Here is a 63,493-nt window from a genome sequence, read left to right as displayed (position 1 = left end):
CTTTCATTACAATCTCCTTGTGTCCTAAGTCCTACAAATCTCTTCAGTCTACTTTAATAAATCCACAAATTCCAGATGGTTTATATTTCTTTGACATTGTTACAAGCAGTTTAGTTTTGATACTTTTGATATAAAGTATTTAAAAATATTCACACAGTCGTCTGACATTGTGGTTTCTTCTATTTCATCTCGAGAACCAGCATGTCGAATCGTTTCCGTCTCCATTAACACCATGACATATTGCTGCATATGCTTCTACTGCTCTCATGGCAATGGCAATCAAATCCACTTCTTCAAATAGGAAATTGATGTTTTTTTTTTAGCATCAAGAAGTCTTATGAATCTTTTCTTACTCCGAATGATGAATGAGTTTGGAGTAATGATCTACATTCTATTAGATTTCTTTGTTCTTTTCTTGTTGTTCTTTGTACGATTACATCCGATTTTTATTACTTGAAATTGATGTAGGCTGTTGTATTGTCCTTTTTATCTGCATTCGCTGAGATTGCAAATTTAGAGCCCGGCTTTACTAACTTGCACCTGAATTAAATGTATTGTAGAACAAAAAGCGTTCAGAACAACAGATGGGAAAAAAAATATGAAAAAAAGTCATACTAGAAGAATACAAGAGTATCAAGAAGGACAATATCTTAGGGAAGACAGAAGAGTTTTTCAATTAGACAAATCAACAATGCGTGGCTAATGATGTGACACCTGTCAGTGTTGGACTTTCCCGAACTGTATTTTTATTTAAATTTCCCTAGCACGGGCTAGCGTTGTCTTTTATTTGGATAATATCTTAGGGAAGACAGAAGAGTTTTTCAATTAGACAAATCAACAATGCATGGCTAATGATGTGACACCTGTCAGTGTTGGATTTTCCCGAACTGTATTTTTATTTAAATTTCCCTAGCACGGGCTAGCGTTGTCTTATATTCTAAAAGAAAGAAAAAATGGTATTTACATGACATTCTTATGCATTTACATGTTGTTCTTACATAATAGTCCTCATTAGTCTTTTGTAATGCGTCGGATTGTTGAACCAAACCCAGGACTAAGAATTTGAGGATATTCCTTCTCAATGAGAGAGGATCCATTGTATTATTGAGTCAGAGATGGAGACCACATTATTATCCATCAATGTCCGGGTCGACCCTATTTTGAGTCTCGTCCTCATCGAGAATTAGAATGACAATAAACATATCTTCAGTATGTCGTGATAACATGTGTAAAAGACTGAGGGGGAGCCCTCATTCAATTAAGAGCTCAGCTGAGTGACTGGGCACATCCTCTGAAGAATAATCTTGTCTCTGCCTTCAGATGGAACTAGGCGCTCCCTCGCCAGAGTTGCGGAGATTGTCAAGATCTTTATCGGCAGATCTGTTTGACATGCACAAGCCCCTTATTATTGAGAATGTAGAATGCTTCCAGTAAATTTAGATCAGAATGTACGTTCTTTCTTTATTTCTAGATGTTCAGCTTTGGGTTTACAAGAAAGTGTCTCCTCGAAAGAAATTCTTTGAATCAATCTCAATTTGCATTAGAATAGCAGGTAATAAATGTCACATGCATACTATCATGTCAATAAATTCCACAATCTACTAAACTTGAGCCTCGAATTGGCAACAACTTTTGGATCCATACCGTTTCTGACCACAAGCCAAAACTTGTGTCAAATGGGAATTAACTGTTCATTGTCCTCACCAGGTAATAAATGTCACATGCATACTATCATGTCAATAAATTCCACGATCTACTAAACTTGAGCCTCGAATTGGCAACAACTTTTGGAACCATACCGTTTCTGACCACAAGCCAAAACTTATTGTGTCAAATGGGAATTAACTGTTCATTGTCCTCATATTTCAATATCCCATTGTCTGGTAAATAATCTGACCGAAATCCTCTTGGCAACATGGTAGCCACTTCAGTAGACGACTTAGTGCAGCATACTACCTAGTCACTTCAGTAGACGACTTAGTGCAGCATACTACCTAGTCACTTCAGTAGACAAATGAGAGCCAGGCCAATATGTATATTTGGATGACATCATGGAATGATTACTAGGTACACCAACGCCAACAGTTGAAGAATATTTCTAAATGATAACTGCTTAAACATAAATAGGTAGCTATATACCTAATAAACAAAAGTGAACATCATAGTATCTGAAGTCAGTCCCAGATAAATAAATGAGAGTATAAGACAGACAGTTGTGTCATCCTCATCCACAATATCACATTATTTTATCTCAACAGACCAACTATTCCTGTTTATCCACCAGTGTAGCAAGTTTTACCTATAGAATGTCTAGGAAGGTTCTTACCTTTCTAGAAGGTAACTCGATAGACCTTGCGATGCTCCAGATTGATTGTCATCAGGAATATGATAATGCAGCTACGTCGATTGAAACCATCACGTCACTAGAAGCCCCTTATTGAGGCACCAGCATCTAGCAATCTACCAGAAATGTTTGAATGAGAAGATTAAGAATTTATGACATGTATGATTAGCCAGAACTACGAGATCTTTTAGGAAGACAATGTTGAATCACTGACTCCAGAGACGGTTAATCCTTCAAGTTTTGAAGACAATGCCTTGGTTACAGTCAATTTAAAGGGAGGATATTTCTGGTAATACAAATTATTAGGAGGAGATATTCCTGAAAACATGCCACGTTTTCAGGAAAAACAAAATTTCTGAACGCCATGTATTTCGCTGGGACAATTCCTGCTCGAATACCTATACCTCGACAAGAACCGTGATGTCACACAACTCTACAGATACGACCGTCAGGTCACACAACTTTGAAAATGTATGTTTAGTCAGGACAATTTTCTTTTCCTTTTTATATTATTTCGTGCCTTAGCACGCGATCACGTTTTTGGCAGGAAACAATATTTGCCATGTACCTAAATATGTGTGTTTAAATTACTTACCTTTAGTTCGACAAATTTCATATTTCAGAAAATACAATCTAACTCTAAAGCTTTTATTAAATTCCCGAATGCCTTGGTCCTTTGGAGATCATAAATCTGGATTAGATGTCTACCTTGGACCTTGAATTTGTTGTAGAGTAGGCATTTCAAGACAAGGCCTATAACCACCTACTAAATCTAACTGAACTAACACTTGTCTTCTCTTCCTTAATGTCGCAAGAGTAGATTATGCCACAACCCACAAGGAGATACCGTGAGAAACTTTATGAAACTTTTGCTCTAAAGGGTTTGTTGTAAGAGGTGAAAAAACTCCCTTTCAAATTCCTGATCTAAAGCATGATCTCAGTATCACACGAACAAGTCATCAAGCTAATGTAGTAGTAAGGTTATAACATACAAGCATGTATTTCAGTAGAACCTATCAATTACGGTGTTTACTTGTGTACAAGCAAACACAGTCATCCTCATTTCCTAGCAAGAACCTAATAATGTTTCAAATTTAACAATCAGCAATTTCAATTTAGAAAAATATGAAAGTAACCTTATTTTCAAGCAGTATTAGGAACCGTAGAGACGCGTTGCTTCTAGTTTTTGTCTGGTTCATCGTAACCTCGGGTTATATCTGAACGTAAATGATAGAGTACCTCACTATCAACCTTAATGTAGGCTAGGTTAGTAGCATGAATAGCAGCTTTTTTACGAAGAAGAAACTAGAAAACAATTAAGGAAGTAAGATACCTTCATTTTCGTACGGATTTAAAAGTACCAAAATAAATCGTCACACCATCAAAGTGAGAGGTTTTTTTACAAAATCAACCAGGGGACTCGCTTAGAGACGATCGACCGACCTGACTAATGTTTATTTCTGACGATTCGCCTTTGAACTATTCAAGGAAAACGGTACATTCTTCAGGTAACCATCTTCAAGAAGTTAATAACAATATCAAAACCTGATAATGTTACTATTCATAGTATCATAGTACGGTCATTTATACTCTTGGTTATTTCAGTGGAAGTCTTCGCTACTTAGTTTGTCGGGCTGCCAAGTATTTGACAACCGGTCAAAGATCCCAGCATGGCCAAAACACAAATCCAAACAGCCTCAGGTCAACTATGGAACCTAATCACTACTGACAGCATGGGAAAACACATGTATATCCTATCAACACCTCAAATCACCGGAGCTCCTCATTTCCGGAGACCTGATAGTGAGTAGCGGCATGTAAGGCGCTCAACAAATGAGCCATGGTGCTCACTCTTCTGATCCTAATGATTGGAGAGCTTTGTAAAGGTAACTTCAGGACCCGCTGAAGATCAAGGTAAGCTGAAGCATCTTGGAATATACAAACACGTAATGTCCTCATTTCCGGAGACCTGATAGTGAGTAGCGGCATGTAAGGCGCTCAACAAATGAGCCATGGTGCTCACTCTTCTGATCCTGATGAATAAGGAGCATTTTAAAGGTGAATTCAGGATCTGCTGAGGATTGATGGAAGCTGAATCGTGTTTATGACAACTATTACTATAGCTGAAGAATCTTTATGAAAACTATGGCTGAGGCAGCATTATAACAGAAAGCACCAGACTACAACACCTGTGGCTGGGGCAACATTATAACAGATAACACCAGACTATAATACTAACTTGTGGACCTATGGCAGGATTCTTGATGATAGCATTTCCGCAAAAATCCAACAATGCCAGAGGGGGAGAAGGAAAATACGCGATTTTTGCACCTCACATTGAACGAAAAGTAAGAAAAGTAGGATGAACAAGGCACAAAAAACAAACTATTAAAGGGGCAATAATTACTCAAGCATCATGAGCACGTTGCCCTCTGGAATGATGTTGGACGAAGTGTTTTCTTTTTATGACTATCAAAGTGTTGCAAGCATTGTGATGTGTAATAGGATCACAGGTGAAACATGAGGAATATGAAATGAAACAGGCGCGTGCGTGTGATCAGATTTTATAATGAGGGAACCCATCGAAGCTTGGAGTGGTTCCATACTGAAAATGGTGTACTTGCAGTTTCAAGACATGTAGACCGTATCCGAAACTTCGTCGGACAAAGAACTTGAAGAATCACCCGGCCATGATGTTGTTGATGAACATTTTCAAAATCCAATGGTTTAGAAAGGAAAAAGAAATGGGCTAAGGGGAAAGTTATGTGCTGGTCGGTAACGCATTAGCGTGTGGAGTTGCACTTGTTGATCCTCGTATCATTGGCATTGTTAACAATGAAATTTCATGTCCGCAGAACTTGAAAATCATGTACCTGTCGCTGAAAATGGTGTACTTGCAGTTTCAATAGACATGTACGAATACTTCAGAAATTCAATTCAAGTATATTTTCTTTCTATAATCTTCAATTTGATTGGGGGCAAGACCTTACACTTAACCCATTTCCTTTCTAGACTTCTATTCCAACCATTTGAATAAATCTTGCGGAGAGCCAATTTATCAACATGAAAAACTACTATATCCGCTAAACAACAACCTGTTCCTCACCATAACTCCAAGTGTGATATATGGCAGCAAAATCTTCGACACAGCTTCTCCGGGCTACAATACTCTGTTTGCAGATCTTAATTATTGCGAATTCAGCATACACACATGTTAATGTGATATATTATGTACATGAACATGTTTACGCTTATGAGACATCATGTTCATGTTGTAAAATCTCAACATACAAATCCAAAATAGACAATTAGACAACCAAAACGAAAAATATGGGGGAAAAAATTCAAATTTTATACGTTTCCAGAAGAAAAAAAAGTTGGGCGCATGGCGTATCTCCTCTCAAGAATTTAATAACTTTATGAAAAAGATTTCCATTATTTCTAATGATTTCATTGTTTAGTCTACGTATTGTTACGACACGTTCATTCGTTTTGGGAGGCCCACTCCAGCCCATTCCTATGTAGGCTAGGTTAGTAGCATGAATAGCAGCTTTTTTACGAAGAAGAAACTAGAAAACAATTAAGGAAGTAAGATACCTTCATTTTCGTACGGATTTAAAAGTACCAAAATAAATCGTCACACCATCAAAGTGAGAGGTTTTTTTACAAAATCAACCAGGGGACTCGCTTAGAGACGATCGACCGACCTGACTAATGTTTAACTCTGACGATTCGCCTTTGAACTATTCAAGGAAAACGGTACATTCTTCAGGTAACCATCTTCAAGAAGTTAATAACAATATCAAAATCTGATAATGTTACTATTCATAGAATCATAGTACGGTCATTCATACTCTTGATTATTTCAGTGGAAGTGTGTTTCAAATTTAACAATCAGCAATTTCAATTTAGAAAAATATGAAAGTAACCTTATTTTCAAGCAGTATTAGGAACCGTAGAGACGCGTTGCTTCTAGTTTTTGTCTGGTTCATCGTAACCTCGGGTTATATCTGAACGTAAATGATAGAGTACCTCACTATCAACCTTAATGTAGGCTAGGTTAAAAAAAAAACTCGTTTCACTAATAAAAACTTTACCATGAATCACACAGTATGATCATAATACAAACTGATCATGATCATTTTACTGCAGTAGGTATAATGGTGTTTAATCTAGTTTTCTCCACACTTTAATTAATTCTGAATTAATTAAATAGTTTTTTCTACATTTTTCTAAATTTCTCTTGATATGACGTCAGATTTGAATAAAAACGATGTGTGTATGAACTGTAGAAATGGTAATCTCTCGTTGGGTCTCGACTCATCACTGGATTTACTGGTCATCACATTATATCAGCTAATAAATTAGAAGTCTTCTTCATGTCATCTTTGCGGGTTGTATGGATCTTTGGAAAGTGTGAATCTCCGCGTATGAAATGTCTCATCTCGACATCTCATGATTTGTGGAAAGTGTTTGTTGGATTAGTAGTCATTTCATAGACCTCTATAAATAATAATTAGTAATTAGTATGATATTATTGTATTGATTCATGATTGCTAAGTAGTGGTTTCATCAAAAGATCTGTACTCCGTGAAGAGGTATTTTAAAATTTCTTAAAGGTGCTCGGCTACTCGGCAACATCTTTTCGTCTGCCTTTGCTCTCCGCATCAATTTCTGTATCATATTCTTACTTGGAGTGAATTTGCGAAAGATCGTCTGCCTTTGCATCAATGTCTGTATCAGTTTCCTACTTGACAATTAAGGAAGTAAGATACCTTCATTTTCGTACGGATTTAAAAGTACCAAAATAAATCGTCACACCATCAAAGTGAGAGGTTTTTTTTTTACAAAATCAACCAGGGGACTCGCTTAGAGACGACCGACCGACCTGACTAATGTTTTTTTCAGACGATTCGCCTTTGAACTATTTAAGGAAAACGGCACATTCTTCAGGTAACCATCTTCAAGAAGTTAATAACAATATCAAAACCTGATAATGTTACTATTCATAGTATCATAGTACGGTCATTTATACTCTTGGTTATTTCAGTGGAAGTCTTCGCTACTTAGTTTGTCGGGCTGCCAAGTATTTGACAACCGGTCAAAGATCCCAGCATGGCCAAAACACAAATCCAAACAGCCTCAGGTCAACTATGGAACCTAATCACTACTGACAGCATGGGAAAACACATGTATATCCTATCAACACCTCAAATCACCGGAGCTCCTCATTTCCGGAGACCTGATAGTGAGTAGCGGCATGTAAGGCGCTCAACAAATGAGCCATGGTGCTCACTCTTCTGATCCTAATGATTGGAGAGCTTTGTAAAGGTAACTTCAGGACCCGCTGAAGATCAAGGTAAGCTGAAGCATCTTGGAATATACAAACTCCTCATTTCCGGAGACCTGATAGTGAGTAGCGGCATGTAAGGCGCTCAACAAATGAGCCATGGTGCTCACTCTTCTGATCCTGATGATTAAGGAGCATTGTAAAGGTGAATTCAGGATCTGCTGAGGATTGATGGAAGCTGAATCATCTTTATGACAACTATTACTATAGCTGAAGAATCTTTATGAAAACTATGGCTGAGGCAGCATTTTAACAGAAAGCACCAGACTATAACACCTGTGAACCTGTGGCTGAGGCAACATTATAACAGATAACACCAGACTATAATACTTGTGGACCTATGGCAGGATTCTTGATGATAGCATTTCCGCAAAAATCCAACATTGCCAGAGCGGGAGAAGGAAAAAACCCGATTTTTGCACCTCACATTGAGAAAACTAAGAAAAGTAGGATGAACAAGGCACAAAAAACATCAATTTCTGTATCATATTCTTACTTGGAGTGAATTTGCGAAAGATCGTCTGCCTTTGCATCAATGTCTGTATCAGTTTCCTACTTGGGATGATGTAGCGGAAGATCATGCAATTGCTGACACAATCAAAAGTTTTCCTTCAAACCTACATGCCTATTCGATTTCAGATCAGGTATCCGAACTGTCCTCACACTGGTCTACAAGCCCCCAAATTTTTTTTTTTTTTTTTTTTTTTTCCTTTTTTGATAAGTGTTTTAACTGTTTCACCACCCTTTTTATTTCGTAAAAATGAAACAGCTGCTACATTAGACGCTTGTGTTCTGTGTCGTAGCATGCCCATCCCGTAGTATGTCCTCATCAGGTGGGCGATAAGAGACACAATACTTCCCATTTAGGTGCTGCGTCAACACGAGAACACTAGAAAGTAACCCGTTGAAATTTTTGCAATCGAAAAACGAGTGCAGATTTTTGTCGATTGTGGTATTCGAACCCGGGACCTCTGGGTTCGAAGCACTTACCACTGGGCTAACCGTGCCGTGTCGATTACTACCGAAAGTCCTTCTCTCCGCCTGTTCCAGCCCACAGTGGGTCAGAGTGTGACCGTATTCGGGCGGCCCGGGGGCGGCGCGCCGCAGCTCACCAAGTCCGGCAAAATCCGCACCAAACGGGAAGAAGACCCGTGGCTCCGGTTTCAATTCTACGGACCTACCCGCCATATTGTCGACGAGGACCTGCGGTACAGGAACGACTCCGCATCGAAGAGAGAGTACAAACAGGACTTAGGTGAGTAGAGTCCTTTATCTATAATTATTTCAGTTGAAGTGAATCCAAATGAAGGAGCCAGCTCTTTGACTTAGGTGCGTCCAGTCCTGTCTGTCCTGTGATGATTTTAGTCAAATTCAATCCAATCCAGAGCAAGGGACAGTAGCACATTGGATGCACCCGCCAGGGAAGGGTTGATTATTGAAGTTAAGAATAGTTGCGCGTGGTTGGTATCCAAATGGGTTACCACTTGGGCAATCGTGTGTTGCTGGAGTGCTGGTAAGATACCATGTACCTATCCGTAACTCTAGAAATCAGAAAGATTTCCTTCTTCAAAGAAGCCCAGTCTAGGTTTCAAAAGATTCTCCGTACGGCTGGATTTCTCCAATCCTGTCTTCCTACTCTCTTCGCTTTGGGACGATAAGACCTCAGCAGTTACACTTCCCTCTATCTATTATTCTATTATATTATCATGAATGTTCAGTTCGTTAGGTATACTTACTCTTGTTAGTTCATTGTCTCGTATAACGACCTAGACAACACCACTTAACAAATAATGCCAACGCCCCTCACTGTCGATGTTGTAATAAGAGAGGAAGCCGAAATTTCAGGTCAATAAAAATATTGTCAATGAGGTTCTTAGAGAAGAGATACTAGAGAGTGTCCCACTGAAAATCCTCAAATTGAAATTAAAAATCAATTAACGGAAATGACAATATTGTTATTGACATGAAATCCTACAAGTTCGTACTCTATCTGAGTGCCTTTCACTACGCAGTACGCATACCTTCGATCTAATTGGACAGTCATCAATCATGGAATCAGACGTATCCTGGGTATTGTTTAAGACTAAATAGTCTGAAATCTTAATAATAATTGGACCATGATGTAAGAGTAAGAAGTTGTCTGACTGGGGGGACATTAAACAGGGAGTAGACCAGCTTAGTCTGGCTGGGGGACTTTAAACAGGGAGTATATACCAGCCCGAATTCCCCTTGCTAAAGAAACAGCAAAGGTTGAGTGCGAAGGGCATCCACTTGTGAAATTTGTAGCCATAACCGAATATCACCTCAAAGCAATCACCCTAGTTAAGGACTGGCACCTATACTCCCTGTTTAAAGTCTCCCAGCCAGACTAAGCTGCTCCTATTCCCTGTTTAATGTCCCCCAGCCAGACATCCTGTATGCACCTAAATACCTGATATAAATATTATGTAGGTGTTGAAAGGGTTTTCACCGTTAAGTAAATTAATGAACTGGTAGGCTCGGAATTGGCATAAGTTGGCATACACCTAATCAGTCATTAGGCACGAGTGACTCAGTGACTTGTAACGTTTCCACTCTAGCACGACTTGTCACACGCCACTGGGCGTAGCTCCTTAGGAATGAGTTCTGTCAGGGGGGACGAAAGAGAATATCAGCTGTCTCAATATTCCGTAGGAGGACACGGAGAAGGAATCAGAATTCTGAAGTTTCTTAAGCCTAAGTACCCACCACCAACATTATCATTAGAAACTGTTGCTCAATAGTTTAGAAATGTTTTTGCAACAATCTAGCATTTTTTTTTATATAAATATATATTTTTTTTGCTCTCCGTACTTGATTTTGGCAACTTAAGGGGGTAACTTAAGGGGGCCCCGGACTAACTCCAACAAGGGAGGTTCCTCATCGAAACATTTTACTAGTAAGAGTACTAAGGCAGTTTTACTTAAATTAGGGGAGACATAAATATGTAGTTACCTATCTAATTCTGGACCCCTTAATTAAGAAGCTGGATCCCAAGGCAAACGGCACCGGATGCGACGCAATACGGATGGCCGTAAGAAGTACGTCACGTGATTTACCGTGAATGAAAAAATTCATCTGAGAGATTTATCAGCAATCATTGAGCCGAGCTGAGTTTCACTTTCTGGATTTTGTTCACTCCTCGATTTCCTTCTTGGCCTAGGAGTTTTCTCTCCAATCTGTCTGAGCTGTCTCAGTGTGTAGGATACCATTGCCTGAGTACTTTCTATATCCTAGAATACGGATTCTCCATTCCTTGAATCCAGTGTGAGGGAATCCTACCATATGTTAATTGGATAGATCCTTTCTGAATAAGGGACCCGGTAAGAACTTTTCTATAACATAAAGTACGAAATCTTCATTGCCTCCGTCTGATTACAACGGGGATTTCTACCTTTTTGATGTAAGTAAAGTGTTTTATTGCCAGCCTAGTTAGCTTAGTTGGTAGTGCGTCTGCCTTGTAAGCGCTAGGCCGCGGGTTCGATTCCCGCCCGGGGCGGATTTTATCCTGATAGGATAATGTTCGTTCTCGGACCGGCTGGTTTTCTCCTATCCTGTCTTCCTTCTCTCTTCGATTTTCGGGACGATAAGACCATAGCAGTTACAGTTCCCTCTGTCAAAACATCTAAAAAAAAAAAAAAAAATGTTCTATTTACTTTGTGTTAAAGTAGTTTCTTTATTAAGGAGCGCTCCGCTCCGCCAAAGTTTGACCGTGTTCTAAAATACGGAACAGTATAATGCCCGCTTTTACCACAGAGAGTTTTCAGCCAATCCAGAGTTCAAGAAATACTGGCCTGTGTAAATCAAATAAGTGACGTGATTGATGTCAAAACCCTTGCCTTGACACTGTGCACTGTGTGAACTCTCGGTGATAAAACCGGCCATTATGGTCGAATTTCAAGAGGCCAGTATAGGCAATCCAGCTACTGGCCTCTTTGAAACACCACTGGAATCCAGTAACATTTCAGACGAGCATTTTGTGCAGTATCAATAAATAAATTGTACCTATTTGTGATTGAGCAGAAGTACATTTTGTCCAACTGGATGGGAATGTTACCAGACTCCAGTACCTATTGTTTACACGAGGCCAGTAGCTGGACTGCCTACAGGCCTTGTGTAATCCAGCAATTACTGCTCCATTTGGTTGTCCGCTATCCATTTTACCTGATGTATCTGGATTTCTACAAACTCCGTTGTTTCCGGATGTCCGTTATCCACGATGACTGAGTCTCACTCTTAACACTCTAATATGCTAATTTCTATTGTATCCTCTTTTCCGCAATTCCGCAGACGATCTGATTCAGGAGAAGAAGTTGATGGCCGCAGAAAGAATGAGGCTGAACGAGATTCATGATCGGAAAATGGTAAGTGACATCATCTCCACGTTTTGTTCTTTTTTTCTGGTTTTGTAGACCAAAAAATTGGACAGCATTGAGCAGAAAAGGACCATCCATAAGGCAATTTCCCTTACTTACTTACTTTCCGTGTCCGGTTATGACTAAATTGATCCTTTCCAATGTTGCGACACGACACGTTGGTTGCTTCTTCGTTGACCGATGCTAAGTCATCCACTGTACAGATGATCTCTAGATCTGGGCAGTAGGTGTGATGCCTCATCCTAGGTTGCTTTGCAGATAGGTACGTTTGTCATCGTCGCTGTATCCCCATCTGACCTTATGAATGGTCTTTTCTGCTTATTGCTGTCCAAATTATACAGCTATATTGCTTCACTTATTTTAATTTCTCACGTATTTTTAGTACGATCGGCTTTGTTTTTTGTTCCTTAGGGAATTAACGACATTTTATAACAGTGTTACACCTGATAGTCGATCGACGCCGATCCACATCGATTCACAATAAATTCACATCGATCGACGGCCGACGACTATGTGTGGACACACCTTTAGATGGGCTGCCCCTTTCTATTAGCTGGCCAAAAAAGCTGGCCTGTTTCTTTCTTTCTTTCTTTTAAGTTCGCCTGACCGCTTTTCGTTGGCTTTTGATACCGGAAACTTCTTCTTTTTTAGCTGGGCTGCCAATTTCTTTTTATTTTAGCTTCCCTTGGTGGTGGCCTCAGATGGGGCGCTTTTTTCAGCTGGTTTGACCGGTATCTCCCTAATACCTGAATCCCAATGCCGCTTTTTCAGATGGCTTTTAAGCGCTTTGCTGTCTCAGTCGCTTTGTTTTGCTAACCGCTTTTTTTTTAAGTCGTGGTTCTTCTTTTTATGATTTTAAAAGCTAGCTTTTATTGATTATTTCCAGCCCTTACTTTATTTCTGCCTTTTTTTTAAGAGGTTTGACAGAGAGAACTGTAACTGCTATGGTCTTATCGTCCCGAAATCAAGGCCAAAGCCAGCCCTGTGAAGCCACAGACAATAACACTGGCTCTTTTGAGGGTACCTGAATGGGACTATGGTCAAGTCCGTCTCAGGAAGTTGGGTACAACGACATAATTATGTACCTGAATATCCCTCATCTGACCCCTACAATTTAGGGGCCCTTAGCTAGCTCTCTGGCCTTGATGACACCTCTTGGTATCCTCTTAATGGGATAGTCTATGGACTCACAGCTTTTCTCTGGAATAAACCTGAGTATGCGGACTCTTTAGAGGTGCTGCAGGTTAATTTTAGAGAAACTGGGGAGGTTGAAATATACCAGTGAGGGTACTTCTAGGTTCCATCAAGGCCAGGGTATAGCAGCTTGGGCAGGGGAAAAAATACTGGTCACAATAGATCTACAGAGGTCGCAGTGTTAATTGCATACTCTCTTGGGAGAGGAGCAACCAGTCCCATAATAAATAAATACACCTGAAGTCCTTAGTGATGGGGATGTTACCCTCCATTCGTCGACAAACTACCCGCCTACTCGGGACGATAAGACCTTAGCAGTTACAGTTCCCTCTATCAATCTTCTTATTAAAAGTCTATAGTCCGATAGCTCTCAGATATTCAGACATTACCTAGGTGTTTATTTTGAAAGATAAATGAAAAATTGCACCCCTCAACCACAGAGCACATAGATAGTAGATACCTACCTATAGGTATGTCGATTGTAGATTGCTAAATGCAAATGTTATTTCAGTAAATTTCGTGATTTTAAACCAATATGTTTTCATCACATCACACGTAAATTGCGAGCGAACACTTCAGATTAAGTTATTTGTGGTTTTATAGATTTTAGTAGAAGCGTTTCACAATTTTCATATAGCAGACAAATATTGCACCAATACTCGAAGGCTCTTTCTTACGTCTACTCGTGTGTCTATGAAAGAAGTGTCTGAGACCAGCCACTCACTATTACTTAGACCTGACGACAGGTACACCTGATCGGTCTACCAGATATTGTGTGCTCATCAGGTATCAGGGAGACCTGACAGACGGACTTGTCAGGTCTACCTGATAGTGTGTGCTCATCTGGTGTCAGGTATACCTGCCAGGTGTATCTAATAAGGGGCGGCTGGTCTGAGAGCTAACCTAGGTAGTGTAGTCAGCGGGGATAGTACTTTGAATGCACCAGTTCCCAATAGTTGAACGTACATAGTAAGGCGTAGTTGGTATCCGGATGGCTGATCATCTGGACAATCGCGTGCTGTCCCGACCCCACTCAGACTGGGTGAGGTTAATATAAAGAGCCGGGTAGACTGGTAGAGCTGTATTTTCGTTTTGCAATTTCCCCATTTTCCGAAGCTCGTTTCTCCTCTTTTGGCGTAATAGCACCTGTACTAAACCATAGGAGGGAGAAACGAGCTTCAGAAGAGGGGATATTCTGAAAGGAAAAGGCAACTTAGCTTGTCTCCGAATGGAGGGATAAACTCCCCTTCTCTAAAAATCTTAGCAGTTATATACCGAGATAATCTTACCATCGATTGATGTCGACTGACACGTCCACACTGCCTCGACAACATAGATTTACGACGACACCGAAGCGAATACAATAGTCCGTCCCTTATACCTTTTTATTACTATTGTAATAATAAAGGAAGGACGGACTAAAAAGCATGATCCATAGTTCTGTAGGAAGGTAGGTACTAGATAGGTAGGTAACACCTGTAACCTGTTGGTAATACATAGCTATTTAATTTAGTACTAGCTAGTTATAATACCTACTTAGAAGTTATACCTATCTAGACCTCTCGAGAGTAGAAAGACTCCAAGTACCTACCAAAGTAGGTACCTACAAGAGATCTCAGGGAAATTGTAGCCTAGGTCGTAAAACTACAGCCTATCTGGCAATAAATTAATTTTATTGAATTAAATTAATCAACAGATGACTTGGTAATTTTATTGAATGATTTATTGATAAACTTGAAATATTAATTTGTTTTTAATTGAAAAAATATCAAATTTGATACTTGTCTTGTTTATTTTTGGCTTCTGTTGAAAAATTCAGTGAGAGATTACGTAAGCTTTCCCCCATTTGAGGCTAATTTTACGCTCGTTACATCCCACCAACATGGGATTAAGACCAGAAGGGTTACCAATTAAATTCGAGTGGGCCGTCTGAAATGATTAACCCTGAGTGAGCAATCTTGAAACGATTTAGTTTATGTTGAACCTTTTGGTCAACTTTTATCAAAATCGGACAAACAGTTATGGCGAAAGGAACAGACAGACAAATTAAAGAAAAAATAAGAAATCACTTTTCGTTCAATTAGAAAGGAAAAAAAAAAAATGTGTTCAATTAAAACACATCTGTCCCCTCGCCTCTTTGAGAATAAAATTTATAGATATGTACCTACCTAGGTACATATCTAATACATAGAATTATGTAGGTACCTACATACCTAGGTTAGGTACTTTTATTTTATAGGTATATAATACCTACCTAGGTTAGGTACTTCACTGTTATGAGTGTTATGACAAAATAGAGTGAGTGGCCTTATAGACGGTTAGACACTTGGTTTCAATGGCTGAACTTACACGAGTCAAACCAAATGCAAAACTGTCGAGTTAAAACGTAGACCTTCACTTTGTTCGGTCAATAATCAGAAAAGAACCGTCCATAAGGCAATTCCCCTCCTGTAAATCTGCTTATTGCTGTCGAAATTAGGACAATATTGGCAGACACTCCAAACAATGAACGTAATGCAACAAGTGAATATAATTAAATACAGGGTGTCGAAACAATATTGCAAATAACTCGAAAAATGCTAACGTTTTCAGTCCGACGAGCGACGGTCCAAGTAACACTACTCATTGATCCGGAAAGATGGTTCGCCAGACTAAAAATCAAATGCGTTTTGATTTCTCCCGGATTAGACCAGTGGTCTGATGGGGCGGTATAAATTTGGTCCACTGGGCCAAATTTTGGTCCGGAGAATGGTCCAATGCAGTTCGGTCAGTCTAATGTGTAGTCCCCTTTACCTATACTTTTCGCGTGATTTCAATATCTTGAGACACCCTGTATAAAGGAAACTCCTATGATGCTGAAATGATTAGCAATTGGTTCCAGAGGTAACGCTTTAACCTGCAGAGAGTTACGTCTACTCTACAACCTGGTATGATACTACCAAGATTTCCTCTTTATTTCCACACTAGTAGACAGGGTGGTTCAACTGTTGGGGAAAGTATCCTGGGTGGATCAACAAAAAAATTTAGTTAGCTATAAAGAGCTATTATTTCCGGCAGAGTCTGGCCTTTGAAATATTTCCTATTTGTCAATAGCACAACGGGTAGAGGTAGAGAGTTAAGTTCTGCAAAAATACTCCAATCTGAACAACAACCCCTGAAAACCTTGCTTCTTTCAGCTCACCTTTATGAATCACCGACCTATTGTAATTTGGTGAATTTTCTCTTTGTATCACAGTTATCACTTAGTTTATGTAGTTAGTTATAAATATCTTTTACCTTTATCTTGGAAACCACTTTTTTTAAGACCTAGGGTCACCAACAACAATGGTTAGTTTTGACCTAAACCATCTTCAGAAAAATTATTAAAAATAAAAACAATTGTGCCTCCTAGGTTATTGCCCGAATTTATTCATTGAGAATGGGGCTTTGGAGAGTAAAACGGTAGAAACACACGTCACGTCACTGGACCTCACGTAGTGTGGATGTCCTGAACGAGATTGCCTACAATATTATGGGAAATTTTTTGACTACACTTTTTCTGACTCCTCTTGAGCTCACGTCACGTGATGGTAATGTGTTTCTACCTTATTATGTTAAGGCGGTCTCTTCTTGATCCCTTGTGTACCGCGTCCACCTTTGTTTAGGACTATTGCACTGTGTTTCTACCTTCTACCTTAAGTAATGTAATTATTATCATTGTTGTGTGTTTTCTCTGTCCGGTTATTTTTCTTTTGTCACCTCCCCTAGCTGGTCAAATCCGTTACACCTGCGAGGCTCAAAAAAGCCCCCAACACCGGCACCCCAGCACGAAAACTCGGGTTCAACTTTGAATATTCCTTGGTAAAACTTTCATTCAAACTTTTTGGCTTTTAGCTGGGCCCTTCGGTTTTTTAAGGTGTGTCCAAACATAGTTGAAGGGGTTTCTGAAATCAACGCATTCTTGTCAAATTCTTCATCCATCCTGATCTTATTTTTCCTTTCCTTACCCCCATAAACCTTCATAATATAAATTAACCACAAATACCTAAGTACATTTCTTTTCTTTTAGTACCTATATTTAGACTGTGAACTTAGAACCATAATGGGTATAGAAAAGTAACACATTGTATGATTTCCTATCATATGAAGGGGTTTCTGAAATCAACGCATTCTTGTCAAATTCTTCATCCATCCTGATCTTATTTTTCCTTTCCTTACCCCCATAAACCTTCTTCATAATACAAATTAACCACAAATATGTACATTTCTTTTCTTTTAGTATATTTATTTAGACTGTCAACTTAGAACCATAATGGGTATAGAAAAGTAACACATTGTATGATTTCCTATCATCACTATCTACAGGGTTGGTCCGACGAGCACGTGTTGCAGAAAATCAAGCAGCAACTAGAAGACCCGCAGAACAAACACAAACTACCCAGTATTGACGGCATGAAGATTGGACAAACGAGAGAGGTAAGTACCTATTAAAGTTCACCCCGGGCTGGAATAGAACCTGCTAAGACAGAACTAAAAGTCCTGCTGGGAACGAACTTAAGGTTTGTCCATACAAAGTCGACGACCGTCGATCGTAAGTACCTATTAAAGTTCACCCCGGGCTGGAATAGAACCTGCTAAGACAGAACTAAAAGTCCTGCTGGGAACGAACTGAAAGAACGAACTTAAGGTTTGTCCATACAAAGTCGACGGCCGTCGATCGATATCGATGTGAATTTATTGGGAATCGATAATCGATGTCGATTGACAGCCGGTGGACTATGTTTGGACACACCTTGGACGTATACCTAGATATTAAGAACACCTTGATTAAAAAAAAAAATAATAATAATAATATTAATAAAAAATAGTATGTAGTTATGTACCTAAATGTAGTTAGGTAAATACCTAGGTATAACTTGATCAATAAAACTCAATTGTTCACACGGGTGCAAGAACGTCTACCTACATAGGTACTTACGTACTTTATAGGTAATGAACAGGACTAAAAATATACCTGTCTCTATGTAGGTATGTAGGTACATGCAATAAAATATCTACTTTATTACATAAAATTTCTCTTAGCAGTAGGTACTACACGTGAACAACATTCGTGAATTCAATAACTCGGGGCGAAAAAAAAGTTCTCACAATAATATCGAACCCGTGACCTCCTGGTTCCGAATACATTACCGTGCCAACTAGAATAGGTAGTCTCATTCACACATCCTCAGAATAATTCAGAAGTCACTAGATAAACAGGGTCTGCTGGGGGACCCTTAAACAGGGTGTAGACCAGCCTAGTCTGGCTGTGGGACTTTAAACAAGGAGCAGGGACCATTCCAGCCTGAAATTCCCCTTGCTAAAGAATTAGCAAGGGTTGAGTGCTAAGGGCATCCACTCGAAAAATTTTGTAGCCAAAACCAAATATCAGCCGAAAAGCGATTACCCTAATAGGGCTGATTGAGAGGCTGACGAAAAACTCCGACCCCGTCTGAACACGGGAAAAGAAGAAGTCATAAGTTAACTGTTGCTTGTCCTTAATAAATTCTGGATTTGTCCAAGACTTTTGGTTTATCCTGTAAGAATAAAACTACAAGCCGGATGAGTCTGAATTTTGGATCTATTATTATTTTCTTTTCAAGTTGAAGATGTGTGTAATACCTACATATTATGTACCTGCAATTATTCTATTCTACATTATTACCTACTCTTCATTCAAAGAACACTCAAATAAGCATCATTCAATAGGATAAGGAAAGTCGTGTGATGTTCACACCAGATTACTTTAAACAAGGAGCAGGGACCATTCCAGCCTGAAATTCCCCTTGCTAAAGAATTAGCAAGGGTTGAGTGCTAAGGGCATCCACTCGTAAAATTTTGTAGCCAAAACCAAATATCAGCCGAAAAGCGATTACCCTAATAGGCTGATTGAGAGTCTGACGAAAAACTCCGACCCCGTCTGAACACGGGAAAAGAAGAAGTCATAAGTTAACTGTTGCTTGTCCTTAATGAATTCTGGATTTGTCCAAGACTTTTGGTTTATCCTGTAAGAATAAAACTACAAGCTTAAAATTAGTCCGGATGAATCTGAATTTTGGATCTATTATTATTTTCTTATCAAGTTGAAGATGTGTGTAATACCTACATATTATGTACCTGCAATTATTCTATTCCACATTATTATATACCTATGAAAGCCAGCCGTTCCGAGAACGAACATTATCCCATCAGGATAAAATCCGCCCCGGACGGGAATCGAACCCGCGGCCTAGCGCTTACATAAACCCAATCTTTATTTCTGCCTTGTTTTTTCTTTAGATAGAGGTACCCTTTATTGTAAAATATGTAGATATAATACCCACTTATTTAGGTATTGATGTTTTTCCTTTTCCTGCTTCTTCTAACGATAATTCTACATGAATATGTAGTTATGTAGCTAATGTCCGAATCACGTAAGGAACAAAGTTTCTTACTTACATTCTTTTTACTTTATTAATTTGATATCATCTAGGTCTAGTGGGGAAAAAAAAAACGTAGACCCACGACCTTACCTAATATTTACACAAAACGACTGTGTAAAAACAAAATTCCAACTTTTTTAATATCCATTATTCAATAAGCTCAAAAGAGATAGTACCTACCTAGGTATAATAGATCACGAAATGAACGAAATCATGACTTAACAAGGAATCATTTTATTTTGAAGAAATAATTTTCAAAAATCCCCCCGGACGCCGGACAAACATGTAAAAACCCGGACATGTCCGGGAAAACCCGGACGTCTGGAAACCCTAGGTCCGTCCCTCCGGGAATTTTTTAGCCCGTAGTTTATTCGATCGTGATTAAAGAAAATCAGTACCGATGTATATGTACCTACCTAATTTGTTTAATATTCAGTTTATTATTATTCTTGATTTGATTTTTTGATTTTACTTTCATGTAATGATTTAAAATCAAGACTAGAGCCCGTTCTCCCTTTATTCCCAATATAATCTCTTGGAGGGTTTCAGCAGTCATTATATATAAGTTCTGTGGGTCAACTTGATAAGGAGAACCAAAAAGGCATATATATTTTGCAGAACTTCAAAGGCTAACAACGTTTTTACCGTCTGATAGGTAATTTTTTTAGCTCTTTAACCCATGAGAGCCGAGGCCTACATTACTTGACCAAACCCGTCTCTCTTTTCGGTAATATCTCAGTCACTCCACGTCAGAGTGCATCGGGGATTTGTCTATTAGTTAGAAAACAAAATTTCCCACTATTTTCACTATTATTTGAAATATTTACTCCGTACCAGTCCAGAGTTAGAAGCTGTTAAATTTCAGCAAGATCTGTTTTGTTGAGGTGGCCTTGATAGGTATAGGTAGTAGTTTTCAAAAAATTACACGGAGATAATTATGTACAAAAAGACGATTATATATTTTCAAGAACGACAGACAGAAATAGGTTACGATACAGGATACTGGCAGTACATGTCTGACGCTAACCTATAAATCTTAGAACAACACATACAGTGTTGCCAAACGTGTCAGATGACTTTGTTGTCATATGTACAAGACAAGATCAAACGAGAAAAAAAAAAAATCGGCTCTTATGATGCCCCCCATTTTTTCCTCATACTAATGCACTATGTATCTCTATTTGGACAGGAAATGTTGACGGGAGGCGTTGAGCTGGTTCCCCTGTTGGCTGCCCGCAGGAAGCAAGCCATCAAATGGCCTCTGGGACACACTGACATAACGCGGCTCCGGGATCATGAGGTTAGACCCGTGTAAGTAGACCTGGCTCTTCTTGATACTTGAGTTGTGACTTGGCTCTTCTTGATTCTTGAGTCATGACATCCCTTGAAGCAATAAAAAAAACATATAGTAGGTCTTGGAATGAATTTGAGCAAACTACACCGTTGGAACTTGTTAAACTTGTATGTTCAAACATAGTCGACGAGGAGTCGATTGACGAGATGAATCTAACATTTTAAAAGTTATCGGAGGCGTTGTTAACGGTTCAGTCGATATCGATCGACGGTCGGTCGCCTATGTGTGGACACACCCTTAGAACTTGTAAAAGAAATGAAAATCCAGGCAAAAGCTCCAAAAAATCTGCCTTCATTTTGTATTGAACTTCATCCTGCGCGCTTTCATCCGGATTTAATTTTCGATATCGGTGAAAGAAAATTCGCACAACCCGTGTTTATCCAGTCTTCTGAATTCTAGAGACAAGTTGATTTGTGGTTTTGTAATCGTATCTTCACGATTTACCTGGTCAATATTGGTCTAGCATATTGATCGTAGACTCAGTAACTTTGTGAAGGTTCATTTTAAATCTCTAAATATGTTTTTCAAACCAGTGAAGAGTAAAAGTTATTTTCATATTTAGAGATTTAATATTGGTTAGCTAAGTATTTTATGATTTACCTAGGGATTTTATCAAATGTCGGATTATAGGTATAAAAAGAATACCGGTAACATATCTATATCCAGCTTTCCCAGGTTAACTAATCATAAAACGATCAATAGGTATCTAAATGGTGCACTAACACACTAACACCATTTAGATAAATGAACTTTTTTTACTGAAATCTTATCTGTCTTCCAGGTGGACTTTGGAAGGTGAACGGAAATATCATGGGGATTTGGACAAGCAAGTCACAACCAAGAAGGAGTTCTCTCAGGTAAGTCATCCACCACACTCTGAAATTTCTATCAGTATTGACACGATGAGATCTTCAACTTAGATTAAAACCATTCCTTCCATTTTTTCGTCGGCTTTTCTGAGTCGGTTTCGTCAAAAGAAGATGAAAAAACCCGATTTTGGGCGGTAGGTACTCAGTCCGATTGTTATATTAAATTATGATTTATTCAAATTGAATGTAAATTGTAAGTAGGTACCTACTTACCAACATAGTTTGCACTTTGTCTGATGATTCTCCTAATCCTATAATATACCTACTTACCTTCTTACCTACAACTGACTTTTAATTTTTCACCTCATTGAAAGGTAATTAATTAGGAATTTACCTAACCTACTCCTTTTAAAAATGTTATTAATACTCGTAACATCTCAGAAAGCCTCCCGTTTTTAGATGAAATAGGGGATTTGGGTTCAGAAAAATCTGTCATTGTTACAGATGGTAATTCGTACGTAGGTAAATAACTTCTTCTAATTTCGCTATAGGTAGGTAGATACCTACCTACATAGTACATAGATGTCTCTTTTAAAACCTTGATACATACATACGTAAGTCTAAGTCCTAGCTACTTTGTAGGTAGGTAGGTACCTACCTATACCCATTACCATAAAGACATAGGTGCCTACATAAGAAAGTCCGAGGATACTTTGGTAGGTATAGATATTAGGTAGGTAAATATACCCATTATCGTGTATTCAACCAGAAGTCCTTTCTTTCCCTAAACGAGCATACCTCAAATTACCCATTATGTAACCCGAGTGTTTAGACAAAGCAATTATCTGATCCCATCTTCATTTTGCCTGAATTGCCTGAAACAATCTTCGGTTGGTAATTATTGTGAAGGTAGGTGGTGTAGATAGTGATGGCAGATTGTCAGATCTCAAAGAGGAGCTACCGTAACATGATTGTGTTAACATTCATCCCCATGAACGAAGCAAATTTCTTCAATGGTTGTACAATAAAATTGTACACTGACAAACGCTTGAAGCCATCTATGTATATAAACACTTGTCAACAACAGTAGCTACTAAACTTGGTCATACTGTTCGAATATTATTGAAATGTCCCCTTACTCCAGCAGTAGCCCTAACAACGTTTTTACCGTCTGATGATTTTTTCAGCTCTTTATCCCACGAGAGCCGAGGCCTACATTACTTGACCAAACCCGTCTCTCTTTTCGGTAATATCTCAGTCACTCCACGTCAGAGTGCATCGGGGATTTGTCTATTAGTTAGAAAACAAAATTTCCTACTATTTTCAATATTATTTGAAATATTTACTCCGTACCTGTCCAGAGTTAGAAGCTGTTAAATTTCAGCAAGATCAAACGAAAAAAAATGGGCTCTTATGGGTTATAAATGCCCCCCATTTTTACTTTCTATTACCCTTACGTATAAGAAACCTATACAAGGTAATGAGAAAGTATTGCAATCCGTCCAAATTTTTGTCTCATACTACCGCACAATCTCGATTTGTACAGGAAATGTTGACGGGAGGCGTTGAGCTGGTTCCTTTTCTTCTTCCCACTAGTTCCAATTGATGTCATTGTTTCCGAATCTTCCGATCAAACTGAAATGTTGTTCTCCCAATTTTGAGCTTGACGTATTAAGGAGCCCTGAGATTTTATCTTTTTACCCTAGACTTGTCGTCCGTTAAGAATAATTTAGTTGTCCAGATAATTTTAGAGAACTGTTTATCTCAATCATACTATCCCAAATAATCAGACGAGATTTATTGGAGTCGAAACTTGGTCCAGAAATGTGATAGTTTGGGATCGCTCTATCGCGAATGCCCGAATCTATCTCACTGTTAAGCCCGCCACTCACTCTCAGACCCCAGACAGTCTGAGAGATCTAGGTCTCCAGATTTTTCCGCCATTCACGTTCAAACTGTCTCTCAGACCTGGGTCTGTCAGACGATCTGAGCGTTAGTGGTGGGCATTAAACCTGATTGGCTTCACTCACAGTCTTGTGTGATTATGGGGGACGTATGTCGCAAACCAGTAGCTTCCAATTTTCTTCCGAAATTCGTAAGAATTCTGTTCATTGTATTGAAATTTTAAACCTTTTTAGTATGTAGACCCAAAAAACCGCAAAAGGTTGTTGTAAAATTCCGAGTCCTTGGAGTGGTCACCTGATTGTTGTGTCTCGACCTTGGGAAGGAAAACTGAATGCCACACTGCCCTTAACAGAACATCGTATTGAAAACTCGCTTTAAAGAGATGGATTTTAAGATTTTTAAGGGGGGGGGCAAAAAAGCAAAAACTGAATGGGCAAAAAAGCAAAAAAAAGGTCAAAAAACCTCCACACTTCTAAGAGCCAGCGCAGCGCCTATAGTACGTTGATTGCAACAGTTCCTAATGGATCACTGAAAATAAGCAACGTTGAGTGTGATTAGTATCCGGATGGTTGACCATTGATTCAAACTAGTGCTGGTTTTTCCCGGCCCCACTCAGGCTGGGTGAGGTAGTGGGTAGCTTGTCACAGGATGGAGGGTAAAAACCCCGTCACTAACAGCAGTCACGGGGTAAAACAGGGACGACCCCTATTAAACAAGAAGGTTCGTTCTCGGAACTGGTGGCTTTTACGTATCCTCACAACCTCGTATCTTCCATTTCGAACCGATAAAACCTCAATAGTTACAGTTTCCTCTATCAAACCTCTTCAAAAAAATACTTTCCCCAGCCTAGTTAGCTTAGTTGGTAGTGCGTCTGCCTTGTAAGCGCTAGGCCGCGGGTTCGATTCCCGCCCAGGGCGGATTTTATCCTGATGGGATAATGTTCGTTCTCGGAACGGCTGGCTTTCTCCTATCCTGTCTTCCTTCCCTCTTCGATTTCGGAACGATAAGACCTTAGCAGTTACAGTTCCCTCTGTCAAACCTCTTAGAAAATAATACTTTCCATTGAGTGCATAGTTAGTTAGCCTAGTGGTAACGCGCTCGCTTACCATGCAGAAGGTCCCGGGTTCGAAATAAAAACTCCAATAAAATTATCACCGAGCCACCTCCAGAATAAAACAATACTCCTATATTCCAGTCAAATAAAAAACCGTTCGTCAATTAGTTTGATTAATCTGGACACACCCTTATTTGCTTGTTCCTTACACATATTATACATTTAGCTCTTCTAACTGTTGCTTTGATCTTTCGAGTCTGTAATTTTCTTTGCAAAGCCTTCTAATTTTCATTGTTTTCTTTGCAAACCATCTAATTTTCATTCTTTACTCAACAAATTTCCAATAGTTTTTGTTGTGTTCAATGCGTGTTTTGAAGTTTTTAATCGTTATGTGTCCTAAGGCCATACACTTACTATCAGGTAGACCTGACAGGTACACCTGATCAGGTCCGCCTGTCAGGTCTACCTAATAGTGAGTATGCTCATCAGGTATCAGGTAGATCTGACAGGTACACCTGATCAGGTCCGCCTGTCAGGTCTACCTGATAGTGTATGTGCTCATCAGGTAGATCTGACAGGCGGACCTTTTCAGCCGTACCTGTCAAAAGCCTACCTGATAGTGAGTGTCTGTCCTAAAACTCTTGAAGGGGTTTTTCTTTAGGCGGTAATTGAGGTTACAATGACACTGGCTGCACTGGCTTAGCTCTGACCGTACGCTTCCTGCGTAACGTGTATCAATGTTGTGAGGCAAGCGGCCTGGAAAACTCAGACAGTAGTTTAAAGACATTCCCATTCTGGGGGATCTGGTTTAGTGGGATATCTCCTAAAACTCTCTGACCTAAGGCTCGGTTGCAATCTTATCTTTTCTCTTCTAGTGCTCACATCGAGAATAGTATCGTCAGGTTCACCACAATGCTGACAGAGCCCATCCTCTTCATTGTATTGAAATTTTAAACCTTTTTAGTATGTAGACCCAAAAAACCGCAAAAGGTTGTTGTAAAATTCCGAGTCCTTGGAGTGGGCACCTAATTGTTGTGTCTCGACCTTGGGAAGGAAAATTGAATGCCACACTGCCCTTAACAGAACATCGTATTGAAAACTCGCTTTAAAGAGATGGATTTTAGGATTTTTAAGCTATTTGATTGACTGAGATACGACTGGAGAATTCTTGCTGATCCTTTTTCAGTAGTCAATGTAGGTATCTATGTATTGTTTTGATGTAGGTACGAGCTACGGGTTAATTGTTTGTAGAATTGTGTGCTCCTTTAATATGAGATCTATACCATTGAATAGAACTTCAATATTGATGGTGAGTAATTAACCAACTATCCTCAGAACAAACAATTAAACTAACGCGTGCTTGGTACCGAACTTCCATTAACCATTTATTAACTTTAGAACTATAAACGTCCCTTTTCTTTTTGGAACAAATTTTCAATTCTCTTCTCCGGACTCGTTAGGTACCCACAGCATTTTTTTTTTTTTTTTTTTTTTAAGACCATTTGTTTACAAAAATAAATAAATACCTATTGGGAAAAATGTTGATTTTTAAGAGATTTGATAGAGACAGAGAGGGGAAGAGAGACGGAACTGTAACTGCTATAAGATTTTATTGTCCCGAAAACGAAGAGAGAAGGAAGACAGGATAGGAGAAAATCAGTCGTTCCGAGAACGAAAATTATCCGCTCAGGATAAAATCAGCCCCGGGTGGGAATCGAACTCGCGACCCTGAAAACGAACATTATCCATTCAGGATAAAATTCGCCCAGGTGTAGGTATCCGAATAAATAGATAACTACCTATGTATCTATTTATTTATTTATTTATTTATTATAATTTTTATTGTACATTATATACAAAATAGTATGAGTACAACATCATGATTGCTTAACTATTTGTCGTCCTAGCCTAATCCGGAAATGACTTTATCAAATGAAATAACAGAATAGAATAGAATTGTATGATTAATTGTCATTGATCTTTGCTATGCAAGTCCCAAAATGGAACCTACAACATTATTTGTATTGAATAGATTGTAATATTAAGCTAGTCAAAAAGGAAATGCCAACAGCAAAATTAGGTGTATAGCTATACAAAGTATTAGGTGCAAAATTCACAAAAGAATTCTTTCACTAGGATGTAGGATGAGATTAAGTTGATGGAACGACAATCAGTAATACGACGAATGCGCTAGTTCCCGAAGGATCTCTGAAGCAACGTTGAGCGTGGTTGGTATCCGAACGGGGGACCATTTGGGCTAGCTCTTACAAAGCAGACGCTCTGCCTTGGAGAACTTAGGCTGGCCTTTCTTCCATAAGATACCTACCATAACTCGGAAGTTAAGATACTCCTAGGTAACCTATGTTCCTCAGTAGTTATATAGCATAAGGTACCATCGGAGCCAGCCTAGTTAGCTTAGTTGATAGTGCGTCTGCCTCGTAAGCGCTAGGCCGCGGGTTCGATTCCCGCCCGGGGCGGATTTTATCCTGAAGGGATAATGTTCGTTGGACGGCTGGCTTTCTCCTATCCTGTCTTCCTTCTCTCTTCGATTTCGGGACGATAAGACCATAGCAGTTCCAGTTCCCTCTTTCAAACCTCTTTAAAAAAAAAAAAAAAGGTACCATCGGGATCTCAGGATATACATATATATATATATGGTACATACCTACCATTTGTTAGGAAGTTCGAATTAGGCACATAACTTGGGATTTCGGATCCCCCATAAGCCTGTGTCGTAACATCACACAGATGTATGCTAAAGCCCGCTAGTGAACTTTATGGACAATTTACGAAGGCGGATTGATCTGCCCCACGAACTTTAGTGCTGTGGCCAGGTTACACCAGACCAATTTCTTCATTGCCTTGGACTGATCCCTTTAAACTGCAACATTTTGTTCAAATTATACGTCATTGTATACTCATTGTACAGAGAGACATCGTACTGTTGAAACTATCAATGGAAATGTCAGATGGGTGTAAACCCTGATTGCAACCTGGGTGTCATTGCAAATCATTCCTGCAGCCTGTAGCTATCCATTTCATTTACACTCCATTTCCTGTAAGACATGCCTTTCATTCTATCCGTCCTAAGAGTCTACTTTCCGAGTTCTTCCGAGATCTCCCGAATCCCAAGATACAACGAAAGTTCAAAGGAAGCCAGGCCTAGTTAGCTTGGAAGTAGCTTTTTAAGTGGCAGGTCGCTAGTTAGATGCCCTCTCGGAGCGATCTTTGTCATAAACAGATGAGGTTCGTTCTCAGAAAAGCTGGCTTTCTCCTGTCCTGTCCTCCTTCTACCACCTAAAATCCAATGTTTACCTACCATGCTGGCACCGGTCGCTATGCGCATTTATATGCCATAGCTACTCATTTTCCTCACGAGGCTGAATGCAAGGCGAGTGCAGTGACCACTACGCCATGGGAGCTGACTGATTGGATTTACAATCGGGGCCAATTTTTTGACCCCGCCGGGAATCGAACCCGGGTCTCCCGCGTGCAAGGCGAGCGCAGTGACCACTACGCCATGGGAGCTGACTGATTGGATTTATAATCGGGGCTTCAATCAGAGTTTAAACTCGGTTTAAGTTTAACTCTTGGACTAATCAATCTGATTGGTTGCTTTCGAAATTTTCAACCAATCAGATTTGCTCAATCCAAAATTTGAAATTAAACCAAGTTTAAACTGTGAATGTGACCCCTGCTAACAAACTTCTTGGTTGATTTTAGACTCCGGATTAAGAGTTTAACCTACACATATGAGTGTTTAATCCAATTGGTTTCATCGATACACCCTGTATATTAAACAAAATTTCATTTAATTTCACATCAGGTTAGGTAACCCACACCTACAATTGCGAGTACTTCTTATTTTAGAAATAAATCAATAGGTATATTCGATATGAACAAAATAATGTTATGTGATTATTTTTTTGTTCGATTCCCAATTTTATCAGATCATCGAATTCATGAAGTTATTCATGGTGAAGGAATGAATACCTAAGATATATTTTGATCTGGGGTCATTTTCAAAAATCAAATTTAGGAATCGAGTGTGAACCGGAACTAGGTACAGAAAAAAAAAAAAATAATAAACAAAAACATAAGTTCTGATATTACCTAACTGCTTAAGTACATAATATAAGCTATATGAGTATGTTTATACCTACTTATGTTGTGCGGCAAATTTGAAGAGGATCACGAAAGGTAAAAAGAAATTGAATTCTGAAAATTTGCTTTGAAGGTCGTTAATTAGGCACTATCGCAAACAGAGCGGTACATCAAAATATGAAAAAACCTACTTACCTTCTTCCAAGTTTTTCGAAGTCTTAATTAAGTAGGTAGGTAGGCAGGTACTGTTTTAAATCCAATTTCTTAAATCTCTAAGGTAGCCTACCTACTACCTATAGAGTCCAAGGTACCTACATTATTAATTCCATCAGTCAAAAAGAAACAATACCTATTATCTATACCTATACAAATTATTCCCTAATGGGGGTGAACTTTAAACCAGAAAAGGTTTGTTCTAGGAACGAATTATAATTCTGACTATAGCGGACTTTTATAGCTTCTCCTTATGTATGTCAATAACCCCGCGTGACTTTTGTGGAAATATGATGAGTTTTCCCGCTTTCTCCTCCGCCCCGAGAAGTCATTTCCTGTTACCTAGATAGTCCATGCTTTCCTTTCGCTATCTCGAGAATTTAATTTCCCTTAGACTTTCTTTTTCGTTTTGAAGAGGTTTGATAGAACTAGGGACCTGTAAAAACTAAAAACGGTCTTATCGTCCCGAGATGTAGACTTTCTTTTTCGTTTTGAAGAGGTTTGATAGAACTAGGGACCTGTAAAAACTAAAAACGGTCTTATCGTCCCGAGATGGTAGAAGGAGAACAGAGGCTTTCTCCTGTCCTGTCTCTCTTCGCTTTTGGAACGATAAAAGCTCAGTAGTTACAGTTCCCTATATCAAACCTCTTAGAAAAAAAAGACAAGGAAACCGTTTCAAAATCGATATGCCTGGTATAACTACCTTGTTATGATAAGGAACAAGGATGTACTTATCATTATCACAGATAGGTACCTACCTACATATTATTCTACCTGAAATTTGTTAAAAGCTGTGAAGTATAAAGAGCTTTCTTTTTCAACAACTACTCAAGAACTCAAGTAGATACTCAAGTAAGGTACCTGCCTACTCAAGTAATTTACCTTGTTCATTATGCATGTGTGACTTCAGCAGTATACCCGCAAATTAATATATGGTGTGGTTCATACAGATATAATAAAATTATATTCATAAAAGCATTCATACCTATACATATAAATATAATTATGTTCATAAAAAGTAAATAGGAATACGTAACTCTACTAAAAATAATTAAAATAAATAAGTACCTAACTCTACTAAACACGATTAAAAGAAGAAAAATAAGTAGGTAACTCTACTGAAAATAATTAAAATAATAAAAAGTAAATAGACACCTATAGATAAGATATGAATTTAGTAAAAAATGGTGTTTACAAATCCACCTAACTTCTAATTAGAGAACACGATTATAGGTTTGGATATTTGTTTACTTTTTAATAGGTTATTAACGTTAAACATTTACGCACTATTTAGTAGATTTAGGTGGGTTTGGTATTTAGTAGAATTATGTAGGTAGCTTATTAACTTATTTAGTAGAATAAGGAAGCTATTGAGAAGAATTAGGTGGCCAATATAAATATAAATTTATAAAATTTATTTATAAATTTATAAAAATCGCCTGTGCCACAAACCCACCCAGCTCACAAAATAAATGAGCTTTCTTCAAAAGTATAAGTAATACGCCTATAAGTAATAAGATGGATATAGTTCGAGATCAATAGGTAATTGGAAGATGGTAGGTACCTAACTAACTATTAAAAAGTTTTAAGTACCTACTTTTTTTTTACTTTCTATTACTACAGTATAGCGAACTATACTACTTAGTACAAAAATAATTACTTAGGTATAATTTAAGTAAATTACCAAAGTGTACCATTCGCCATTCGGCACCTAGTTTATTTACTAATCTACAATTTTATTTTTATAGATAATAAGTAGGTGGAATAGAATAGCCTAAATATTTACTCATATAGCTCTCATAATTAGGAAAATAAAACTAATACAAATTACTTAGGTATAATTTAATCAGATAGCCTTTTCGGATTTTTCGATTTTTCCCTCTTATTTGAGGCATCACTATTTACCACTTAGTTGACAACATGTGAAGAGAATTTTCTTTTCTCTTCAATTATAGGTATTTATCACAGTTTTATAGTAGGAAACTAGGAAGATTGATAATAATTATCAATAATAATACTAAGCAATAATTATTATTTTAATTAATAGCTGATAATAGTAGGAATAGCTAAGAAGTAATACGTAGATACTGTAGATAGTATGATAGCAGATAATATGAACCTCGGCTCAATGGAGCAACACATTTCATCGCGGATTGTAAGCTTATTATAATAGCTCATTCAAAGAAGATACCTACTCGGATAGATAGATTTCAAAGCTCATTCAAAGAAGACATCTAGATTTCTAGTTCTAGCTGATAGCTTACTTTGTATCTTAGCTACCAGATTCAGCTATGCATACGATGTGTAGATCGGATTAGATTCACAAAGCTCGCATCTTCATCACGCGAAGATCAGGACTCACTTTGAAATAATTGGATCTTCAGATCGCATAATTATCTCGTTTAGAATCGGTATAGAATCGCTCTGGAATGAAGAGCAACATATCGGCACTGATTCGAACCTAATGGAACGTGGGAATGAGGAATTAGTAGACCAGGGGCGGAGAGTCAGTTTCCAATTGGTGAGCTCGGAAGTGTCTGTGTCTAATAAAGACGAAGTGTCTAATGCCCGCTACTCAAGCTCAGTGGAGGAAAAAGATTCGAGGCCTAGGTCTATCTGCAGACCGTCTGAACGACAAAGGTGTGCAACTTTTCAAGCTGACAGACTGCGGCCTGTCACACAGACGGTCTCAGCGTGAATGGCTGGCTGGTATAATAAAAGAAGCCTAATCTAAATGTAGCCGCTTGAAGCCAGCCTAAGCCAAATTGGACAGTACATAGCACGCCTGCCTTGTATGCACTAGGTCTCGGGCTCGATTCCTGCCTGATGCGAACTTTATCCTAAATCCTATTAAACAGATAAGGAAGGTTGGTTCTCGGAAAGGCTAATGCATTCCTCCTATCCTGTCCTCCTCTCTTCGATTTTAGGACTCTTTGGAAAAAAGCATTGTCTCCAATTTCTCTCACTAAACCACCACCACTTTTTTTTTACCTTTCTTCATTTATTTCGAGTCATTCGGTCCCTGTGAGCCCTTTTTTTGGCAGGATAAGAGAAAATCAGTCGTTCCGAGAACGAACATTATCCGCTCAGGAAAAAATCAGCCCCGGGTGGGAATCGAACTCGCGACCCTGAAAACGAACATGCCAGCCGCCCTGAAAACGAACATTATCCATTCAGGATAAAATTCGCCCAGATGTAGGTATCCGAATAAATAGATAACTACCTATGTATCTATTTATTTATTTATTATAATTTTTATTGTACATTATATACAAAATAGTATGAGTACAACGTCATGATTGCTTAACTATTTGTCGTCCTAGCCTAATCCGGAAATGACTCTATCAAATGAAATAACAGAATAGAATAGAATTGTATGATTAATTGTCATTGATCTTTGCTATGCAAGTCCCAAAATAGAACCTACAACATTTCTATTGAATAGATTGTAATATTAAGCTAGTCAAAAAGGAAATGCCAACAGCAAAATTAGGTGTAGGTATAGCTATACAAAGTATTAGGTGCAAAATTCACAAAAGAATTCTTTCACTAGGATGTAGGATGAGATTATGTTGATGGAACGACAATGAGTAATACGACGAATACGCTAGTTCCCGAAGGATCTCTGAAGCAACGTTGAGCGTGGTTGGTATCCGAATGGGGGACCATTTGGGCAATCGCATACTGCTGTCTTTTCCCGCCCCCACTCAAGCTGGGTGAGGTTAATGTGAGGCGAGAATGAACCTTATCTGTTTAGGATATAAAATCCGCCGCGGGCGGGAATCGAACCCGTGACCTAGCTCTTACAAAGCAGACGCTCTGCCTTGGAGAACTTAGGCTGGCCTTTCTTCCTTAAGATACCTACCATAACTCGGAAGTTAAGATACTCCTAGGTAACCTATGTTACTCAGTAGGTATATAGCATAAGGTACAAACGGAGCCAGCCTAGTTAGCTCAGTTGGTAGCATGAAACAACTGGTGCTTTAAGGTAAACTTTGCAAAATTGCGAATTGTTGAAGCGAAAAGTTGCTTATTGGAACGCAGCCCAGACAATGCGTAGCCATGAAACAACTGGTGCTTTAAGGTAAACTTTGCAAAATTGCGAATTGTTGAAGCGAAAAGTTGCTTATTGGAACGCAGCCCAGACAATCCGCAGCCATGAAACAACTGGTGCTTTAAGGTATCCAAACATAGTCGACCATCGATCGACGGTGTCAATTATGTCTGGACGCAGCTTTAAAATATTTGCAATCGGAATACGAGTACTATTTTCTTATTTTTTAAATGTAATTTTATTATCGCCAGCCTAGTTAGCTTAGTTGGTAGTGCGTCTGCCTTGTAAGCGCTAGGCCGCGGGTTCGATTCCCGCACGGGGCGGATTCGTTCTCTTCTCTCTATAAAACAATAACAATAATAAAAAGTGCAACGATGGCAATAAATTAAATTTAGATGGTAAAGGATTAGGTATCTACCTAACATTCTAATCTAATGTTAACATAGATATACCTATCATAATACATAAATATGTACATGAACAAATAAATATTTCAGATATAACTAAAATCAAATAGGGTTAACATAGATATACCTATCATAATACATAAATATGTACATGAACAAATAAATATTTCAGATATAACTAAAATCAAATAGGTACCTACCTATAAACTCTTAAATTATCAGAAAAGGAAGTGATCCTCTAACAAGATCCAAGATGGTGGAAAGTTGCCATAAGTAGCAAAAAGCATGCTGATTCCTTCCTCTACTGAGGAACTAGATAAACGTCGCTATAAGGTGATACAAAGGCATAGTAGATAGTTTATAGGTAGGTACCTATTTGATTTTAGTTATATCTGAAATATTTATTTGTTCATGTACATATTTATGTATTATGATAGGTATATCTATGTTAACATTAGATTAGAATGTTAGGTAGATACCTAATCCTTTACCATCTAAATTTAATTTATTGCCATCGTTGCACTTTTTATTATTGTTATTGTTTTATAGAGAGAACTGTAACTGCTAGGGTCTCATCATTTCTTGCACCCTAAATGCCAGCCTAGTTAGCTTGGTTGATAGTGCGTCTGCCTTGTAAGCGCTAGGCCGCGATTCCCGCCCGGGGCGGATTTTATCCTGATGGTATAATGTTCGTCGATTTCAAAAAATTCCGCCCGGGGCGGATTTTATCCTGATGGGATAATGTTCGTTCTCGGAACGGCTGGCTTTTTCCTATCCTGTCTTCCTTCTCTCTTCGATTTCGGGACGATAAGACCATAGCAGTTACAGTTCCCCCCGTGAAAAACCCTTAAAAAAAAAAAAAAAAAAAAAAAAAAAATGCACCCTAAATGCTTCAGTTCTTGTTGGATCATGTAAGTGAAACATTGTGCTTGGTTTGTCCTGTCCGAATTCGGCCAGGATAGATAAGTTCCGTTCTATTCTATAAAATAAGTTCTATTCCATTCTATTCTGCCTTCTAAATTATTATGCCATTACTAGGATCCACAGAATTTATTAGTTGACATTTTACACCGCTCCTTATTCGTTCTTTGCGAGAGTTAAAATTTAATGCTATAATGCAGAGGTTCTCAACCGGTGGTACGCGTACCACTGGTGGTACGCGGATACACTTTAGGTGGTACGCACTACGCAGTCATATATTAATAATAACAATAAAAAATGTTGAATGGTGGGGTTTTAAGACTATAATTAATCAAAATAATTGATAAGAAACCAAAAAAAATCGTGATTTTATTATTGAACGAATCAAGAAACATCATGAAAAAAATGTCATAAGTGGGTCTCGATCTTGCAACCTCCACCTTGCTAGCCATATATAAATATAAGGTGGTACGTCAAAATCTCTGAAAATTTCAAGTGGTACGTGTTTACTAAAAGGTTGAGAACCCCTGCTATAATGCATTCCACATACTCGCGGTATTCCCCATAACTCCCTCTTCTTCTTACGTAACGCCATTGAGAACTTTGACGGCAAGGTAGCTATTATCTGTTATTGTGTGAACATGAATAACAAGGTTTTTTCATATTTTGATGTACCGCTCTGTTTGCGATAGTGCCTAATTAACGACCTTCAAAGCAAATTTTCAGAATTCAATTTCTTTTTACCTTTCTAATAAAATGCACATAAATTGAATTCACAATGAAGGAGATTCGAGGACTCTTAAGGAGATCCTTCCTTAGAGAAAGTAAGGAAAAGATGGGATTTTTTCGACGGTTTTTGGTTTTTACAGCTGCCTTTCCTATTAATGTTTTATAGTTATAGTACGTCTCAAGGGTTGGATCCCTCATTAGAGGAAGTAAAATAGATTATGTACCAACAGACTACAAAAATATACCCATTTTTTAAAGGTGGACAAGAACGTAAAATTGTACGTACGGGCCTTCTGAATTATACGTACGGGCCTTCTGAATTATACGTACGGGCCTTCTGAATTTGCATGCTTAATGCTGGACATTCACCCTTAGACATTCACCCTCACAGACATTCACCCTCAGACATTCACCCTCAGACCGTCTACCAGGTCTGTCAGACGGTTTTCCGCCACACACGTTGCGTCTGTGTGACAGACGAGACAGTCAGAGCGTGAGTGGTGGGCATAGCACTGGAACTTCACTGTCAGGCTTATAATATTGGACTTGGCTGGCACACTGCGCCTACTTCTGTGCGCTTTTTTTTTCTTTTTTCTTCAAAGGTTAAAATATGAGTAAATTCCTGCTCTATGACTTTGAAACATCTACCAAGTAAGCGCAACTGTTTTATGATTATGAGTAAATGAAATAACTTACCATTGTGTTAGACAGCATGTTCATCACCATATCTCCTGTGCTCACACGTCTTGTTAGTCAATCACAACCATACACTCCGAAAATTCTATGAAAGCACAAGGGGAAAAGTCGCTCAGGGCGATAAAAAACTAAGGGAAAACGAAAAAATGCCCAGGAAAAAAGTCGCTTAGGAAAAAGTCACTCAAAAAAGTTCACAACAAAAAGGTGTCATAAATTCAAAATTTTCAGAAAGGCCTTTAGGTCTTAGACTTTAGGTCACCCGGAAACACTGAATTATTAACACTTAGGTACCTATTTAGTAAAAAAAAATCTCTTAAACCTAAAATTGCGCCAAAAAGGTCCAAAAACTACTCCACCTTGCAAGTAAACGTATAAAAAAGTTTATTCCAACGCACGAAAAAATCAACACACAAACTTTTTGACGTCGAAAAAAACTCGTAAAAAAATCGAAGTTTGAAATTTAATTTAAAATCGAGGTTTAATTTTTTTAAACCAGCATTCCCCGGACCTGGTTAAAGTGTAAATGAAATGGATAGCTACAGGCTGCAGGAATGATTTGCAATGACACCCAGGTTGCAATCAGGGTTTACACCCATCTGACATTTTCATTGATAGTTTCAACAGTACTACCTTGCCTCTCTGTACGATGAGTATACAATGACGTATAATTTGAACAAAATGTTGCAGTTTAAAGGGATCAGTCCAAGGCAATGAAGAAATTGGTCTGGTGTAACCTGGCCACAGCACTAAAGTTCGTGGGGCAGATCAATCCGCCTTCGTAAATTGTCGGTAATAATTTTACTGTGGTAATTCGGACAGCGCAATGCCGGTGCGGCGATAGAAAATTTCAAGCACCAGTTAGATTTGACCCATGTTAGTAAAATGGAAGAGACAAATAGATCATTCCTAATGGTATCAAAAAGCTCAGATGTGTGGCGTGAAAGTGTCTAGAATTACAGGATCTAGAATGTCTAGAGTTCTAGAAAGTCAAAAGCCACTAGTGAAGCCTATTTTGATCAAATAGGAAGGTAGACCAAAGATACCCGTGGGAGAAAGAACACTTGATCTCTTTTGATGAAAGATAAAACAATTCGTGGACTTTGAGTCACTAGACTTAATAAATAAAAGAAGTGTGTGTGTGGAGGACAACGCTAGAACCTGAGGGCGTATGAGGGTAATAGAAAGCAATCAATTCTGGGCGGGTACTTCCCCGTTCATCATGCTGGGGGAGCTTTGCGAGCGACTCTTTTCGGCGATCTTTTTCCGCTGTAAAACGGGCAAGTGGTAAAGAAGATACTCAAGATTTTCCTTTACTTTGGTGTGTCCTTTGGGGGCGCCGTGGCCGGGGCGGCCCCAGAGCTTCTGCCAATTCTCGAAGTGCTTCTTCTGCTGCTCCAAGTCCTTGTGCTTGATTTCCTGAAAGCGACGGGAAGGAGAATGATATTAATGATGGGAAGGAGAACAATATTTCTGAAAGGGTGAGTGAGTATTGTTGCTGACGTTGCTCAGGTCCCTTGGAAAAATTATAGACATCATACACTTAGTTACTTATATTACATTCAAAAAATAAAGAAAAAAATAGTATACAATGGAATGTAAAAATCGTGGTTGAAGTTGAAGCAGAAAAGAAAAATGATTACTCAAGCAAAACAGAAAAGAACACTGTGCCGAAACCCAAAGCAAACGTAATAAAGCAACTAAACAAAAATCTGAAAGAGTTGAGGAAGTTACCTATATGAGGGAAAAGTAAAAATAAAGTTCCTGATACTCGAGTTAAAATGGGAAATAATGAGAAAGTGCTGAGTGAAGATTTATCAAGAAAATGCTGACAGTAGTGTCACTGTTAGTAGCACCGAACTATAGGATCTGAGAGGTGATAAAAAACATAGGTGAAAAAAACACAATGAGATCTAACTACTAAAAAATTAAAGAAAAAACCAAATAGCCAACACACAAAATGAAATAATACCTATTTGATGGAAGCTAAGAAAGAATATTTGATGGAAATACACACAAAATAAAGGAAAGACTAAACAGAAAACGAAGCAAAAAGTGAAGGAAGAAAGCCATTATGACATAGAAACTGTGATGCAACAAATTCTGATGTAAAAAGTGACGAAATACAAAATAGGACACTTATACTAGTGGTGAAATATACAAAAGAGGACACTTAAGTGGTGAAGCATGTTAATGGGTTTAGTAGGATTTGGCATTCACTATTGCAGGTTGAAGGGTGCATGGGAGAGGATGCCCAAAACAGTCATTCCACCACCAGAAGCAATTCACCATACTGGGTTCGAATCTCGCGGAGACCCTGAAAAGAAATTTCATTCGGTTGTTTTTTTCTGAACAAAGAAATCGTGTGAACAAAAAAATCTCGTAGTACTTTTTGAAAGTGATTAGTAGGAGGTTTTATTTTTTTTTTTTCCACACATAGGCGACCGACCGTCGATCGATATCGACTGAACCGTTAACAACGCCTCCGATAACTTTTAAAATGTTAGATTCATCTCGCCAATCGACTTCTCGTCGACTATGTTTGAACATACAATAACAAGTTCCAACGGTGTAGTTTGCTCAAATTCATTCCAAGACCTAGGTACTATTTTTTTTTTTTTATTGCTTCAAGGGATGTCATGACTCAAGAATCAAGAAGAGCCAATCAAGGTAAGTCTTGATGAAAAAATAAAATTATTTCGGTCTAAAAATCTAGTTAACAAATATGGGAGGGATGGGGGTTTTGTAAAATTGCGGGTCCGGAGAAGAGAATTGAAAATTTGTTCCAAAAAGAAAAGGGACGTTTATAGTTCTAAAGTTAATGAATGGTTAAATCGAAGTTCGGTACCAAGCACGCGTTAGTTTAATTGTTTGTTCTGACGATAATTGGTTACTCACCATCAATATTGAAGTTCTATTCAATGGTATAGAACTCATATTAAAGGAGCACACAATTCTACAAACAATTAACCCGTAGCTCGTACGTACATCAAAACAATACATAGATACCTACATTGACTACTGAAAAAGGATCAGCAAGAATTCTCCAGTCGTATCTCAGTCAATCAAATAGCTAAGGGCAGTGTGGCATTCAGTTTCCCTTCCCAAGGTCGAGACAAAACAATTAGGTGACCACTCCAAGGACTCGGAATTTTACAACAACCTTTTGCGGTTTTTTGGGTCTACATACTAAAAAGGTTTAAAATTTCAATACAATGAACAGAATTCTTACGAATTTCGGAAGAAAATTGGAAGCTACTGGTTTGCGACATACGTCCCCCATAATCACACAAAATTGAGTGAAGTCAATCAGGTTTAATGCCCACCACTAACTAAAGATCGTCTGACAGACCCAGGTCTGAGAGACAGTTTGAACGTGAATGGCGGAAAAATCTGGAGATCTAGGTCTCTCAGACTGTCTGGGGTCTGAGAGTGAGTGGCGGGCTTAACAGTGAGATAGATTCGGGCATTCGCGATCCCAAACTATCGCATTTCTGGACCAAGTTTCGACTCCAATAAATCTCGTCTGATTCTTTGGGATGGTATGATTGAGATAAACAGTTCTCTAAAATTATCTGGACAACTAAATTATTCTTAACGGACGACAAGTCTAGGGTAAAAAGATAAAATCTCAGGGCTCCTTAATACATCAAGCTCAAAATTGGGAGAACAACATTTCAGTTTGATCGGAAGATTCGGAAACAATGACATCAATTGGAACTAGTGGGAAGAAGAAAGGAGTGTAAACTGAGCAGGTTGAAAGGTATAGGAAGAAAGGACTTAGAAGCTCATGTGGTAAAGGATAAACAAGGTATATTCCATTCTATTCTAGAAGAAAGGCATCGAGTCACTTAACGCAAGATTTACGGTCAGTTGAGAGACTCCTTTGAGTTTTACACTAGTGCAGATGGACGAAAGACGTCCAAGAGTAGACCAACAGGAAGCTGTGGACCCTGCCCTTAGAGCTAGTTATGAGCAATCTTTAAAATATACGGGCCACGGTGCGGCGCTGTCTTTTTTTCATGTGAGGTTGCGGGTCAGGGCTCTGCTCCCTGCAGCGCTCATAACTACTCAGCGCACTTGGTTTGTCTGAGAATGGACTTATAAATCTTAGAACAAAGTAGGAATTCTGAGAGGACAGTGATGAGAACCCCTTACCCCGTCTCATCCTGCAACCCCCTCTAATCCCTGTTTCCCTGCTACCCCGAGCCCCGTTCAGTCAGCCCTTTTCTTCCCCCGGAGCCCTTTCATAGTAAGCTATCTTGCATGATTGTTTCTTCTAAAACATTTCCCCGCCAGTCTTTACTTCTTCTAAAGCACTCCCCAGTCTTATATGCCCCCCCCCCACAAAGTTTTTCCAAGTTGTAATAACATGTTTCCTTCCTTGCGCCATCCTCAGAAACAGGAAGTTAGCTTTGATTTAGCGCTCCACTTTGTAATAGACATAAGCCTTTGCTTTTGCTATCAATTCTGACTGTTATAACTATAATTCTGACTATAGCGGACTTTTATAGCTTCTCCTTATGTATGTCAATAACCCCGCGTGACTTTTGTGGAAATATGATGAGTTTTACCGCTTTCTCCTCCGCCCCGAGAAGTCATTTCCTGTTACCTAGATAGTCCATGCTTTCCTTTCGCTATATACAAATTTCTTGACCCCGCCGGGAATCGAACCCGGGTCTCCCGCGTGCAAGGCGAGTGCAGTGACCACTACGCCATGGGAGCTGATAAAATATAACAATCGGACTGAGTACCGCCCCAAATCGGGGTTTTTCATCTTCTTTGACGAAACCGACTCAGAAAAGCCGACGAAAAGATGGAAGGAATGGTTTTAATCTAAGTTGAAGATCTCATCGTGTCAATACTGATGGAAATTTCAGAGTGCGGTGGATGACTTACCTGAGAGAACTCCTTCTTGGTTGTGACTTGCTTGTCCAAATCTCCATGATATTTCCGTTCACCTTCCAAAGTCCACCTGGAAGACAGATAAGATTTCAGTAAAAAAAAGTTCATTTATCTAAATGGTGTTAGTGCACCATTTAGATATTGATCCTTTTATGATTAGTTAACCTGGGAAAGCTGGATATAGATATGTTACCGGTATTCTATGTATACCTATAATCCGGCATTTCATAAAATCTTAGATACCTAAGATAAAACCGAAAAGATAAAAAAAAAAGTGACGAAATACAAAAGAGAACACTTATACTAGTGGTGAAATATACAAAAGAGGACACTTAAGTGGTGAAGCATGTTAATGGGTTTAGTAGGATTTGGCATTCACTATTGCAGATTGAAGGGTGCATGGGAGAGGCTGCCCAAAACACCTATATATATATAAAAAAAAAAAAAAACCTAGGTAAATCATAAAATACTTAGCTAGACCAATATTGACCAGGTAAATCGTGAAGATACGATTACAAAACCACAAATCAACTTGTTTCTAGAATTCAGAAGACTGGATAAACACGGGTTGTGCGAATTTTCTTTCACCTTTATCGAAAATTAAATCCGGATTATTCCGGATGCAAGCGCAGGATGAATTTTTTGGAGCTTTTGCCTGCTCCTGTAGCAAAATAATAAATTTTGCAATTTAATGTTGCTAGATTTTGGTCTAGCGTGTCTTGGGGTGCGGCAACTGTTGTTGATTTATCCCCCACTCAGCCTCGTGAGGAAAATGAGTAGCTATGACATGTAAATGCGCATAGCGACCGGTGCCAGCATGGTAGGTAAACATTGGTTTATAGGATTATTGAGATATTGGGAAAAAATCCCACAATGCTGCAGTGAGCACCAAAGTTGTGACATAATAACACAAAGAAATTGCATTTACATTACATTACATTACATTACATTGTTATATTTTAAACCAAGACCACTCAGTAGGTTTCCGGTCAAAGATCTCCTTACTCGATCTAAAGTGCAGCTTTTTTCTAAAGCCGAATGACGTGACGTTACGTACATAGTCTCAGCAATAACAGCAACGTCAGCAACAATACTCACTCACCCTTTCAGAAATATTGTTCTCCTTCCCATCAGTAATATCATTCTCCTTCCCGTCGCTTTCAGGAAATCAAGCACAAGGACTTGGAGCAGCAGAAGAAGCACTTTGACGTATGTCGCAAACCAGTAGCTTCCAATTTTCTTCCGAAATTCGTAAGAATTCTGTTCATTGTATTGAAATTTTAAACCTTTTTAGTATGTAGACCCAAAAAACCGCAAAAGGTTGTTGTAAAATTCCGAGTCCTTGGAGTGGGCACCTAATTGTTGTGTCTCGACCTTGGGAAGGAAAATTGAATGCCACACTGCCCTTAACAGAACATCGTATTGAAAACTCGCTTTAAAGAGATGGATTTTAGGATTTTTAAGCTATTTGATTGACTGAGATACGACTGGAGAATTCTTGCTGATCCTTTTTCAGTAGTCAATGTAGGTATCTATGTATTGTTTTGATGTAGGTACGAGCTACGGGTTAATTGTTTGTAGAATTGTGTGCTCCTTTAATATGAGATCTATACCATTGAATAGAACTTCAATATTGATGGTGAGTAATTAACCAACTATCCTCAGAACAAACAATTAAACTAACGCGTGCTTGGTACCGAACTTCCATTAACCATTTATTAACTTTAGAACTATAAACGTCCCTTTTCTTTTTGGAACAAATTTTCAATTCTCTTCTCCGGACTCGTAATTTTACAAAACCCCCATCCCTCCCATATTTGTTAACTAGATTTTTAGACCGAAATAATTTTATTTTTTCATCAAGACTTACCTTGAAATAATCTAACTTTTTAAATTGTTATTTTTTAAAAAAATAAAACCTCCTACTAATCACTTTCAAAAAGTACTACGAGATTTTTTTGTTCACACGATTTCTTTGTTCAGAAAAAAACAACCGAATGAAATTTCTTTTCAGGGTCTCCGCGAGATTCGAACCCAGTATGGTGAATTGCTTCTGGTGGTGGAATGACTGTTTTGGGCATCCTCTCCCATGCACCCTTCAACCTGCAATAGTGAATGCCAAATCCTACTAAACCCATTAACATGCTTCACCACTTAAGTGTCCTCTTTTGTATATTTCACCACTAGTATAAGTGTCCTATTTTGTATTTCGTCACTTTTTACATCAGAATTTGTTGCATCACAGTTTCTATGTCATAATGGCTTTCTTCCTTCACTTTTTGCTTCGTTTTCTGTTTAGTCTTTCCTTTATTTTGTGTGTATTTCCATCAAATATTCTTTCTTAGCTTCCATCAAATAGGTATTATTTCATTTTGTGTGTTGGCTATTTGGTTTTTTCTTTAATTTTTTAGTAGTTAGATCTCATTGTGTTTTTTTCACCTATGTTTTTTATCACCTCTCAGATCCTATAGTTCGGTGCTACTAACAGTGACACTACTGTCAGCATTTTCTTGATAAATCTTCACTCAGCACTTTCTCATTATTTCCCATTTTAACTCGAGTATCAGGAACTTTATTTTTACTTTTCCCTCATATAGGTAACTTCCTCAACTCTTTCAGATTTTTGTTTAGTTGCTTTATTACGTTTGCTTTGGGTTTCGGCACAGTGTTCTTTTCTGTTTTGCTTGAGTAATCATTTTTCTTTTCTGCTTCAACTTCAACCACGATTTTTACATTCCATTGTATACTATTTTTTTCTTTATTTTTTGAATGTAATATAAGTAACTAAGTGTATGATGTCTATAATTTTTCCAAGGGACCTACGTGATTATGTATCTCATTTTGGGGTTTAGTTTTCCCACACCTTAAAAGTCGGTTTACGAATATTTACGGTCCTTTGGGATCTGTCTACCGAGAAGTGTGACAAACCTATACCTACATATAAGTATGTACCTACCTAGCTATAGAATATTATCCACTGTAGATTGTTTTGTCTCTATTCGCCTACACTAGTTGTAGATGAAAATGAGACCATGTCTTTCAATCGATGACCTTGGCAGTAGATAAAGCTTAAATCCTTTGGCTAGAAGTTCATCCCTAGGGATTTAGCTAGGGAGATAGGGAATTCAGCTAAAAATCTCAAGGGTAGTCATGAAACAGCTCATAGATACCATCTAGATAGTAGATACCAACTCAAATAGTCATATTTATGCTTTAGTTCATCCCTAGGGATTTAGCTAGGGATAGGGAATTCAGCTTAAAATCTCAAGGGTAGTCATGAAACAGCTCATAGATACCATCTAGATAGTAGATACCAACTCAAATAGTCATATTTGGGCTTTAGTTCATCCCTAGGGATTTAGCTAGGGATAGGGAATTCAGCTTAAAATCTCAAGGGTAGTCATGAAACAGCTTATAGACTGATACCATCTATAGATAGTAGATACCAACTCAAATAGTCATATTTGGGCTTTAGGTACTCGGCTATCTTTTCCAGGTAAAAAATTGGCAGAGTATGAGGCAACTAGTTCCCACAATTATGTACATACTTAGGTTACGTCTTGACCTTAGGGTCTGGTTAGGGTCCAAGTCAAAAATTACAGGGTGTCCAGCTTTACTGGGGCTGATTATACTCTCTTAAAAGTCTCCTAATATTCTCAATCGATGCTTTGTTTTTGGGGACACCAAATTTATTGCTTTGGGTTGGGTCACACTTTGAAATCAAAATTAATCGCATTGGATTTATGTAAATGTAACATGTAAATGCAGTTTCTCTTGTGTTAGGAGAAGAAGTAAAGACTGGCGGGGAAATGTTTTAGAAGAAACAATCATGCAAGACAGCTTACTATGAAAGGGCTCCGGGGGAAGAAAAGGGCTGACTGAAGGGGGCTCGGGGTAGCAGGGAAACAGGGATTGGAGGGGATTGCAGGATGAGACGGGGTAAGGGGTTCTCATCACTGTCCTCTCAGAATTCCGAATTTGTTCTAAGATTTAGAAGTCCATTCTCAGATAAACCAAGTGCGCTGAGTAGTTATGAGCGCTGCAGGGAGCAGATCCCTGAACCGCAACCTCACATGAAAAAAAGACCGCGCCGCACCGTGGCCCGTATATTTTAAAGATTGCTCATAGCTTTCTCTAAGGGCAGGGTCCACAGCTTCATGTTGGTCTACTCTTGGACGTCTTTCGTCCATCTGCCCTCCTGCAAAACCCAAAGGAGTCTCTCAACTGACCGTAAATCTTGCGTTAAGTGACTCGATGCCTTTCTTCTAGAATAGAATGGAATATACCTTGTTTATCCTTTACCACATGAGCTTCTAAGTCCTTTCTTCCTATACCTTTCAACCTGCTCAGTTTACACTCCTTTCTTCTTCCCACTAGTTCCAATTGATGTCATTGTTTCCGAATCTTCCGATCAAACTGAAATGTTGTTCTCCCAATTTTGAGCTTGACGTATTAAGGAGCCCTGAGATTTTATCTTTTTACCCTAGACTTGTCGTCCGTTGAGAATAATTTAGTTGTCCAGATAATTTTAGAGAACTGTTTATCTCAATCATACTATCCCAAATAATCAGACGAGATTTATTGGAGTCGAAACTTGGTCCAGAAATGTGATAGTTTGGGATCGCTCTATCGCGAATGCCCGAATCTATCTCACTGTTAAGCCCGCCACTCACTCTCAGACCCCAGACAGTCTGAGAGATCTAGGTCTCCAGATTTTTCCGCCATTCACGTTCAAACTGTCTCTCAGACCTGGGTCTGTCAGACGATCTGAGCGTTAGTGGTGGGCATTAAACCTGATTGGCTTCACTCACAGTCTTGTGTGATTATGGGGGACGTATGTCGCAAACCAGTAGCTTCCAATTTTCTTCCGAAATTCGTAAGAATTCTGTTCATTGTATTGAAATTTTAAACCTTTTTAGTATGTAGACCCAAAAAACCGCAAAAGGTTGTTGTAAAATTCCGAGTCCTTGGAGTGGGCACCTAATTGTTGTGTCTCGACCTTGGGAAGGAAAATTGAATGCCACACTGCCCTTAACAGAACATCGTATTGAAAACTCGCTTTAAAGAGATGGATTTTAGGATTTTTAAGCTATTTGATTGACTGAGATACGACTGGAGAATTCTTGCTGATCCTTTTTCAGTAGTCAATGTAGGTATCTATGTATTGTTTTGATGTAGGTACGAGCTACGGGTTAATTGTTTGTAGAATTGTGTGCTCCTTTAATATGAGTTCTATACCATTGAATAGAACTTCAATATTGATGGTGAGTAATTAACCAACTATCCTCAGAACAAACAATTAAACTAACGCGTGCTTGGTACCGAACTTCCATTAACCATTTATTAACTTTAGAACTATAAACGTCCCTTTTCTTTTTGGAACAAATTTTCAATTCTCTTCTCCGGACTCGTAATTTTACAAAACCCCCATCCCTCCCATATTTGTTAACTAGATTTTTAGACCGAAATAATTTTATTTTTTCATCAAGACTTACCTTGAAATAATCTAACTTTTTAAATTGTTATTTTTAAAAAAAAAAATAAAACCTCCTACTAATCACTTTCAAAAAGTACTACGAGATTTTTTTGTTCACACGATTTCTTTGTTCAGAAAAAAACAACCGAATGAAATTTCTTTTCAGGGTCTCCGCGAGATTCGAACCCAGTATGGTGAATTGCTTCTGGTGGTGGAATGACTGTTTTGGGCAGCCTCTCCCATGCACCCTTCAATCTGCAATAGTGAATGCCAAATCCTACTAAACCCATTAACATGCTTCACCACTTAAGTGTCCTCTTTTGTATATTTCACCACTAGTATAAGTGTTCTCTTTTGTATTTCGTCACTTTTTACATCAGAATTTGATGCATCACTTTTTACATCAGCGTTTGTTTCTTCACAGTTTCTATGTAATGGCTTTCTTCCTTCACTTTTTGCTTCGTTTTCTGTTTATTCTTTCCTTTATTTTGTGTGTATTTCCATCAAATATTCTTTCTTAGCTTCCATCAAATATTATTTCATTTTGTGTGTTGGCTATTTGGTTTTTCTTTAATTTTTAGTAGTTAGATCTCATTGTATGTATTTGTTTCACCTATGATTTTTATCACCTCTCAGATCCTATAGTTCGGTGCTACTAACAGTAACACTACTGTCAGCATTTTCTTGATAAATCTTCACACAGCCCTTTCTCATTATTTCCCATTTCAACTCGAGTATCAGGAACTTTATTTTTACTTTTCCCTCATATAACTTCCTCAACTCTTTCAGATTTTTGTTTAGTTGCTTTATTACGTTTGCTTTAGGTTTCGGCACAGTGTTCTTTTCTGTTTTGCTTCAGTAATCATTTTTCTTTTCTGCTTCAACTTCAACCACGATTTTTAAATTCCATTGTATACTATTTTTTTCTTTATTTTTTGAATGTAATATAAGTAACTAAGTGTATGATGTCTATAATTTTTCCAAGGGACCTACGTGATTATGTATCTCATTTTGGGGTTTAGTTTTCCCACACCTTAAAAGTCCGACAACTTAAAAGTCGGTTTACGAATATTTACGGCCCTTTGGGAACTGCCTAGTGAGAAGTGTGACAAACCTATATCTACATATAAGTATGTACCTAGTGTATCTACCTAGCTATAGAATATTATCTACTGTAGATTGTTTTGTCTCTATTCGCCTACACTGGTTGTAGATGAAAATGAGACCATGTCTTTCAGTCAATGACCTTGGCAGTAGATAAAGCTTAAATCCTTTGGCTAGAAAAAAAAATAGTTCATCCCTAGGGATTTAGCTAGGGATATAGGGAATTCAGCTAAAAATCTCAAGGGTAGTCATGAAACAGCTCATAGATACCATCTAGATAGTATAGATACCAACTCAAATAGTCATATTTGGGCTTTAGGTACTCGGCTATCTTTTCCAGGTACAAAATTGGCAAACTATGAGGCAACTAGTTCCCACAATTATGTACATACTTAGGTTACGTCTGGACCTTGGGGTCTGGTTAGGGTCCAAGTCAAAAATTACAGGGTGTCCAGCTTTACTGGGGCTTATTATATATACTCTCTTAAAAGTCTCCTAATATTCTCAATCGATGCTTTGTTTTTGAGGACACCAAATTTAATGCTTTGGGTTGGGTCACACTTTGAAATCAAAATTAATCGCATTGGGTTTATGTAAATGTAACATGTAAATGCAGTTTCTTTGTGTTATTATGTCACAACTTTGGTACTCACTGCAGCATTGTATATTTTCCACAATATCTCAATAATCCTAAAATCCAATGTTTACCTACCATGCTGGCACCGGTCGCTATGCGCATTTATATGTCATAGTTTCTCATTTTCCTCACGAGGCTGAGTGGGCCTAGATCAATGTAAATGTCTATTTGGACACACGAAAAATTATTTCAAGGGAGTCTAAAATAGAGCCCCAAATTTCAAATTGTGCTTAGATTTTCCGCGTGGTCTGTTTTACTAAATACCTAAGTGTTAACAATTCGATCAGTGTTTCCGGGTGATCTAAAGTCAGACCTAAAGGCCTTTCTGAAAATTTTGAATTTATGACACCTTTTTGTTGTGAACTTTTTTTGAGTGACTTTTTCCTAAGCGACTTTTTTCCTGGGGCATTTTTGCGTTTTCCCTTAGTTTTTTATCGCCCTGAGCGACTTTTCCCCTGTGCTGTCATAGAATTTTCGGAGTGTATGGTTGTGATTGACTAACAAGACGTGTGAGCACAGGAGATATGGTGATGAATATGCTGTCTAACACAATGGTAAGTTATTTCATTTAGTCATATTTTAACCTTTGAAGAAGAAAAAAAAGCGCACAGAAGTAGGCGCCGTGTGCCAGCCAAGTCCAATATTATAAGCATGACAGTGAAGTTCCAGTTCCAGTGCTATGCCCACCACTCACGCTCATACCGTCTCGTCTGTCACACAGTCGCAACGTGTGTGGCGGAAAACCGTCTGACAGAAGACCTGGTAGACGGTCTGAGGGTGAATGTCTGAGGGTGAATGTCTGAGGGTGAATGTCTGAGGGTGAATGTCCAGCATTACCTAAGCATGAAAATTCAGAAGGCCCGTACGTATAATTCAGAAGCCCGTACGTATAATTCAGAAGGCCCGTACGAATAATTCAGAAGGCTCGTACGTACAATTTTCCGTTCTTGTTGACCTTTAAAAAAAATCGTATATTCTTGTAGTCTGTAGGTTTATAATCTATTTTACTCCCTCTAATGAGGGATCCAACCCTTGAGACATACTACAGGAAGGGTATGCTATAAAACATTAATAGGTTAGGCAGCTGTAAAAACCAACAAGCTGGGTCCGTCCCTCCGAGAATTTTTCAGCCCGTAGTTTATTCGATCGTGGTTAAAGAAATACCTATGTACCTACCTAATTATTATTATTATAGATTTGATTTTTTATTTTTCTTTCATGTAATGATTTAAAATCAAGACTAGAGTCCGTTCTTCCTTTTAATGTTTCCTAATATGTAACTACCAATATAATGTTTAAGTCACTCATCCATTTATTGGCCTTGCTCGGCGTAGCTTAACATAGATGACATAGCTTAACATAACCGGTCTTAAATTAACGACTGAAGTGTTATCTAAAACTTTCTCGCTTTAGTTCATAGGTCGTCGCGACAAATTTCAAGATCAGAGCTCATTTGTGTGAGAAAATGTGAAAAAAAAAACCAAAAACCAGTTTTTTTGGCTTTATGGTTCTCTGGACAAAATTTGCACCACCACTTTCGTGTTTCTGGTAAAAAGACTTTTAATTTGATATATAGGTCCTTTAATTTGAAATATAGGTCGACCAGGTTTGGACAGACCGACAGACACCGAAGCGAATACAATAGTCCGTCCCTTATACCTTTTTATTACTATTGTAATAATAAAAGAAGGACGGACTAAAAACCGTCGAAAAAATCCCATCTTTTCCTTACTTTCTCTAAGGAAGGATCTCCTTAAGAGTCCTCGAATCTCCTTCATTGTGAATTCAATTTATGTGCATTTTATTAGAAAGGTAAAAAGAAATTGAATTCTGAAAATTTGCTTTGAAGGTCGTTAATTAGGCACTATCGCAAACAGAGCGGTACATCAAAATATCAAAAAACCTACTTACCTTAATTCTTCCAAGTTTTTCGAAGTCTTAATTAAGTAGGTAGGCGGGTACTGTTTTAAATCCAATTTCTTAAATCTCTAAGGTAGCCTACCTATAGAGTCCAAGCTGTCCAAGGTACCTATATTATTAATTCCATCAGTCAAAAAGAAACAATATTATCTATACCTAATTATATACCAACAAATTATTCCCTAATGGGGTGAACTTTAAACCAGAAAAGGTTTGTTCTAGGAACTTTCTTAAATCTCTAAGGTAGCCTACCTACTACCTATAGAGTCCAAGGTACCTACATTATTAATTCCATCAGTCAAAAAGAAACAATATTATCTATACCTAATTCTATACCAACAAATTATTCCCTAATGGAGTGAACTTTAAACCAGAAAAGGTTTGTTCTAGGAACGGCTGGCTTTCTCCTGTCCTGTCTCTCTTCGCTTTTGGAACGATAAAAGCTCAGTAGTTACAGTTCCCTATATCAAACCTCTTAGAAAAAAAGACAAGGAAACCGTTTCAAAATCGATATACCTATACCTTGTTATAATAAGGAACAAGGATGTACTTATCACAGATAGGTACCTACATATGATTCTACCTGAAATTTGTTAAAAGCTGTGAAGTATAAAGAGCTTTCTTTTTCAACAAATACTCAAGCAGATACTCAAGTAAGGTACTTGCCTACTCAAGTAATTTACCTTGTTCATTATGCATGTGTGACTTCAGCCGTACCCGCAAATTAATATGGTGTGGTTCATACAGATATAATTATGTTCATAAAAGTGTTCATACCTACATAAATATAATTATGTTCATAAAAGTAAATAGAAATATCTAACTCTACTAAAAATAATTAAAATAAATAAGTACCTAACTCTACTAAGGATAAAATCCGCCCCGGGCGGGAATCGAACCCGCGGCCTAGCGCTTACAAGGCAGACGCACTACCAACTAAGCTAACAAGGCTGGCTGTTTTATTAGGTTTGATTTGAACGTTGCAGAAATTAATTATACCTACATTCTTCAGTAATACTGTCCAAAGGACGGACGGTGCATATTTCGCGGCATCTTTTCATTCGAAACTTCGTCAGAAGAGGTCCTGTACATGGTCCGTCTATTTTCAAATATTCACTACCTGAAATGTGCGTTAAAAAAGAGAAATTCAGTAATTTAGTCAATATTATAATCAATAATATTAAAGAGCAAGCCAGCTTATTGTGGTTTGCTATGGAAAATGTATTGGAGTCTAGGCATCTCCACTAATACAAATTAAGACTTGTGCAAAGGAATCATGCAGTAATGCTGTGATTCATTGCTGTAACATTCAGATCAAATTCACAAGAGAAACAAAAGATTCTCTTTTACGAAAAAAAGGTATATGCTTACAGAGCGTACAGAAATAAATCTTTTACAACTAAGGTACCTATCTATGTACTTACAGAGAATACACAGATAAAATATGTTCTCAGATTAACACAGGCAAAAATCCCGCGTCAGATGTAGGTCGGATAGATAGTGCCATATCACGTTCATGCAAAGGAATTTGGTTCTGCATACATCGTCACAGAGGTAATAATACTTAGTAGTTTGAGTCTGTGAACATCCGAGAGTTATTTCAGCTCTTCTTCCTTATTTCATGAGACTAATGAATGACTAGAACTGACTAGACAAAAGTGCAATAAGGTATTTATTTCAAATATGTAGACAACTTCAGTCCTTGGTCCTTACCTATTCTTGTAGGTACATAGATATTATTATGAAGGGTCTATTTTCCAATGATCTCCGATCTCTTGATGGAAAAGTGCTTTTGACACATCCACTAATCATAAAATGACTCCTTTACTCTCTCTCTCTCTCTCTCTCTCTCTCTCTCTCTCTCTCTCTCTCTCTCTCTCTCTCTCTCTCTCTCTCTCTCTCTCTTCTACATGGCTCTCTCTCTCTCTCTCTCTCTCTCTCTCTCTCTCTCTCTCTCTCTCTCTCTCTCTCTCTCTCTCTCTCTCTCTCTATTTCTTTCTCTCTCTCTATTTCTTTCTTTCTCTCTCTCTCTCTCTATTTCTTTCTCTCTCTCTCTCTCTCGCTCTCTTTCTCTCTCTCCTTCTGACATAGAAGAGACAGAGGAAGTTCCAGAAGATATAAGCTCGGTACAAGTTCTAGGAACTTATCAATATTATCAACGGTCTAAGAACTAGGTACAATGGTACATAGTCTTGTCTAGTCTGGAAGTCTAGGTACCTATAATAAGCTGTAAAACACCTACCTACTCAGGCTAAGGTACCTACACAATCCTAGGAACATTAAGGAAGCCACTAATCACACGAATGTACCTAGGTATGTTTATGCTAAAAGTACAACATTTTATGTAGCTATAAATAGCTTTAAATACCTAGTATGCCTATAAGCTCAGGCAAACTTGACTACATACAAACATAGATAAATACATAGGTAGGTAAATAGGTATAATATAGGTAATTACATAAAAACAAACATTATGTATGCATATATAGGTAATATGTATTTAAAAAGCTTTAGTATAGGTAGGTAGGTACATACAAAAACATCTTAGGTAGACAGAAACATAGGTAATAATGTAATATGTTATGTAGGTATGGTAAACAGGTACAGTAAGTACATAGTATTGTGAATAAGTCACTCTGCTACTCTGCTACAAAAGATTTGCTGACTAAGTTAGTTAATGTACAAGTGCAGTTTACAAGATATAAACATTACAGAACAATTGCGCGGTTTGCAAGTTGCATCACAGATTCTTCTGAGCAGAAATAGTGGAGATGTCAGTTGAACGTCTAATGGAGGATAAATGACTTAATTGGAAATGTCCACTAATGGGAGCTTTAATCATCTAAACAAAGTTACTAAAAGATAATAAAGTCAAGTAACTTCTAGATTTAAAGAACTTATAATTTTGAAAAGGTTGGCTGCTGAAACAATCCAAGATATTGAAGAAGTTCTAAATTACAAACAATTTGAGAATTTTCAACTGTCCAAAAAGGAGTTATTAAAAAGATACCTTAATATTGTTGATGAAATTCCATACCTTGTTTGGGATTAGAACCCACGCTCTCCTGACTACCAGGCGAGCGTCTTAACCACTATACACCACCAAGGCAAGCAACAAAGGTAAAATAACAAAATTAATCCTAATATTCCTAATCAATCAATAAATACTGTAAGTTATTTATTAACCAGCTCTGCATTCTTGTCTGATCTAACCTACACGCCGGGTTAGTGGTTATTTGGTTAACCCGATAACCTGGCACGTCCAGCTAACACTCTTAAACCGGATGGTCTACATTTAACCCACCTCTGTGGTTGGCTCCACAATCAGGAAGGTCCGGGTTCAGAGTCCGCAGTGGGTCAATAAATTTGAGACCGTTCCAAGAACGAAATGGTCTTTTCGGTATTTCACTACCTAATAATAAAATTGTTATCCCAATTCGATATGGTTCGATTCCCACCCGGGGCGGATGTCATCCTACCTAAAAACAGATAAAGTTCGTTCTCGGAGCAGCTTTCTCCTATCCTGTCTTCCTTCTCTCTTTTGGGACGATAAGACCTTGGCAGTTGTTGAAATTTCCTCTATCAAAACTCTTAAAAAAACTGTTCTCGGAAGTGTCTGTGTCTAATAAAGACGAAGTGTCTAATGCCCGCTACTCAAGCTCAGTGGAGGAAAAAGATTCGAGGCCTAGGTCTATCAGACCGTCTGAACGACAAAGGTGTGCAACTTTTCAAGCTGACAGACTGCGGCCTGTCACACAGGCGGTCTGTGAGCGTGAATGGCTGGCTGGTATAATAAAATAAGCCTAATCTAAATGTAGCCGCTTGAAGCCAGCCTAAGCCAGTCACGAGAAAATGGCTAGACCGATTTTGATGATTTTTTTTTTTTTTTTTTTTTAAGAAGAGTACTGAGGGTGACATAGGCTGTTTAAAATTGTCAGATTTCATCCTGATTCAAAATGGCCGCGGTTCAAAGTCATGCCTCTAACGTCGCGTTGATCCCGACAAAGGATGGGTCAACCACTAGTAAGTAGAAAAATCTCAAAAAAAAAAAAAAAATCTTTGATAATCGTAGTCTAAGCTAGGCAAACGGGCAAGACAGAACACGGCACGTTAGGATGTAAGTAAAGGGTATACCTAAAAAACTGATTACACAAAATTCAACTGATTGGCCATAAGGAGTGCGAAAATTAGCTCACTGACCATAAGGCAATATGCAAAACGGTGGTTTACGTCGTTTGGCGAAAGAAAATTTCGGAAAAGTCGTACCATTTTCCAGTAGTACAGGAAAAACCACTTTCGGGATCATAAAACTCAACTGATTGGCAATAAGGAATACGATTCCTTTACTACTGGAAAATGGTACGACTTTTCCGAAATTTTCTTTCACCAAACGATGTAAACCGCTGTTTTGCTTATTGCCTGGAGGTCAGTCATCAGATTCTATGCAAATATTGCAAAACATTCATATTTCATTGCAAATTATTCAGTTAGCTATACCTAAGTTATTATGATGCTGTAGGTACATAGGTAGATAGATTCTATGGAGTAATTATTATTCAGATTAATAATGAGTTCTTTTATAGGTGTATCTATTACTAGTGCCTACTTTGGTAGATAGGTAGGTATCTATACCAATCTCACTTGTTAATTTTGCAAGTTTTGATTTCGTACATATTGTGATTTCATTGCTATTTAAATATCTCTGGATGGAAAGGAAATATTTGAAAGACTCACAGTGGAATTGAGTGAAGTAAAAACAACCGAAACGTGTTTGTCTAGTAGTCTGCTATTCTGCCAAAGAACCCCTTTGGGCCCCCAAAGTTTCAAAATGAAAATCGTCGATTTGCTTAAAACCTATGCTGGCAGTGTCTATTCAAGGTATATTCTATTCTACAAGTATTTATCGAAGTTATAAAATAAATAAAAAATCAATCGATCTATCAATCAATCAAAAGTATCAAAACACAAAACAATACATATTCAAGTAGGCGGTATGTTCCCAAAGACATAAAATATAAGATGGCACATTAAATATTGATAAATAAATACATAAGATACTCCAAAAGACATTATTGAATCACACATAAACTATAAATGAATTACATAGGAATACCTTGGTTATGATTCGAATTGCATAAGATATCGCTCTGAGTACACTTTCGAGTTGACCTATCCAATCGATCCCAACTCTCTAGCCAAAGAAGTCTCGTCATGACTCTTTGGTTTTTGTCTGCGTGAACTTTGACATGGGAAGGGAGAAAGTGCATACAAGCAAAGAGCGAAGAGCTGTGTGTATTCTTCTTTGGAGTTGACTTGACGGTGTAGGAATAACACCGCGAGAATCGTATCGCAGACTTTTTAGAGGACGTACCTACAAAACTTAAAAAAAAAAATAAAGTTCGCTCTCGGAACGGCTGGCTTTCTCCTATACGACCTATACCTTCCTACTTCTCAGTAAAAGATTTAGCAGATTAGACCAGGCCAGACAATGTCTGAAAGTTCACATCTCAGAGACACAAATTCTGCATTTTTATGGGAAGAGTAGGTACTTACAGAGAATTGGAGACGGATTTCTGGATAAGTGTTTGTTTGTTTGTTTGTTAGTTTGTTTTTACTATCAGTGTTTTAGGTGTTTATCTCTGAGGGTTTAAGAGGTTACATACCTACCTAGTCGCTAAAATCGCCAATCACTTTGTTTGTCCTTTGTTACGAGTTTACATCGCTCAAGATTTGCTGATTTTGATGTGATGAATAACTAGCTAACTGAGAATTGGTATGTGTTGAAGTTGAAGCAATAATATTATCTATTATATTTTTTATATTATAATAATATTTGATATGAGCAACAATAAATCAAAGATTGCTTATTACAATGGTATGTTGCCAGTGTTTAGCAACAATTTGAATTGCCATTACAATATTAGCAATACAAATATTACCTACCTACAATACTTGCAATACTAACTTGTAGGTATCAGAATTACAATAAGAGTAGGTACCTATTGTGAGTAAGATTCCAATTGGATTTCAATAAGTTTGGATGCTGTAAACAATGCGATGTAAAATTCTATCATAGAATTCTATTTATTCTATGCAAATATTGCAAAACATTCATATTTCATTGCAAATTATTCAGTTAGCTATACCTAAGTTATTATGATGCTGTAGGTACATATGTCATAGCATGACTTTGATCTTTGTCCTAATGAAGAATGATGGACTGAGGCGAATTTGATGCAGTTATTCGCAAAAGATTAAACTACCTTGGTAGTCTAGTGACTCTAGTGTATGCCTATATTTCCTTATACTAAGTACTATAATAGTACTACTGTCTAGCCTTCCTATAGACTGTTATTTACTGCACTGTCTCTAATGACTATTTTCTACAGTTGCATCATAGCATGACTTTGATCTTTGTCCTAATGAAGAATGATGGACTGAGGCGAATTTGATGCAGTTATTCGCAAAAGATTAAACTACCTGTGTTGGTAGTCTAGTCATCTAGTGTATGCCTATATTTGCCCATTTTTACTTTCCTTATCCTATAGGAAGGAAAGTAATGTAATCGGGTCAAATTTTCGATGGTCAGTTTTTAGTGTCAAAACACGTTTTGAGGTCCCTAGAGCCTAAATCCAAAGTTTCAGCCATTGGTCCGTGTTTGTGTCTGTCTGTAAACAAAATATCTCGAGAACGGTAAGAGCTAGAGACTTGAAATTTGGCATGCAGCTCTCAAATGTGACAAAAGGATGCAACACGAAACTTTTTTTTTTTTTTTTTGGTGTAGGTAGCTACATGTAGGACTAATAGATAAACAGTATGTGTACCTAACTATACGTAGATATTAATTACAGGCGTACCTACTGCCCCATAGAAGCAGACTGGATTTAAACTCCCAAGTTCTTAATTCTTAATGACTTATTACCTACCTGCTACCTGCTGTTAAAATTTATGCCTCCTGTGTAGATGTAGATAAATACGTACCTTATGTGAGAAATATTAAACTGACCTAACCTAACCTACACAGAAGCGGAGTTTACAAAATTTGTGCTACTATCTTACTGCGAGAACAACCTTACACCAAACTTTCCTAAACATAGTATATAGCTAAGACCTAAGATTCAGCAAAATGTTACTATGACTAATTGTTACATACTCGCACAGCTTCTTATACCTACCTATGATGAGAATAACTACTACCTTATGTGAGAAATATTAAACTGACCTAACCTAACCTACACAGAAGCGGAGTTTACAAAATTTGTGCTACTATCTTACTGCGAGAGCAACCTTACACCAAACCTTCCTGAACATAGTATAGCTAAGATCTAAGATTCAGCAAAATGATACTATGACTAATTATTGTTACATACTTCTTATACCTACCTATGATGAGAATAACTATTTTTGTTGTCATTCTAATCTTCAAATCTAATACCGGCTAATCTGGTACCAACTAATCTAGAATTTTATTTCACTGACTAACACAGTAAAAGATTTAGCAGATTAGACCAGGCCAGACAATGTCTGAAAGTTCACATCTCAGAGACACAAATTCTGCATTTTTATGGGAAGTGGGTACGGAGAAAGATTTCTGGATAAGTGTTTGTTTGTTTTTACTATCAGTGTTTTAGGTGTTTATCTCTGAGGGTTTAAGAGGTTACATACCTACCTAGTCGCTAAAATCGCTAATCACTTTGTTTGTCCTTTGTTACGAGTTTACATCGCTCAAGATTTGCTGATTTTGATGTGATGAATAACCAGCTAACTGAGAATTGGTATTCATTGATCGCTCTCGTTTCGTTTCAGAAAAATTGGTACTTTTCTATTTACTGGCATTCATCGGCAGTATGGAAACACGATTGTATACGAATTTGGAGATGACCTCAACCAATGTAACACTCGCGAAATGCATTAAAAGCATTACATAAAACTTACGAGTTATAGCTCGTAATATTCGTGTTATAGCTCTCTATAGGTATTGTGCACTGCACATCTTCCAAATCTTCTATCACTTTGTGTAGTTTTAATAGTTAGTTTATTTCCGTGTAGCTTCAATGCAGCTAGCAGCAGGAGGCCGATAACAGGTAGCACTATTCAGCAATACCAGCATAAATTTAATAGGTAGGACAACCCAGGCAAAATACAACCATACAGGTAACACTAGCAGTATAGAAGTAACACTATTAGCTGAATAGCCTGCACTATCTAGCTAGTCAAAACATATGCACCTTTAACAGAAGTACATTGACATTTGACAGTTCTAAAGCACCAGGTACCAAACCTGTGTTCCAAGTACTGACACTCCGACAGATCTGGTTAACCGACATTCTATTATGAGATCCTCAACCAACTTACCATGTCAGCTCGTCCTTTCAGGTATGCCGGTTTGGTAAGTAAACGGTACGTCTGTGAGTTTAATTATTCTTTCCCCTTATGCAGCAAGGATCCCAAAAGTGGCATTGGAAAAAATTCTGTCTGTCTGTACGTATGTCTGTCCGTCACGCTGATAGGTTTTGGTCCTCTTTTCACGAGAAAATGGCTAGACCGATTTTGATGATTTTTATTTATTTATTTTTTTTTTTTTAAGAAGAGTATCTACTGAGGGTGACATATAGGCTACTTAAAATTGTCACATTTCATCCTGATTCAAAATGGCCGCGGTTCAAAGTCATGCCTCTAACGTCGCGTTAATCCCGACAAAGGATGGGTCAACCACTAGTAAGTAGAAAAATCTCAACAACAACAAAAAATCTTTGATAATCGTAGTCTGACACTCGTATTTATGAACAAGAATGATCGTTCTTAGATCAGTCTCAAGTCAAAATTGACCAATCAAATGCCTTGAGACTATGCTTAGCACGAACTTGAGAGCCAGCATGATGATCGTTCTTAGATCAGTCTCAAGTCAAAATTGACCAATCAAATGCCTTGAGACTATGCTTAGCACGAACTTGAGAGCCAGCATTTTGTTCATAAATATGGGTGTAAGCGAGGCAAACGGGCAAGACAGAACACTGCACGTTAGGATGTAGATAAGTAAATGGTAAGTCTGCGCATTTATGGTGATGCTTCGACTCCGAAATTTTCTTTCGCCAAACGATGTAAACCGCCGTTTTGCATATTGCCTTAAGGTCAGTCAGCTAATTTTCGCACTCCTTATGGCTAATCAGTTGAATTTTGTGTAATCAGTTTTTAGGTATACCCCGTAAGTAAATGGTAAGTCTGCGCATTTATGGTGATGCTTCGAGTGACTGGAGGCTATGGTGTTAAATTTGACAAGTGCGGAAATAACTTCTGATGCCTCTACTTAATATACAGGGTGACCAAAAATTTTGTTACTTAGCAAAGGAAAGGTAGGTTCTTATTAAAAAGAAAAGTTTCAAATCAAATCATCGAGACATCAAGTTGGATTTTTATGAGAGAAAGTCGAATATTTTGGCGCAAGAATAAGTAGCTCCTAGCAAGGAAAGGAAAAGAATTTCCAGACATATGTCCATAGAGTAAAAGTCATGTAAAAGACATGGGTCCATAGCACCCTACACCTGAGTTCAAGTGCCTTTGAGGTGGTATCCATGGTATGTATTAATCACGGTTTCTCATCTTCTTTGTTAGAGCCTAGTTCTCTAAGGTTTAATCTTACTACCGACTCCGGCGCGAACGACATTAACTAACATGTTAAAGCGCCTCATTCGAAAAAAAAAAAAAAAAATAAAAAAAATAACTTGACTATTTTTCTATTAGAGCTACTTAGCTGATAGATCACGGCATCACGTAATTGTAAGTTAAATCTGACAACTTCTTCAATTGGCTCATTGAATTGAATAGGTCGGTTTCCAAATGTTGCAAATTTGCGAACTTTATGAATTTTGCAAAAACTTAGATACCTACATTGCATTAGAGTACTTAAATGTGATGTACTACTGTTGCAAAAACATTAATCAGATTCTTTAATCAGAATCTATGCTGACTTTTTTGGGATTACAAAATGATTGCGGTTGTTCAAAGAGACAGAATCTGGGTGTAATTTTCTGGTGCCAATAATGACAAGGTTACTACAAGACCTGGACAAGTCTCAGACAAGGTTCTCACACGGTATCTGGAATACTTTTCTTCAGCTGAGAAAATCAGAAAAGATACACGAAGAAGCATTTCGTTCTGTATGACTTTTAAGCCTGAAATCCCCATTATATTATTGCAATGTTTCTGACGACTCCAGTGTAAGAAAGTGGTCTGTATCATTTTCAAACTTTCATATTCAAGAGAGACCCTCGACCCACCTGCGGGTGCGGTGATACCCTAACCGTGGACCATATTTTCAACCCTCAAAATTTACTCAAATACCCTTAAATATTGACTTTAAATATTTATGAAGAAGCATGTGCATGACTTATGCAGTAATGTGCATGGTAATGGAAATTAGTGCCCTACACTTGACTTTAGACCACGCTACGCCACTGGTAGATACCTACCTATAACTTAGCCATCACTAAATAGGGTGTCTGAGTTTGGTGCTACACTGTATAAGTTACAAAGACACCTCATTATAAACAACATCACCAGGTTGCAATGTTGCATAAAATAGCTCTTAATAGATAGTACTCAGCTATAGCCTACAGGTAGATGATGGTGATGAAGGCTAAGATATTCGTAAGCAACAAAAACAAGCTATTAGCAATACAGGTAATCATAATAAATAATCTCCTTGTCGTGGTTAAATTCTTTTATGGCGAAGATTTGAAGAAAGTTTTTTTTCGGGTTATCATTAACAAGAAGTATCTAAGAGCATTACATCATAGCAATCCAAAGATATGCTCAACTAGGGAACAATTCAATTCAACAATGCTGTTAGAACATCTGTTGGAAGTTATAGAAGTGGACCTAATGATGGGATATGCTTGGTAGAAGCCATGAATATTCGTTAGAATAGATTATACCTACCTAGATAACACCTTTGAGCAGTCCAGGATGCGTTTCGTCAATTGACGTCGACTGACATGACACGTCCACACTGTCTCGACCAACGGCCGGTCGACTTTGTTTGGACATAACTTAAGACATATTTAGACAAAGGCCCTTTTTTTTTTCAAAGTAAATTCTACTATTTACTGGCATTCATCGGCAGTATGGAAACACGATTGTATACGAATTTGGAGATGACCTCAACCAATGTAACACTCGCGAAATGCGTTAAAAGCATTACACAAAACTAAATACGAGTTATAGCTCCTAATATTCGTGTTACAACTGTTACAGCTCTCTAATATAGGTATTGTGCACTGCACATCTTCCAAATCTTCTACCAGTTTGTGTAGTTTTAGTTTATTTCCGTGTAGATTTCAATGCAGGAGGCCGATAACAGGTAGCACTATTCAGCAATACCAGCATAAATTTAATAGGTAGGACAACCCAGGCAAAATACAACCATACAGGTAACAGTAGCAGTATAGCAGTAACACTAATAGCTGAATAGCCTGCACTATCTAGCTAGTCAAAACATACGCACCTTTAACAGTAAGTACATTGACATTTAACAGTTCTAAAGCACCAGGTACCAAACCTGTGTTCAAAGTACTGACACTCCGACAGATCTGGTTAACCGACATTCTATTATGAGATCCTCAACCAACTTACCATGTCAGCTCGTCCTTTCAGGTATGCCGGTTTGGTAAGTAAACGGTACGTCGGCGAGTTTAATTATCCTTTCCCCTTATGCATCAAGGATACCAAAAGTCGCATTGGAAAAATTTCTGTCTGTTTGTACGTATGTCTGTCACGCTGATATTTTTTTTTTCAGTACTGAAGTCGGCAGAAACAATTATGCAGGTATGTACACCTACACCTACCTTTCCCTAAATTCGTACGGTATTAAAACCTGTGTAATGAGAATATTATTAAGTAATTATAATTACCTACCTTTAAGCTATCTAATGGAAGTCTGTAATGTCTAACATCATAAGCCATGGAGTTCTGAACTTTGCGTGGCTAACCTCTCTGATCTACAACAAAGGAAATAACAGGATTACAGTTCAACCGTTTAGACAAATCAGAAAAAGAACAAGAAGAAGAGGAAGAAGAAAAAGAAGAGGATGAAAAAAAAGAAGAAGAAGAGCAAATAAATAAAAAGATCATAATAAAGAACATATATTGAATATTCACTTCTTAGACCTTAACTTTGAGTTACATAACTTAATATAACTCATCTCAATATAACTCATTTAATATATTTAACTTACAATTATTACGTGATGTAACTTTAAAACTTATGTTATCTACAGATTACGTAGTTAATGCTTCAATTGTGGCGAAGATTTTGGAACTTTCGTTTTGTAGTCGAGAAACCTAAATAATATTTTGTGGGCTGATCCACCCACCGCAAAATTGGACATGAAGTTAACACAGATTCACACCGCTGTAGGCTAGAGATGGACTATTGAGTAGGATACTATGGGATATCTCGTTAAACCTAACCATCTAGAACTTAGGTTCATCCACCTATACAGAATTCGATTTGGTTACTCTAAATCTAAAGTCTAATTCGATAATTTCTCTGTTTCACTGCTTCGAAACTTATTCAGTCTTTCTAGCCACTTCAATATTCAATCTTTCACTAGTTCTCTATTCAATAACTTGACTAAGAATAAAAGATATCACCAAATTATCGCCTACAGTTAACAACATCTGCCTGTACAATCTGTAGGTAGGTAAGTACGTAAGAGATAGAAGTCACCGAATAATCGCCCAACAGTTAACGAAATCCGCCTGACCATTAATTTTTATTCAACTCATCACCAATTTTATTGCCCACCTTAAGGCACTTGAGATGTAGAGATTCGTCCGATGGAATGGGTCTCGTAATAGTCCTAAAATCACCTCTACAGCCAGGGCCGTTCAAGGGGAGGTCCATTTGGCCAGGGGCTCTTCAAGGGGGCCCGGGGCCAGCCCATTTTAAGAGTTAGCACCGGTGTCAGAACGGGCCTGTCTATAGCTATATTCGGCAAACGCAACAGGACTGGGAAGAATTTCTAGTCGCGGAATTCTTCATGTAACAGCTTATGAGGTGGAAGAAGATGTGAGAATCGTACTCAAATTAGAGATATGGCGTTATGATTAGAGATATGGCAACCATATGGCAGGTAGTATACAGAGGTGAACCATGAGAAGGTGATGAGAGGTTAAATACTCTATGATGTAAAATCTGAATCCGGATTGGCTGATGGTTGTTTTTTTTTCACACGAGGAAGATCGTTTAAGGAAGATATCTGGATGGAGGTATTGGTAAATACTTCCTTAAAGACCATTTTAACGATCATACAAGGTTTTAAAGGGTTTTCCTTAAGCTGTTTCCAAACATAGTCCACCGACCGTCGATCGATGTCCCCTGAGATGTCCACACTGCCTCGAAATATAGATTCACCTCGTCGATCGATATCGATCGACGGCCGGCCGATTATGTTTGGACACACCTTTAAACAACCAAACAACTTCC

General features: G+C 38.1%; 1 protein-coding gene across 1 annotated transcript; it reads left to right on the top strand.

Annotated features, from left to right (window-relative positions):
* Positions 1-7,459: 7,459 nt before the first annotated feature.
* On the top strand, positions 7,460-42,938 carry LOC103510095. Its single transcript, XM_026824240.1, has 10 exons — positions 7,460-7,592; positions 7,686-7,756; positions 8,745-8,949; positions 12,003-12,076; positions 17,030-17,122; positions 17,627-17,737; positions 20,912-21,033; positions 21,858-21,933; positions 42,035-42,121; positions 42,885-42,938. The coding sequence occupies exons 1-10, from the start codon at positions 7,460-7,462 to the stop codon at positions 42,936-42,938; spliced, it is 1,026 nt and encodes a 341-aa protein (XP_026680041.1).
* The last annotated feature ends 20,555 nt before the right edge of the window (positions 42,939-63,493 follow it).

The sequence above is a fragment of the Diaphorina citri genome, unplaced genomic scaffold (assembly GCF_000475195.1).
Source record: "Diaphorina citri unplaced genomic scaffold, Diaci psyllid genome assembly version 1.1 scaffold558, whole genome shotgun sequence".
In the NCBI taxonomy this organism is placed as follows: domain Eukaryota; kingdom Metazoa; phylum Arthropoda; class Insecta; order Hemiptera; family Psyllidae; genus Diaphorina; species Diaphorina citri.
This window is presented reverse-complemented; position numbering and strand designations above follow the sequence as displayed.

Bases quoted from the DNA above. Each gene is read 5' to 3' on its own strand.
- LOC103510095 (XM_026824240.1), top strand. From the start codon at position 7,460: ATGGCCAAAACACAAATCCAAACAGCCTCAGGTCAACTATGGAACCTA. The intron at 17,123-17,626 runs GTAAAACTTTCA...CACTATCTACAG, and splicing joins TCAACTTTGAATATTCCTTG to GGTTGGTCCGACGAGCACGT. The intron at 21,934-42,034 runs GTAAGTCATCCA...CGTCGCTTTCAG, and splicing joins CCAAGAAGGAGTTCTCTCAG to GAAATCAAGCACAAGGACTT.